The sequence below is a fragment of the Augochlora pura genome, chromosome 10 (genome assembly GCF_028453695.1).
Source record: "Augochlora pura isolate Apur16 chromosome 10, APUR_v2.2.1, whole genome shotgun sequence".
Taxonomy (NCBI): domain Eukaryota; kingdom Metazoa; phylum Arthropoda; class Insecta; order Hymenoptera; family Halictidae; genus Augochlora; species Augochlora pura.
In genome coordinates this window covers 10729876-10790239 of record NC_135781.1, presented here as the reverse complement: position 1 = coordinate 10790239, position 60364 = coordinate 10729876, and the positions used below count along the sequence as shown (strand labels likewise).

Genomic DNA, 60364 nt, shown 5'->3' with positions numbered 1-60364 from the left:
GAAAGAGAAAGGGTAGGCTGGAGAGACCTTTCCTGGGCCGGAAAGGAACGGCATTAGATACGAACAATATCGGGAGTAAGGCGTGACAGAGTGTTTTTCGAGCCAGATCCAGCTGCCCGTGTATACCTACCTTCGCCGCTGCCCTCAGGATTCCTCCTCCACACGATAGTTCCTTCAGATAGACTGAATACCGGCTGATCTTCCGACGAAGACGCCCCGGAGGGGGTGGAACAGCTGTTCGCCGCTTAGAAACAGAGCCTTCGTGTTCGATCGGTCCGAGATACTTTTACTATACTCTTTGCGATCTCCAGTTGCCTCAACACTCGTTATACGAAACCTTCGAACTGCGGATCTGCGTTCATTTCATCTGATTTCGCCGATTTTTTAAATAGACGGCTGTGATCTTGAAATTTTTAGTGCATCGGCCCAGAGGTTAACGGAAATATTAAAGGAAACGTTATACGATTAGTATACATTGTCAACACAGTAGAACTCAATTATCTATTTTGAAAACACAAGTGTTTCGATAATAACTATATTTTAATTAACATAACCTTAACTATAACGTACTATTTAACATAAACTTGATAATATTAACGTGTTCGGTTTGATAACAAATTCAGGCACTGAAAGTTCATATAACAAAGGTTCTAAATCACTGTTCCATTTCTCAGAGCAAAAGAACTTCAAAACAAAATATCTACCTAGGTATCTGATTATCGAATATCAAGTAACTAGCTTAATATAAGAAATATCTGGCGGCCTAAACAGATTGAACAAGTGTCTGAATCTTTCGCTAAAATGGATTAATTAATAGGTGACGGTGTAATTTTTTCGCAAGAAATGTAAGCTAATCGGCTGTACATTCCATAAGTGGTTCACCACTTTAAATCGCATTAAACTTGACCGGTGGACGCATCAGCTCCAAAAACGCCAGAAGCGAAATTCTTTGGAGAGGAGGCGAGCGAGTTTTCGAGTACCTTGGCTGAGTGAAGCGATTAATAAAGCGACGGTGCAATTTGTTCCATTGAAAACGTGGACCCTGACTCATCTTGAGGGACTTCGTCAGCGGCAGTAACTGCTCGAAACTGAATCAATTTACGGTTTCGATAAATTTGCAGCGATGCGTTTTCATTTATCCGTTATGCGTAGAACATAATTACTAACTGATTTTTACGTATTGTTTATTGTTCGTGCACGTGCAATGTGAGCTTCGAAATTCCATATTTAAAGTTCCACATTTATAATTTCCATATTTACAATTTCCCCTATTTCGTAGATACACTATGAGCTCCCAATTTAATTGCGTAACACATGCACAGCGTAGAGATGTCTTTTTCTTTGCACAGCCAAAAGGATAGGAATTGCTCCGTTCCCTTTTTCATTAAAATTAAAGGGTTCTGATGTTTAAATGCGACTGAAGGTTAGCCCATGTTTATACATCGCAACGTGGCTGCAGTTGAGCTAATGCCTCAATTATCTTTTCACTCGGGAGACTTGTTCCAAAGGAGCGATGTTTTAAATGAGCACCGATTACGCGGACACAATGCGAGGCCCGAATTTAGTATAGCTCCGGGATCCTTTGTCGAGCTGAACATCCTCGATACACATTGTAACCAACAGAGTCGATTTGCTCGTGTACTTAATTTGAAGACGTTTTGATCCATCGTCTCGGATCTCTCTCCAGCGGGGCATTTAGATCGCACGAAATTAATAGACCATGTATGCGTGATGGACACGCAACACGTTCTCTGGGCAAGCAAAACGTTCACGTGGAACGGAGGCGACGGTCGGGGCTTCTTCTTTACACGTTCGTTCCTTTTTAGTTTATTACACGGGCCGCTGAAGCCGAGAAATTAACGAAATCCGTCGTTGCACGCACGGCTACAAAGTGGAGAGTAACATCCTGTGTTAAACGTTCTCCCCGATTCCCCCCCTCCACACCTCTCGGTACGGTTGGATATGTGTATTTTTTACACTGTAGACAGACTAGTTCAATTACTCGGTACAGTACTCGAGTGTCTGTACGTTCCATACATGAAATCTTTCTTAGTCTTTAATTGTTCGTATTTGATTCCATTTTTTTTTTACAAATGTGCACCAGTGATAATCGATCAGAAATGATCATAAGGTAGGATCATGTATACGTTATTTTACTAGAGAAGTCACACAGTGATCAGGGATTGTTAGTTTACCGAAAACTGAAAACGGCATTTTTGAATAAACAGCAGAACTAGCCAATAAAGGACGAGATTAAATGTTCACTTGTAACTATTAGATCATTAAGTATGAAATCCATAGATTTTATATAGTACTTAAAGACTATCGAGATTTATGACAGTACTACTGCCTTAAATAGTAAATGATTAAGAATCAATTTTACTTTGAATTGTGCCTTCAACAATTAATCAAGTCTTCTATTTCCTAAAAAGAGTTTTCTGCTAGATCACGAGTAACGGCATCATTATGAGTACCGGTAAAAGAGATTGCTGAATATTTCTCATAAAACAGGTGATATTTTGAACACTTCTGGATCGTACTATGAAAGTAAACTATATTTATTTTAACAGATATTATTTGAAAATGTTTCATATCCATAATTCACTCATCACTGAACGCAACAAGAGAACAAGACTCTCGAGCAAAGCCACTCGATTCGGAAGCTCCAGCATGCTTCGAGGGCCTATCACTCGTCGCCGCGATCTATTGAACTGCAACTCATCCCCGCTTCAAGCATCGCAGCTTCGTTGCTCGGTTTATTTAACATACATTTTTTCCTCTTGGCGTGTGCCGTCGAAAATCTAGAATTTCCCGGCTGCATCTGCATCTGGGAGCAGCTGGCTCTCCACCCCCTTCACCGATCCTCTTTCCGTAAAAGAAGCGTGTTACAAAAACGAGAAAATTTCCATCTGGCGAGGGAAATGGCTGCTTAACGGAAAGCCACGTCGGTGAAGCGTGGGTGGGGCGGGCGTCAAGCGTTTCCGGAGAGGAAAGCCAGGTAGTCGGACCAGAAAGGGTTGGTTGACAGGCATTACCGAAAATCCGGAAAGATCCAAGGGAGTTCAAGGGGGGATCGAGAATATGGGAGGGTGGACAAACGCACTCGTGGCACCAGTATCATCGCGCCGAATGGATCGTGTTCCCTTGTAAAAGCGCCCACGCGATGGTTTCTGTTTGTTTGGCCCGGCTCTTCGCGGTGGACGTGCACGTGGAAAGCCAGCTTTGTTTTCTTACGCGCGCTCCGGGATACCTGAGCGCACAGGTGACCGCGAACACGTCCGCCTTTGTTCGTCACGCCCCTCCTACCACCGTCGCCCACGCTTCCTCCCTGCTTTTATCTAGGATTCGCCGAGGTTTCGATTACACTTTACATACTTCCAACCCGCTTCCGGGGATACGAAGCGTGTCTCAAGTTGGAACTCCAAACAGGAAGCCGACACTGTAATGCAGTTGACTCAAGATATTGGATGAATTAATTATTCCAGCCCAGAACCCCCACAAATTCGAGCTTTATTCCTTTTTTTAAATGTATATACTTTCGAAAAAATTTTCTATTGATGGACATATGTTGAATTCCAAGAATTCATGAAGTTATTCGTGGTTGATGAAACGGTTTGTCTGGACCGTTAGCTATAGAATATTGTATGGATAATGCACAGGATATAAAAAGGGGTGAAAACACATCCCGAGCCATACAGATCGACAGAGAAAAAGGAAGTTAAGGACCTTTTTTCTAACAAGAAGAAGTTGCTCGTTATGGACTGGTAGATTAACTATAAGTAAAATTTTTATCGAAAAAATATTAAAGAAAACTTTAAATGCATTTTTCTCGAAACTATACTGTTTAAATTAGCTGCCATGATATTTCGAAATTAATGATTAAAGCTTAACTTTCGTTGCACTGATACTGTGGAGTTTGTAAAGATTTTGGAGACTTGTAGAAGACATTACGGAAATCTAAGACCGTCGATTCATCAGTTTTCGTTTATGCACAAGCTGCAGGAGGGCTGCGGACAAGAATAAACGGAATAGTAATAGAATAACGTGTTTATTGTGTTATTCCACTAGCGCCATAATGACTTAGAGGTTCACTTTACTCGCCTCACTTCAACAAATTAAATAGAGTTCATTCGCTTTCCGACCAAAGCCATCCCTCGATAACGACATTTTCATGTAGTTATCGAAGCCCAAGTAATCCAAAATTTGCGGTGGCTCAGGCGGTCACGGATCCTGTGGAGGATCGCCAGGCCATCCTGATCAGTAATAATCGGATTGTTATCGGTGGTTGCACATTAAACGACGCCGCCGCGCCGCTTTGAAGTCTAAAAGATGCCGATCGGTGTACGTTACCAATCCGGTGAAGTCGAGCAGAGGACTCGTCTCTTCTTGACCAGGAAGCATTCGTGATGAGAACAAGAAAAGAACAACCGACGCGGCGCGGCTTATTCTCCGAGGCAAACCGAAGCGCCGTTTCTTTCTTTCGCTTCGTCCGGAGCATATGCTGCCAGCTGCTCGGTCTGCCGGCCAAAGGGTTCACCTCTCTCAAATTTTCAAATTCCATTCTTGCTCATTTCCATCCGCGATCTTTCTGCCTCTTTCATCCTCTTCGACCGTTGAACGTCCCTCGTAACACTTTGTACACTCTATCACTGGCGCACGGTGATTCCTGTCTGAGAGACACGCTTCTTGATTTTGTAAGGATCCTAGCTGTTTGGGACGAGCCTCGAAGCCAAATGAATTTCCAAAAAGAAGAAAGTTGAAACTTTTGATTATGAAACAGCGATGATTACAGAAAATTGTATAGTTCGATGTCTCTCAGGAGAGAGTTCTTCGCGAGTGTGGATTAACTGCTCTCGGTTTGAGACATGGCTCAATTACTCCACGGGGTAATCAATGATTATACATCTAGAACTTGAAAGTGGCTAAGAAATGCTTATAAGGCAAAATTACCTTTCACGAAACACCGCTCAAGCGTGACCACTATTTGAAACAGTAGCACGAGCAATACAAATAAAAAAATAGATTGAACATATGAAAATGGTTTTAAAAATTCTATCTGTATTTTTAAACATTGTTCTTTATAAATTCAATCACACAAATACTGTTATTTAACAACTGGTTATAAAAAAAGAAAGTTTCTAAACAAGAACATACAGTTCCATGTTATGGACATCAATTTTCTCATTGCATCAATTTATGGAAAACGGGGACATGACACGAAAACCACGTTTCATAATAGGTACACGCTAGTATTTACTAGGTTACTAGAATTATTTATTACTAAAATTAGATAAATACTTCAAAGTTCATTGCGTTATCTAGACACATCAATCTTTCAAATCATAGTATAAATATTAAATAATACTTGTTAATTTTAATAAAACCGATGACAAACTTACACCCACTAAAAATCCTGCATAATAGATGCTTTTACTTTTTTCTGTGCTCTAGATTTTGCAAATTCAATATTCACAGCAAGAAGAATTTGATTATCTTCATCTCATTGTAAAGAGATAGAGATAATGGTTTAGCTTCTCCTAACGGAACCACAGTTCTGCGGCACTGGTCTATGGAGCAATCAGTGCTGGTGCGATGTTCAAACGGTCGAAATCTCGCTGAACGGTTCATAAATTTCGTTCGTTGGTCAATTAGCAGCTCGAACGATCACGTTATCTGTTGCGGAGGCCAGAACCGTGGAAAATGATCGAGCCGGTAATCGTTTCGAGTTAGAGTCCGCGGGTATTAACTACATCCTGACATCGAACCCCTGCGGATCGGTTTCTCTCTAATTTTCGACGATGCGCTGACGTCACCTTGTTCCCCGTGCCTGTTCCGGTCTGGGTGCTCGGGACCGGAAGCAACGAACTCGTTGGGGAGCAAGCGGGACCTTCGAACTGAAAATCCCCCACGGATGTATCGATGTTGCCGCGTTTAAACGGGGCCCCGAGGAGGAAGTCGCTGTATTCCCCCGAGGAGACAACGGTCGCCCTTGGTAGCGGGGGTGGAGCGAAATCTGAAAGCCGTCTCTGATGTCCCGTTTAATACAACACCTTTCTCCAGCAAAGAACATTTGCTCATAACGTACACGGGCAACAGATGTTTGGAGACGTTCAACATTTTTCGAGATTCCTCGGATTTAATTTTGCCGTTTCGTGGAACTATGCGATGACGGCGGCCAGGGAAGAGTCAGAATGTCCACAGAAAATCTGTAAAAACAATCATAAACCTCGGCAATAATCGTTACGCCGGCTGACCATCGTGGTCACGACGTTCACCTGTCCATGGTCCCACACGGAACAGAGGTTCGTACACGTGCACGACCCACACACCTTCGTCTGCCCGCATGATCCACGCTGCACGGTGTTTTTCAGCTCGCTTTCTGTAACGGTCGAATTTACCCCCATCGCTCTAGAACCGAGATACAAGCAGCAAGGTCCAAGTCCTTTGGCCCAGATCGATCTACAAAATTGTGCGCTCTTTTTTTTGGCAATCTGCTCGAAATTACAACAGCATAGTCTTTTGATTACCAACGCGATAATAGCCGGCGTACTTTGTAACGAATTGCTCCCGATACGTTGCGCGTCTGGCGGAATATTTTACCAGAGTTAACTGCAACGTAAATTTATGGAGACGGACGTGATGCCGGGAAACATTGTGGGACACGTGTTCCACGATACAAAGATTTAAAGATTCCTATCTGACCGTCGTATTCAGTATTCTAGTTTCAAAGATCTGTTTCAAGATTGTAGTCAAATTGGATGTCTTCGGTGCAGGTGAATTACGAAGAATGTTTAGATTTGTAAACCACAAAAGAACGTTTACCAACAGCGCTAACGTTTTTCATTTGGTATCATCACGGGAAGTTTGCTAACTTGCTATTGGTGAAAATGGAAAATTGCAAACGAACCGAGATCTAAAAAATCAAGGAGCTGAAATTTACTTTTGAATCGAACAACCAAGCCTGAAGCATAAATAGAAATTACTTCATCCTTGGACGCAAATCGAAGAACGACGGTTTGCAGTAACTGTGCAGAAATGAGATCACGGCCTTGGCAGATTTTCCCGACGCAGACAAAGCGGCGTAGAAAACCGGAGCCCCTATCGTGAGGTGCAAGCTCGGCCGACATTACGAGCTCGCGCAAGAACAGGATTCGCGCGCTAAAAACGAAAATTGCGCGGTTCGTTCGAAGAACCGCACAGTGGCGTCTCGCCGGAACAAAGCAATCTTGCGATCATTGTTGCAAAAATTCCGGTAGCTGGCTGGGACGACGGGGAAAAAGAAGAAGAATCGCAATGACGCGATGGTCAATTTTCAGCGCGAAACTCGTTCCTACGTCGGCCCACCTCCCTCTTTTTCTGTCTGGTCCACCTGCTCCTGGACGATCGTTTCTTCTGCTTTTTTTCTTTCTTTTTCTTTTTCTCCCTCTCTCTCGCCCTGTTCTCTCCCGCTTCCTCTCTACACCATGGCCGCTGAACGTCGGGCGTCCCGCGAAAACATGTACCAGCCGCGTATCCACGACAATCGAATCAACCCCTCGGCCTTTCGAAGTCAGTAATTCTGAATGATTGGGACGCTTTAGCATATGTAACCTGACGAGTTCTTTCTTCCCAAGTGCAATCTTTTTTTTTCCCTTCTGCACCCTCTCGGGAAACCGTGACAGAAGACTCGTGATGCAAACGACGCAAAATAAACAGTTCCTCGTCGTACAATAATACGTATTGATCTTTTATTGTGTCCATTGGGAGAAATAGGAGTTTGGTAGGGACGTAGTTTCCTTTCTGATAAGTTCAATAAGTTAACCTTTTTTTTTATTTTAATTTACGTCCACAAATATTTAATGCAGAATTGCTCTCAGATACATTTTCATACTTGTCTTGTTTCTTTTAATCGATGTGCGCGATATTTAGCTTTCATGAAAATGTACAATCTATTTAAGAGTGTAGTCAAATTCTATGGTAACATTAGAATGTCGTCTCATTTAATTTGCGTCTCGTCTCCTTTCAATTTTTTTTAATGAATATTGATTTTAGGCAAATTGAATGAGAAGCAACAAATTTTCATCTCAACAAATACGGACGCTCTATCTCATGAATAATAAAAAAGGAAACAGTGAAGGGAATGTCGCAAGGGCAAGATTCGGTTGATAGCAACTATTAAGACTTAATCCAGGATCATGTCACATCCGAATCCGTCGAGCTGCAATCAATCTCCCGAAAAAAATGCACAATGCCCGTACAAGTAAGTCACTCCAAAACGTTACAGGCGCGTACAAAGCGCTCCGAAAAAGATATTCGCCTCGCAAGGAACGAAGCCTATCAGATGGAGTTTCCCCTTTGAAAGAAAAAATGTCTGCCACTCCATTTTCTTTTGTCATCATGCTAGACAAATGTTTGTTACAGGAATACCAATATGAACATGTCTCGCGAAAGTAATACTGTCTTTTGTTTCACGGTCGCCACTCTGGCGTCACGCGGTTTCCCTAACGACGCGGTCATTAGGGAATGAAAGAAACTTTTGAAGGGGGGCTGAAACGTTGCCGGGGAACCGAACTGATTCATTGTGCAAGAAATTATTCCATTAACCTTGGGGTCCTGCATTTCGAATGCGTTTGAAATGCATTTGAACTGGACTTTCAAATAATTATTGAAATAATACGTCCGAGTAGATGAAAATGGAGCTCATCCAAAAAATAGTGAAACATGGGGACTGAATAAATGTTAGATTTATGGAGAACTAAAAATTAACGTTGTTTTATGTACATCATATCACGTCAGATTTTTAGTGATTTGTGACCAATGTAAAGATTGTGAGTTCACAATGGTAAAATAAGTTGTATTTGGGAAACAGGGAACCATTAGGAAAAAAAGATGCTTGTATATATATCATGTTGCTCGGCAATGTTAAGAAAAGAATTTCGAAGATTCCTTACCAAATGTAAAAATTGCTTGAATAATTCACCACAGGTGTAACTTTACTGTCCAAACGACCGTAAATCACAAAATTTGCAGTCCATCGTGTAGAAAACGTCGTTCGGGGTCAAAGTGACGAAAAAGGCTCCGCGGACAGAGGTCAACGGGTCCCGAATTTCACCGAGCGTTCTGGGCCAGCCTGTAAAATCGAAAGTGATCACGGGAACGATCAGTTTCCGAAGCGACCGTACAAAGTAAGGGCAGGATAGAGAAACGAAAAAGAGAACGACCGCGGGAGGAAGGGCCCAGAGAGAGCACGTCTTCGCGGCGAGGAGGAGTGCGCGATCGTGATCGCTCTATACGCGGTGCTACTTAGAAAAAAATAAAAGGTAGGCTTTATGGCGCGAGCCTCTTCTTCCCTTCCCTGACCAAAATCGCTTAGCATAATCCGTTGGACTGTGGTTCGAGGCAGAGGGAGCGAGACAGACAACAGAAAAGACGAGGAGGAAATCAAGTTCCCTGGGCTAGAAAGAGCCAGCTTGCAAGCGAGGAAGCGAGATGAGGCTTGAGCCAGAGTGCGCGCCATTTTTACTGCGCATTCATGGCGGCGCACCAATCAGATTTGAATTCTCGAGCCCGGTGGAAGGGTCGCGGCGGACCTCGTGGCTTCGGCGAGGCTGTGGCCACGGAAACGAAGCCTCGCTGCCTCGAGCATCCAGCTAGAAGGAGTCTGTCCGTCGAGCGGTGAAGACCAGAGAGTCTCTGGTTCGTCTAGTGGAGTTACTGGTGACTACGTGACCGATTCCGGAGGAATCTTGACAGAAAACTTGCCGGCAACGAATCGAAACTTTAAGAAACTGGCTGGTCGGAGGTCAACGAACCGGGAGCAATAAAGAAATTGGAGCAACTCGGCCTCTAGAAAAAGCAACTCCCTGAAGAGAGCTAGCAGACGCGACTTCACGACTATCGACGGCTGTCCATTGTTCCACGTTGCACGCTCGCGATCCGTCGATACAGCGAAACCGATTCGAGATGCTGGCTGCTTCGATCTGCCGCGAGGTTCACTTCACGGTGTTGTCCAGCAAAAGTATGTCTACGCGAGTTCCACGCTGCCTTTTCGGCAAGCCAAACTCCCGGGAAACCGTGGAGATGCTCCAGGAAGCCCTGGACGTCGAACGGAGCAGATTCGCCAAGCGATGGGGCGTCGATCCCTGTTCCGAGGACAAGGAGAACAGCTACCAGAGGCAAAAACACCCCGAGAAGCAGCCCTTGTCCAAGAAACGATGCAACCCGTACTCCAAGCAAACAAACATTCATGGTGAGTACCATACACGCGTTTATATTTGGTCGCGTTCCCGCGGCGCATGCCGGCGAAGCACGCCGTAATCTCTCCGCAAGAACTCGTGGTTTCTCGTCGATCGTGATCTGCAGGAATTTCTCGAGTTTCCGAGTCGTAAATTTTTATCGGCGGTTTATCTCGTTTTATCGTGCGCCAGTCGTAGAGCTAAAAAAATAGTACGCTTCAAAATTGTTGGTGCGTAGAGAATTTTGGGCGAGAATACGGGCGAGGCTATGTCGTGTGAGTAAATTTGATAAGCGCGGCGTCGAGTGGGGACAGCGGCAGCGTTGGTTTTTGGCGGGAAACCCGGCAGGCTACCTCGGGGAAAGGGAAGGTAAGAGACGCAGGCGCAGTTCAGGCCGGTCGCGTGGCTCCGACCTGTTTTCATAGTCTAGCCTCGCTCCTCCGCGCCTCTTCCGCCTTCCCCTTTCGCTCCCCACCGATCCCCCCTTCCGACCTCATCTTCGTTCCCGGCTGCCGGTCTTACGCGGCTGTCCAGAACCTTTCGGTCGCATCCACCCAGGCTAGAGCCGACCACTATCGCTTTCCAAAATTACAATCCCAATACGGTAGTTGGCCCACACGGTCCACGGACGCTTCTTTCATCTCTCTCCACCGCTCTGCCCCCTCCTCGTCATCCTTCAACAATTTGACTGCCACGTGATCGCATTATTGATCGAAGCCAATCGCCAATTTAGGCATTTTTCGCCAGGGCTTGGTTTTTCAGTGGCCTTCGGCGATGCTGGGACCGGGCGAACACTGGATGTATCATTGGGGGGGGGGGGGGGGGGGGGGGGGGGTCGAGGTTATTGCTTTGGACCAGATTTGAGAGAAATTTTGGAAAAGACTGCCCTTTGGATCTGTCTTGGGAAAAACTTTGCCAAAGACTACCTTTTCGATCAGTTCTCAATTGTATTTTTCAAAAGGACTACTCTTTTCATTGTTACGGATTACATTTTTTGGAAAGTTAATCTCTGTGAAAGTTTTCGCGCAGATTTCTTCAAGGGCTGCCATTTAAACCAATTTTAGGCTAGATTCTCCAAAAGCTTACCCACTAGATAATTTTTGATATATATTTTTTAAAAGGTCACCCTTGGGATCAGTTCTGAGTTACATTTTTCAAAACTGTACACTTTAGATCAATTTAAAGTTGTAGACTGTTTTTTATATTAGTATAAAACTGGACAATTTTCATTTGCATTAGGTTTTACAAAGAGTAATACATCTTTCATTTTTTAATTGATCAAGGCTGAAACTAATAACTGCAATTTTCATTCATGAAGTCTTTGAAAGGATGCAAATATTTGCGTCAGATTTTATGCTGTAGGGAGACGAGAAGATTGCTAGTGATTCGATACAGAGGGAAAGTACATTTGCTCAATTGACTGGACGCTAAATTTGTAAGCATGAAATAATTTACCAAACGCTTTAGCATTTCCAGTGAACGTGCATCCAATTTCATGACTAACAACACGTTGCGCGAACGATCGACCACTATCTCTCTCGCACTTGTTCAGGTCAAAGATTAGAATTGAGGTCTGAAACGTAGGAGGCATGGTTAACCTTACGGTTACGTATTGGGAAAGAACGCGTCTATCTATATAGCTAGGGCCCACTGTAAATACCGAGTTGAATGCGCAATGGAAGGGCCTGGAAAGTATCCTGCGGGATGAATCACGACAGGATGACTCACGCATGCTCTCGGTCGGGATACCTGAAGGGTCCCCTGACTCATCGAAGTGCCCACTTTTCAAGGAGTAAGACGAAGTTGCGATCGCATTCCTTGAATTCCGACTGCCCCATTCGTCTCGTTTGCGTACCCGCGAAACCCGACGGTCCCATACCGCACAATGGATATCACAGATTGTCGACCAAGTGGTTGTGTGCGACCGTCCGCGAAACTGCAATTTGAGTCATGCCTCCTCATGCGTTAGCGGTGTCTCGTCAAGGTAGCAACCAGGTTCAATTTAATTCGTCTACTTCCTCTGCTATATCTGTAACTTCCGTTGTCTCACCATGGTCAATTCACTTTAGTTTGCGAAAGCGGAAATGTAAATTTAAGGAAAGTTGCATCAACGCACTGCAATTGGAACCACAACTCTTTAACAGATAAGAGAAAGAAGCAACGAAAACGATAACACCTCACTGTCTAAATTCACTATTTTAACTGCGAACACAGTTTTATCCAGTACTCGCTCCCTTCGGCAGTTTTGCTCGGTCGGTGCAATCGGAGCAGGAATTCCCACGTAGCAAATTTTCTTGCGCAAAAAGCAGTTCCTCTAAACAGCGGCGTTTCTTCTTCTCCGCTTTATTCCACCGTGAAATACCGGCGGAAGAGAAAAAAGAGAGTTCATGTAGAGAGTGGTGGATCTTTGGGCTATTAGGTTAAGGGCGCGAGAATCGCCGGCGGATCTTGGTCTAGCGCCTCCCAGCTGTAAAAACCGAGCCGTTTACAGAACTATTCGCTCTGCGATTTACTCTGATAACAAGCTCGCCGATGATTCCTGAGCCTCGAAGAGACCCGTGAAGAGTCAACAGAGCGAGACATCCCAACGAGCTCTTTTCCACGGACACACCTGTTCACCCCCGCCACAGGGTCGCCATTAGCTTTCAACTGTCCTTTTCTCACGATTAAATCGGACTTCGCGAACACACGCGATACTGGTCATGGGACCTTCCGAAGGCCGTGTGCCACCTGTCGCGATAGCTGGCTTCTTATTCTTCATTTACATTTACACCTAGCCCCGCGACACCTTCTAACCCTATTGTACTGTCGGTTCTTCCAATTGAACGCATGTCGCCGACCGCAAACTCGTTCGAGCGTACCTGTTGGTATGCACCTCGGTGGTAACCCGCATGTTCTGTGAGAAGAAAGCGCGGACATTTCCATAAAACCTATGGCAATAGTGACATAAGCAATGGCATTCCTTGATGCAGTTTATATCGAAAAAGATCCGTGCCTGTATTTGTTCTCTTAATGGTTCTGGTCTTCTGCCGTCGTTGGATAGCTTCTTCTATTTTTGGATTTACGGAAGTCTCGCGTTCGATGATAACTTCAAGAGTTCATTATCACCGTCTGCGACTTTCGAGGTTGCCGGCGGGGTATTTTGCGATACCGCGTTATCTGGCGGGAGCGGTACTTCTTTGCGGCTAGATGATAATGGTCCTTTCTCGTTTTGTAGTGCAACGAAACTTGCACCATATGATGGCATTATCGTATCAACAGTTCTGGCCTGATAAATGAGCTGGACGACATTGAACATCCAATTTCGAAAGTGTTAAGAGTTCGGGAAATGATCATTTCATCGATAGATCGTGAAGTCCGTACAAATTCCTGCTACTACTGCAGTCGAAATATGGAAAATAGCGAGAATGTCGCATTAATTTTTGTCGATACGATTTCACGTCATCTTCGTTTATAATTGAAAATTAACATTCAGCAACTACATCAACTAACCGTCAATTTACCAGTCAAGATACCATCTTATCACACCAAAACCCAAATCTTCAAATATCGTCCAATTTAGTAGGAGGGTTCAATTTAAACCAACCTAGCAAGTCATCTTGTTTTCATCCCGCCAAGACAACATTCTCGGTTTAGAAAGACGCGGAAAAGGAACAGAAATAGAAAAATCCGGTCGTTTCAATCCGCTCGAGGAGCCTCGAGGAATCCTGTAGCCTCCTTGGGAAGCTCACGCGTTCGAAATAGAACAGCGAGGGGACCATTTCAGGTTCCTCGCGTGTGCACTTGAAAGAATCGAAAAGAAACTGACCTCCTTTCAAAGAGCTCGTTGGGTGAAAATCCCTGGGTTTGATTGAAAAATGCACGGGAAGGGGGGAGAGGGGGGAAGGGGGGGACTTTGGGGCTCACGATGCTGTTCGGACAAAGGCAATCTCTCCATCTTTGTGTCTGGATCTCTTCGGGTCTCGAAGCATATGGACAGGTAGACGCGTCTACTACTTCACCAGACGCTACGTGGTGTCTAGGATAGTTTCTGGCGCGGTTCTAGGCGGGATAACAGATGTTGACAGACGGACTCTTTCGCGAGAACCTGCGAAGGAGCCAGAGGACTCGTTAAGAAAGCTTGGTTTCGCATGCCATATGGCGAACTAGCGCGGATAGGTTCCCGAGAGAGGGATCAACGTGTCCCCGACATGTGGTCGATTCGTTTCGTCACCCCACAGATTTGTTTAAAGTCCAGACACACTTGTTCTCCATCCAGATCCTGGGATTTATCTTGAGCGTTCCTGTTCTTGGATCATTGTGTACTTAGATTTATTTTCGATTCTGAACTTTTGATATACTATAGATTGTGATATGGTTATTTTATGCGAAAATTTATTTTCTTTATTGGGTCGTGATGTCTACGGGTATCGTCTTCAAGAATTTCGACACCTTCAGTCCGTTAAGCTGGAACAGAGAACGAAAAAAATATTATTGTCCATGTTTTAGGCAACGTTTTGTGGTGTAGAATATTGTCTAGGACAACAGATGCTCTAAATGGAATACGATGCACTTGGGTACATGTCTAGGTTTAAAGGACAGTGTGAGGACAGGTAGACCGACATTGTCCCTACTTCTGTGATCGAAAAGATTTATTTTTGATACAGTTACTACAATAATACCATTATAGTAGTAGCAGCAGCACATTTATACAAATATAATTTAAAAAGATATTGCATCAGTGAGCACCAATACGTTAGCACCTTTTCCTTTCATACCGAGGTTTAAAGGGCACAGAGCTTTTGTTATACTATACCGTACGCCGCGTTTTTTATTATAATATTTTCGTTGCAAACTTGAATCAATTTAATGGTTTTCAATGCCTTCATCTGTCCCGCAAGAAAAAGTTAGTCTCTTTAGAGTCGTTAAATTAAAACCAGAAACGTAAATACATGAATTTTTCTACAAATTCTTTCAATGCAAAATGCTATCAAATAAAAATGATAAATTCTAGCAATCTTTTACTAACTCATCAACGTAAATCTACTTGCACTTACTAATTTGGAAATATACAGTACTTATTGAAACAATAACTGATAATAACTAGTATTTCGGTTGAACCTTAAGGAACGTTTCTCTCGTTGATAAGGCGCTTATTTTGAATTTCTAATGTTCCGTATCTGAGGATCGTAACTTTCAATCTTGCGCAAGAATCTCAAACAATGTAAACAAGAAGTTGTCAGCATGGTACCATTAATACGGGATCGCACCTGCCTGCCGGGTAGATTGAGTAAAAAGGAAAGCAGCAAGGGCGCTTAAGAGTGGCTACCTGATCGAAAATAGGGTGTGCGCAAGATGTTTTGTTCGCCGTGGTACTTTGTTGTGGAAATTTCGTGTTTCGCGCTTCCCTGTACAGGTTAACACCACGTGTTCGCAATCAGCCGAGCGCGCTCGCCCAATGGAAACTATACGACTGCGCGAACAATGATCACACAACGGTTTTCCCCCGCACCTTTTCCTTTATTTCAAGCTTTTCTGCTTGCTCCGTTCCCACAACCTAGCATAAGAGAGTCCACCGATGCCGAAACGCACGCGGGGGAATTCAACTTTCGAATTCGCGATTCGACGAAGGCGCGGTCGTTGCGGTTTCAATTCTAATTGACCACCGAATGTGCATACTAATCTGAAACTTGGCCCGTTTCTCGTTGCAGATTACTGGCGGGCCCGTAAGGTGTGCGAGGTGAATAAGAAGCCGCTTGCATCATCGATGGACGCGGCGAAGCAGCAGAACGAGGCGTCGAAGACGACGGTCGTTAAATCATCGAAAAAATAATCGACGCAGAACTGAGGAAGCCAGTCAAGAGAGAAAGAGAGAGAAGGCACTCTCGTTGCCTATCGGCTTCTGTATATTTATTTCATCGCCCTTCTTCCGTGATAGTCGTCGCCGAGACGGCAAGCAACGAACGTCCTACGTAGCGTTAGTCGTGAATTGTTCAATGTATTATTATTTCTGTAAATACTTACGTCAAGTGATTTATGGAGGTTTGGACGGGCTTACTGATCGCGTCTCTCCAAAGGAGAGAAACGAGGATCGAAAACCGGGAGCGTGTCGACTTCGACGAGACAGAAAATCCTTTCGTCGCAGCCGAAACTTCAAGGATGCCGGTTAAAGAGTTCGAACGTACAATGTCCTTCGGATACAGTGAGCCTGAGTCGAAAAGCCTGATTCGGTTGGTTCCTCCAACAAATGCAGCGCCTCCAAAGAGTTAATCGAATACGACGACGAAAGTCGGAGATGTGCCTCCATTGGTCTCTGCGTCGAGACGCTGGAGAAAGTCCTATGTAAATCTGCTGAACTTAGGATTACGAAAAATCTCTAGTCATCTAGTTGTTTAAGCGAAATAAACGTCGTGCTTTCATACCTAACCACTGTTTATGTCTTAATCGTGTCCCCTCCTTTGTTTAGCGATAGTCAACGTAGATAAGTCATAGTCAATATAGTCCAAGTTATTCTTTCAACGCACTTGTTAGCTTGGCATGATTGGAATTGATTGTACAGCTATTCGGACCACGGCGTACCTTTCACATTTCGAAAAACAGATAGCAATAAGTTCAGATAAAAAATGGTGGGTAAGTTGTATAGACCCATTTTCAACGTTAAAAGTAAAGCTTCTTAGTATTTATAATTATTAAAATTGCAAATATCTAGCTCTTATTGGAAATTCTCAAATGGAATTTTTTGTTCGAACACATGTTACAATAAAAACTTGATAATTTCAAAAAACCGAGATTACTCATTTTTTAAATAGAATGCGAATTAAATATTACATCATTAATTGGAGAATTTTATAATAAACAATTTTTTTACCAGCAGACAAAAATGACATATACACTGGCTTCCGAGACAACAATTGTTCATGTAGAATATTTAAAAAAATGTAAAATATAAATGGTAATCATGGCCTACTTTTTTTAAGAAGACGATTGCGACGTATCAATAGCAATCGTAACTGTACAGGTTTCTGCTACAACGCATGTGTTACGAATGTTAAGTAACAGGAGTCAATATGTCAGCTATTACCAACTGCTATCTGATAATGAGTTCCATTTTTCGAAGAGCATGCAGAAAGTCGAACATTAGCAAATAAAACAAGTACTATTATCAGTCGGATAAATATTTAAGTCAAAAGTAAATCAGTGTACTTTTTCGTTCGATAAGAATTGCTATTTATTTTGAAAGATCGTTTGGTGAATCGGCGATAATAATTCAAAGTAAATTCTAATAAATCATTAAAATGAGGTATATCGTTAGAGAGATTATGGTTTAAACCGTTGACTCCGCTAACTCCGCAACAGGGTCAAAATCTATCGGTCGTTCAGGAAGGCTTGACCAGAATTAGCCAGCTGAAGAATACGGACGCTATTTTGTAACGAACATTTTGTAATATCCACCTGGACGGAGCCATGGTGGTCTTTGGCACACGTGTGGGGTACGCTATAGGGTGGGCGATAGAACCATGACTGCAACGACCGTTACTAACCCACATTATAACTTCCTGCCCAAACGCTGGAAGAAGTCCTACCATCCCCTTCTAATTCGCAGTTTTTTCTCACACTTTCAAATTTCTCATTGTTCTTCAGAAAACATCGTACCATTTTTTGAAACTACCATCATAATGAAAGTCTCGTTCGCTAATTAGTCAGGTATTTAAGCGCATTAGTTGTGATTTATGATGGTAATTTTGACTAATTATTCATTTTCGACACAACTACACGACTTCCAAATGACCTATCTCTAAATTAACCTAAACTGATGTCACCATTGTATCTGTTTCGTCCTTTTTTTTAATTAACAAGATAAATTTGATATACTTACTATGCACTTAACTCATATCAGAACACACTTTCCTAACTCTCATATCGTTTTTGTTATACCTTATAAATAATATTTAATATTTATATCACTTTTTAATCGTGAATTTAACGGAATTCAAGGTTCATTTTGGTCACATTTTAAAAAGAGAAAGCTTAACTTTCTTCAGAAAAAATTGGCTGGTAATAACTGCCAACCGGGAAGTTAGAGACATTTTTGTCGACAAGGCATCAGGTTACGATAATAACCAGTGACCTCGTTTCGATAATATTCCAAATAATATAACTGCATTCTGTCCTCAAATATCATAGCTGCGCAAAATGTTTACGCCTTATAAGCCCGATTGCTGTCGCGATTATGCATTCATGAGTGATGCACTAAAAATTTTATTTCTTTCCCTCGTGATAAAGAAAAAAATTCTGATTCCAAAAGTTTACAAGGTATAGTAAAGTTATAATTCAAAATGTATTTTATACCAATTGGAGAATCAAGCCAGGAAGCTGCAGAGACATAAAACAAAAAAATTTTTTGTCTATATCATGCACGATAGAATATTCTACACAGAAATGTAATCTAGATGTTTTAAACAGTTTCAATAAAATAGAATACTACCTTAACATATCATAATATATCATTATTAATTAAAATAATTGAATATTATTTCAATTTCAAAACTACAAATAGACTGCTACTTTCTTCGTAAATTTTTTGAAGAAACGATCTCATTATTCTTTCCTATGTTTAAAATCATGTTTTTTCATTGTATATAATTATTTATTAAAGAAACTGAGTAACTGTTTTTTTTATTATAATATGTCTACATACAATAAAATATAGCATTTTTAAAAATACTTTCTTTTAGGCATTAAATTTTTTTTTTCGCCCTGCTAGGACAAATACCTCACTATGCATCGGTAAGCTGATTCATCTTTCATGATTAGACTGCAGATCTTTGCAAAATAGAAATTGTTTGCACCAATTTCATAACAGAAAAGGCTTGTAAAATTATTTTCCTTCAATGCATTAACATTCCTAGTTTTTTAAAATTTGTTCACAATTTTACGTTTTAACTATTCATTTTTGTCATAAATGCATAATATTCGCTCTCCGCTCACTATCCTAACTAAACTCTTTTGGCATACTTTTTGGCATACTAATTTTCACTAATTCAGTGCCAGACAATGGCAAATGTAAGCTTTTTTCACTTCTTTAAAACACTCGGATTTCATAGATTGAATTCACACCCTTCAAAGTGTTCCATTCAAATTTTTGTAATATGTTTCCACAGAATCAATAAGTGTCAACGCAAAAAAATATTATAACTATACTTAGGAAAACCCTACACAGATTACGGCACCTAAAATGTGCAAATTAAAAGAATCCTTCAAAATTAATAACTAACGGACTATGAAGATACGTGCTGAGTATAGACGGAAGAAAAATTGTCAAGAGGTCAGATTGACCGAGTAGATTTTTACGAGCACACCCTATACGGACGCGTGTCTGAGCATTTACTTATCAGCGGCGCGGTGCGAGCATGGGGGTGGCAGAGCACGGTACATATACGGTTAATTGTAATGCGTGATGCACCGCAGGGTCTTCAGCCATGGGGGAGCCGTCCAAAGGGAAGCAGCTGGTTCATGGTTTTAATGGCTGTCATCCTAGCTGGTCATTTCGATAATGGTAACCAATACTACCACCGTGCGAAACTCTTTCAACCGTATTAAATCGAATATCCGAATCGAACACACTAACGATTCCATAACCGGTGCTGCAGAAAATTTAATAAAACCACAATTTCCCATAATTCGAGCAATCGAACGCTGCACCGATGCATTAAATACTGTGGTCCGAAAATAAATTGCGGTTATGGTTAACATTAATTTCCATAGTCAAAATAACAGCCATTGTACCTGACGAACATACATCATCCATCTATTATACCATTCTGTATAATTTTGCAAATAGAAGGATTGTAACTGTTTCAGGATTGATATTTTCTTTATATAATAATTTGAATTACTATTCTACTGTATCCTTACTGGTTTTAATTAATAATTCTTTTTATTTTTTTGTAATCGTACTATACGAATTTTTATAATTATACTGTATCTAATTTTCTTCAGTTTCGAATACAGCACTTCTATGTAATATCGAATTTAATAAAGAATATCGAAGCATATGTACACCCTTCTTAATTAGTTTGATGTTTCTGGCGAGTATGCTCGTCATGAAAAAATGGCAACATTTTCTGTCAAAAACAGCTAAATTAGCCACCAAAGTTTACCTGAAACTGGCGATTCGCGCGTCCATGACGACGTCGGCGATCGATATCACGGAGGATGTGCACAGTATAATTGGAAACCTAAAACAGGACGTGACCTCATCGCGCGTTATTGTATCCAGGATCGTTAAGGACCTCGTCGTTACGATATCCAATTACTCGGCGAGGAGCGAAACAAAAGAAGCGAGCCTCTTCTCGAGAGGCATCGTGAGCGTTCTCCGGCGACCCTAGATCGAACGGTCGCGAAACACGGGATCGCTGGATCGCTGGATCGAAAACCAGGTGCGCGACCCGCCTGCCAAGGCGCTTAATGAGCGTTTATCAGCGGAACACATGTAGTACAAGCCCCGGCACGGGCCTAATTGATTGAATTAGCCATGAAACCAGAGTGCGTTCGAAGCTACACACCTGACCCCGGCGAACTTCCGACCGATCGATGTTGATGGATCGCCGATCCAGGACCCGATCGATCAAACTTCCTTGTTCCGCGAACAAACCCGGGCCGCCCGATCGATCAACTTTTTTACCGATCCGCAACGGTTTCATTAGCGATCATTTGAGGCGGGACCGTTCCACTGGTGCTCCTTTTTCCTTTCGTTATTTCCATGCTCAGCGTGAAGCGGTTTTTGCAGTTCTTTGCGGTTCTTCGGTTCCTCGTTTTTTGAACCTGAGAATGTCATCGATTTGATGAATCCTTGATGTTTTTGGCGGTTTATTATTGGGTGCCGAGGAAATGATCTTCCGGGACACATTGTTGAAAAGGGTACAGAGTAAAATTTATAGTTGGAGATATGTTCTACCATATCCTGATCAAAATCCAGGTTAGTTGATTTATTTTATAATGTTAAAGTAAATGTTCTTCATTATCTGAAACATTGATTTTAATAAAACTACATAGAAACATTGTTCAATCTTGCAACGAGACGATTAATTTTATATTCCACACAATCGCCCAGTCCATAAATACATAAAGATATAATCCGCTCATAAATATAACTGTGACGAAACAAAACATGCACGAAGACACATAAAGTATTTAAATACATTTAAAGTATTACTAAATAATGTATAATATCTGTAAAAATAAAATATCAAAAATTTATAAAACTTTTTTAGAGCAAAATATATGTTTAGAATTAAATAATAATTTTTTATTTTCGTTTTAGCATACTAGGGTTAACGAATACTTGGCTTGAATGATAGTTCTTTATCAAATGGTTAACAATGGTCACGAAGACGTTCTACTTGAAATGAGTACCGTGTGAGGGTTAATCTGAATGTCAAAGGATCGCAGAAGGACAATCTCGGGACCATCTTATCGAAATAAAGGAGGTTAATTTTGAAAGAAATCGAAATGTAACGTGCCTGAAAAATCCAGTCGCATCGCCATTAGAATATTTAAATAATCGAACAGTCCGGCTGGTGAAAATTCAATGGACGAGTGCGCCCCGACCGGACGAGGAGAAAAAGCAACGTAACCGGAGCGGCGATAAATTACGATCTCTCTGGCGGATCGAAGAATGGTAAATGAGGGGGGGGGGGGGGTAATGTCCGATCGGGTTGCGCCAAATGATGTCCACAATGGGCTAACGAACTCGCCGAGTGGCATTTCGGTTTCCGACCGGTAGCACGCGCCTGTTCCTCACTTCGTCCCCGGTATTAGCTAATACTCTGTAAACACGAGTCAAGGGGGGGGGGGGAATAACCGACTGCTGTAATTAAAGGACATTCATATCGAGTGGCCCGTTCGGAACCCTTGCCAGGGCCTGCCAAAAACTGGTCCGGATGACCGTTTCCTCGAGTGCCATTTATCACATTTTTTTACACATTCCCTTTTCCTTACTGGTCGTCCATCGTGAAAATTGTAACATTAATTTTTACATTGTGCAAAATAAACCACAAGTTCACAGGGGGTAGACTGAACCAGAATATTTTAAACTATAATTCTTAAAGATCTCAGATTCTACGACAACGAACTCGACTACGTTTAATATAATTGATGTGAGAAGTGTTGTAGATGGTAAACTAATTGGCAATAGATCATTTTAAGATTAAAGAAATCATGAGCAAGCTCTTGTGAGAAACTGATTGAACATGTTTGCCCAATCATATTTACTCGGTAATGTTTTGTAATACAAATTGTGGAATATCTGAACAAAAGTAGAGTAATCACTAGACTTTTATAATTTTAAAAATTGGATCGAGAGAAGAATGATGTTTACAGAATAAAAGATGCTTTTTAGGAAAATTAAACTAGGTATGTCATTCCTACACTGCGTGTTTTATGCAGAATACAATTTGTCTTCATCAATTGCAAGATACGGGAACTACACACACCTCTTTATTTAATGATTATAATAAATAGAAAATAATACAGCAGTACTTTTGTAATACTAATTTTTATCGTAAATGCTTAAATCCGTAGTCTAGTCGTCACCTTTCAATAATATAAACGCTTCTCCGATTGATACTACTTTCTCAATGTATATGTCATATGTGATGCAAATTATCCACAATCTATTAATTTCCGTTAAGGCGCAGCTTAAAAGTACAGATGACATAACTAAATAAAGATCCGGAAAACATCTGTGCATTATACAAATCCCTTTTGCTGATAGTTCTAATATTATACTTCTGCGAAGCAGATCAAATGATTTTGCAAACGGTATATCGAACAAATATTTTTGTCACGACAAGAAAATATGTCTTTGTTGCTAAGAACAGCGTCATGAATACGATCATTAGCTGCTCAAAAAGAATACGATTGCAGGATTGGACCACTTCTTTCTGATTCTTGACTCACCGTGTAACCATGCTGTTTCGAGATAGTTTCAATGGACCAGCCAGGAAACGATCAAAAAGGGGTTAAAAATGACCATTCTTCGGAGTCGTGTGAAAAGCAACGGAACCGTTTGTGGCGTCTCGGAGGCAGCATGCGAGGACACCCGTCCTCCTTCAGTTCACAAATCCGTGCAACCCTCGTGTGTCGCGACTGGACCTAAAATTAGGCCGGATATGGATGCGGGAAGGTGCACGTGACGTAGCTCGAGGGGAAGTCGAAATTGCGCCCGGGAAAAAGGCGAAGAAGAACTCGTCGACGAAAACGATCAGAATGCGTGTCGAAGACACGTCGGTACCGTAAATCTGTAAAGCAAACGAACCAGATGCCGCGACCATTGCGATAGATTATGAATAAAATAGATCCTTTGGTTGAATAATAATTTCACGAAATATATCATCAGCCGTCGTTGTAGATTTTCCTGAAACTATTTATCGAGCAACTGGAACAAATGGATGGACAACTGTAATATGTCAAAGAAATCATTTCAACCCTTTCCAAGTTCTTCAGTTATCAGAGTTGATAATAAGATCAACTGATTCAAGTTAGTATACCAAATAAGGACGAATGAAATCTAGTTACGTCTAAGGAGTCTTCAAAATAATATTGTAAAGTATTCTCGACATCAAGTCTCAAGAACTAAAGACGAGTCAAACATTCATCACACCCAAAACAACTATTGACTCCCTAAGGGCTAATATTAAACATTTAAAAAAATTGTGCTTCAGATAAACACAGCCGTCGATGAAGACAGAAAAAAGTGGAAAGAAAGAACGATAAGGGGCCAATGACGCAAGACGAGGAAGAGTGAACGAGGAGTGGGAGCAAAGCGAAATGGTCCCGATGAAATTTCACCCGGGGCTGCTTTCCCCCGCCCACGAAGCGTCGATTCTCTGGTGATGAGTTATAGTCTGTTAGAGCCGCGAGTAGGTTTGCGAAGCGTGCTGGTCCCGGGAGCAGATGTCCCACGGGCTGGCTGTTTCTCCTCCGGTTCCTCTGGTCAGTGGACCAAGACTTCACCGCAAAAACTGACCGGTAGTATTGAACCAGGGGTTATGTTCACCGACGGAACCATGATGGCTCCTCATCATCTTTGCTCCCGTCCCTCTTACGTAGAGAACCCCACTGTGAGAATTCGATCGGCAACCGCAGAGACTTCGAAATCCGCCGGTTCTCATGGCGTGGAAGCGATCCTGCGAGACGGTACGATCTGGGTTAACCGTATCCTGTTCGCAATGCGTGCAAACAGCCCGGGAAAGACGGTGGAAGGCGAAAGAAGGGAACAACCGAAAGGAATAGACACGTTGCCGCGGTTGACGCCTCGCCAGGAGGCAGGGGGGCCGCGTGGGGGGAGGATCGCTGGCAGGATGCCTCGCCTAGATCCTGTCTGGAGGGCCGGAGAGAGGTCCTGCGAACCGTGAAATCACTTCCAGTCTGAATATAAAGAGCGAAAAACAGAGTGTCCGTTTCTGTTTCGCTCGTTCCGTACCACCGCCTCCGGGAGCTGACTTGCAAGCCGTTGCCGGGCGCCTGAGGGTCTTCTTCCCTCCGAGCAGCGGGGTCTCGAATGCTCGCGGCCTCCAAAGGTCTTTATTCCACGTACATATCGCATTTGCACAACAAAGCACCTCGCAATGATGATCGGAATCAAGGAGTCGCTGAAAGATCGACGCATCTTGGCGTCAAAATTATCCTAGTTTTCAATTCGATGTAATTTCTTGAGAACTTCTTGTAACATATCATAAGACGACTCATCTTGAAGGATGGAACAGCAAAGTCTCCAAAGGTTTCCATTGCATGTCCACATCGCATTTGCATAGCATACCTTCTTTGAGGTCTCCGACTACTGTAGCGGAGTCATGGTGAGAAAGAGTTCGAAGGACTGCAAATATGAGTTAGGACAATGTCAGCGAGAGTCAAAAATAATTCTGGTAGTTTTCCTCCGCTTCCTTAGGTTGTCTTCATTTTAGAAATTTGGTTTTACTAGGAAATGTAGAGAAAGGCGAAATTTATTATTTATAGTAAGTCCGACGAATCTAGTATATGATTTTTTATACTCTTGCTATTGCAATTTGAATAAGAACTGTATTACTGACTATTTTTTTCTTTGTACACTAAGAAAATTGATTCATTGATCTACGAAGAATTCTCAACGAAGAATTTCACATCTGAGGTATAATATAGATTCGAAGAATACAGAAAAACAAATAAAAATAGTAACATTTTTATTTTATATATAAAATGAGGAATTTTCAATTGTCGATTGAAAAGGTCCACTGTCATGAAAATGGGAGTTTGCATAGAGATCCTCAATCTAATTACGAGAACGAATTGTGTTTCCTACAGTATTCATAAAAACGTTCACTAATGGTGTTCTATTTTACACAAATAGACCCGAGTAAAAGACTACGAACCTATCTTTAGAAATTGCACTATAACACAATGTTTCTAAGCTTATTATATATAAAATATCAAAAAAAGTAAAAATCTGTAATAAAAAAATAAGAGATGTTAATAAATTTGATTCCAATAAAGTGGTAACAAAATTAGTTATATAAACGTAATACACTGTCTGGAACTGTATAGACACCGAACTGCTCTGGCAAACGAATTTGACCTGACGAATAGAGGTCTGCAGGAATCGCGTGCGCTAGCGAATAAAATTGCGATTGCAACGTCAGAAGCAAGTACATTCCGCATCAGAAGCGAGTACCATCCGCATCAGAACCAAGTACCATCCGCATCAGAAGCGAATGCCAATCGCATTTAGAACCAAAGTGTACCCGGATATCAGGATTGTCGGATGTTCGAGCAAGTATTGTACTACACCCAGGAATTTTATAATACAAGTTTTATAACGGGCGCCTAGAAAGTGGTGTTGCAGACCGATTAGTACTTAAGATTGTCAAGTCTGTTCGCGACACGGAGTCCATTAAACCACGCGGAACCGGGCAGCACTTCTCCGTTCATCTTTCGATTGCTCGAACGAAAGTGCATCCACTCTCAGATAAGTGGCAGCGGAACGACCCGATCGCCACGAGATCCGGTCGTTTTAAATTTATCGCGAAACGGTGAGTTCTCCTTCTACGGCCCCTGCTAATGTACCCTACCGAGCTCTTAGCACGCGATACGCATTATGAGCTCGATGCGCTAAACGGTTCTGGCCTGTACCTCGCGAAATTTCAATTAAAAGACACAGTTGTTGTTTCTGCTTTATTGCAAGAGGAAGGTTCGTGCATTTCTTTCTCTCAACGACTGATTTCGCATCTTGAAGTGACGTGCTGGTGAAAAGTATGTACCGTTTCTTCGTGTTAGTACATTTCGTTGGTTGCTTTTTCTTCACATATCGAAGTGCTAAAAAGATATCCGTGAAAAATTCTTGATTGCATTTTTATGTTCCATTACAATTTATGGTTGCTGAATTATAAATCTTGGCGAATACTGTCAATTTTAAAGTACGTTAACCCCTTTTATTTAAAGTGAAAGTAAAATGCTTCAATAAATTGAAAATAACATATCGATATTCTTTAACCACACCTATTAACGTCTAATCATAAACTTAAAAGATCCGACGGCAACTTTTATTACTGTCTACCAAGACATAGAGATCACTTAATTGATTTTAATGTAAATGCTAAATCGTATGATAGGTGAGAATCAGCAAAATTATATTCTCAGCATCGATCGTTACTTCATCGTGCATAGTTTTTAAGACGCATTCAGAACTCGTTGCCTTGCATGTTTCCAAATAAATCAGAGCATTCTCCTCACAGACGCCGATGTCACTGACGCAGCGGAAGAAGCTGCATCCTCCAGTCTGCATACAGTCGCATCGACATACTCCCTTTTTTCCGGAAATAGACATCCTCTGAAACGAGTACGTCTATATGGATACCATATGTATAAATCGGCGGAGCACGCGCGAGCTTGAGGAATACAGGGCCACGTACAGGCTCATTCATTTATAAATAGACGCACGTGGATGATTAAGCGAGTGGAATGCAGTTCGATGCACAAGAGCCTCGAAAAACCGTGGAAGCTGCGTCTGTGGCGGCGTCACGGCGTTTCGCGAAAGCCTCAGTTTGCGTGGCGGAGCCGTGGAGATCGGTGCCGAGTGCCGAATATACGCGAATTCAGCGAACAAAGGAACGCCGAGGTGATCCGTCGACATGCTGGCTGCCAGGCACAGGTGAGAGACGATAACGGTAAGGCTAAACGAGCCTAAGTAGGACGAGACCCCATTGCTCGCTTGTCCTTATCGCTGCCGAGCTTTTAGCCCCCTAGCCACGAGCGCCGACGACTGACTCGTTTATCACGAGCCTTTCTCCTTGAAGCGATTCGCACAGATTGCGATTGTCCCTGTTGTGCAATTTCATCCAATCTATCTGCTGTTCTTCTTGGAAGGACAGCTTAACCTGGAGTTTTAGTACCTGAGGGTGGTTTCGCGAGGTAGGCTCGAACTGCATCTTCGGGCATACATTTTCAGAAAGTGGTACATTGTTTTATACACCTGTGATTAGGTCGTTAATCAATATATAAAATAAACAGTTTCTGCATCAATTCATCATTTTAATTATTCTCACAATCATTTAATTATTATTATTCTTTTCGACGTTTCCAATGCTTTGTGTTTTAAATGCTTATTCTTCTTAAATATCTGTACAATACGAACTCTAATTAATGTACGTGAGATTATGCATTTTTCTGAAGAATTTATAAAAGATGGACACCTGGAGAAAAAGAAGGATGATATATATTTACAATACTAATTACTATATATTTTCAATGCTAATTGAAATTAAATTTTTCAATGCTAAATTTACTACCCGTTGTGAATTAAGTTCCACGAACTAAAAAGACATTTTTCTAGAATAAGTAAGATAACTCCCGAAATTCAACAGTCAGGAATCTTCTTCCCCATTAACATTCCAAAACCATCGGTCACACACAGTTCTCCTCCATCCAATTACAATCGGACACACCACTAATTTTTACGACCCAACGTGCGAGCTAATTCAATAAAATTAGTGTCACAAGTCCCCAAGAGATTCAATGTACTCGCTAACAATTCCTAGCAGATCTCAAACGATTAAGACAACAAAGTAGAATTTCTCAGAATCGTTGACTCTTTAAATAAGAGTTTCACGAATCGTGGATTCCAAGAAGAATAAACGTATCGATGGTATTAATTTTCGTAACCACGAAAGCCAGTATAAACTCGGCGTCTGGTTCTCGTTAACGATAAGACGCATCATCCCCCGTGCATCATGGGGTCCCTATGGTGTGCTGCGGTTGTTCCTGCATCCGGTAACTCACCGTCGCGTCGTCGCCGTGATCGTTGCAGGAGAGAGTGTACAGGGACTAGCGTTACATACGGGATTTAACAGTGTAACGTTACATCGTCGGGTCTGGCCTTTCCTGCGCTGCTCGGGTTCACCGGGCCGGTCTTGGATTTCTCCGCGTACGAAACAGGAGGTTATTGTGCGAGGGTTTTAAATTCCGGGCAGGTTGAATGCACCCACAGCGACTGGAGACACCTTTCCCTTTATTCCACCGATCGTCGCGAAAACAGTATCCAATGGGCTTTGTCACTGTCCCTGGAACAATGCGAACGGGGATTAGGCGATCTTGCGTATCGAGTTTACCCGGCGCTGACGTGATACAGTAAATTCTTCCAAATTGTCCTTCAGCTTGCAAGCGATAGTTATAGTATTTCTTTGGTACATGCATACATGTTTCAATTCATGTTCTAATTTTATTAATCCCAAAATTCATCGATCTCAGTTTTCATTGTTATTCTAGTTTCAGAATTGTCTACTTTCACAGACATTCTATCCTGGTCGATTATTAATGAAACTTTTTGCAAACTTTTTGAAACTCTTCCATAATTTTTGTACAATTACCGAGGTTGTACCGCTTCCCTCGCCGTACAAATCTCAATGCTTGTATATTCGTTCAACTTCATTTTGTGCATCTATCTAAGTTCTACCGTACACCTGGCACCGTTTTCAACAAAATTCCTGCGTAGCTATAATTTCAGCTGGTGCAGCAGACTGTAGAACGGATTCAGGCCGCGCAACAGAGTAAAAAATAACGACGGAAGAAGCGATCGTCGGTCGACAGGCAGCTCGGAAATAAATATTTGCAAAACCGAGGGCGTCGAGGGAAAAAGTGCGAGAATCCATTCGCGCGTCCCCGACGTGGTCGTAAAATCCATCGAGACCACGCGACCAGCCTGGCCTCTCTCTCTCCCTCTCTCTCTCTCTCTCTCTCTCTCTTTCTCTCCCTCCCTCGAATATCGGTATTTTTCAAACGAAGGAAACTCGGCGCTGAGCGTCGTACGCGACCGATACGTGGGCAGAAGCAGCGTCACTGACCTAACGCAAACCGACCAACGTTGTACACGGAACAAGAAATAAATGCTAGATAGAAATCCGCAGCTGCGTCCGCGACCTACGTGTGTCTATTCTCGGAATCGACGGGAAAACCTGTAGAGATTCGCGACGAGGTGTGGGTGGGTTAACCCAGTTCAAGGCGAGCCTTCGCTTGTTCCTTCGTTCCACCAAATTTATGGATGAAGCGGGAAACTCTGAAACGTGACTGAACTAATTTCGAAGACGGACGTATCATACGGACGCAGACAATTTCTCGGAATAGTGAGAAAATTTCTTGAAACAGTGTTATGAAAAATGCAACAGATAGGTACATTAGAATAGTGGAGCCGATTACTGCAGGGGAGCCAATTGCAGTGCCTTTGGTTTGTTTTATTTCATTTGGTTAATCTTTTCATTCTGTTTATATTTTGATTAAAGATTATAATACGCGATAAAATAAATATAAAATTAGTTCGAAAACAAACTGAAGGCAATGCAATTGGTGATATCACAGTAATTGGATCCAGTACACTAGTCACAATTTTCTTGCGTCCACTGCAAAACGTGAGATATCAAATATCATTAGCATATTAATGTCATGCAAATTATGTTCGTATAACTTGCTTAATAAGGAAGTCTTTACCTTCCACTACAATCTAATTAAGTACAGTAGGAAATTAAAACCGAGATAGCAGTGATGGAGAATTGAAAATAAACGCAGCCGAGGTACCCAATCGTATTTTTCCATAGTAACAATAAAAAATTTAATGACAACTTCTTCTCTCTCTCTCTCTCTCTCTCTTTTAATTAATTCTAAAAGATGTTTCTAATATCAATAACATATTGCTTTAATGCCGAGGAATCGAAACACATTGATTTTACCGAGTAGGTCGCTGATTTAATTAAACCGCTGCGGTATACAGTAATCGGGCGGCGAAGATCGTTATGGGAAAGGGTAAATGCATTCCTCGCACCTGTTACGCTAAGCGATTCAACAGCAAGAACGTTAATCGGCTTCGAAACGCGAGCAAACGGACAGCGAGCGTTATCGAATAATAGCCGAGGCAATTAATGGTAAGCTCGTTATTTTTGCAAATGACCGGCTTCGACTCTATCGGTCGCCTCCGATCGGTGAGACTAATTATCATCGCCGCGTCTCGCGCGCCTGCTCGTTAGCGGAAGGATTTTCGCAACCGCGCTGAAAACTCATGGGAAAATCGGCACCGCGTGTTCCGTAAACAAGAATTGTTGGGGGGGTTCGTTAACCGGCCGCGGCAACCCCGCATTCCGTGTGTAATAACAACGAGAAATCATCATAGTGGATCGCGCACACGTGGGTACGAGCACGCCAGGATTCCAGCGCAGCCGAGGCGGCGTCAACGATCGTAATCGACTTAATTAATTTTGAATTCCACTGGCAACGAGTATAACCGATGCGTACCTGCATATCGCACGCGTTCCCCGCAGCATAATTGTGTTTGTTCCACGTACCGCGTATGCCGTCGATCTTACAGCATACGTATCAACGTTTTTATTTTACCCGAAGGCAGCGCAACCTAGTAATTAACTCTACGGGTTGTCCCAAAAATGGCGGTACAACGTAATCGAAAAAGTGATACTTTATGGAGAATAATTCAAAGAAAGAATACATATCTTCGTGCAAATAAAATAGCTGTTCGCAAACTATAAATCATTGTGCAAATTCATTGTAACCAAACAAGAAATAAATGTATAACTGATCTTCTAGCTATAAGCAATCCTATAGATATTTTTCCAAAATTGGTGGCAAAAACAAAAAGAACAAACAATTCATTGTAAGTAATGGTTCAGGAGGATATTTAGAGTATCATGTTTCCGCATAGATAAAGTATATTCGCCAATAATAGAAATAATATATTTCATAAGAGTGAAAAAGTGGAACTTCGTCACTCTTCCATAAACTCAGAACGTTGTCCAATAAATCTTAGATCCATCGTAAGGATACAGAAGCACTGGATTCACTTCGATCCGGTTTTTTTTCTGTTCGCTGCGTCTTCTTTGAGACTTTCTTGCCCGACATCTTTGGGGCACGATTTCTATAAATGTCACCGTGGTGGAGACAGATCGGCCGCACGTGAGGCACTCGGCTTTCCACATATGAGCCTTTTCCGCTGTCGGGAACACATACGAAACTTCCACAGGAAGCATTCCGAATCGGCCGATCCCTCAGTAACGATCACAGAGGTTGTTCGAGCAGCATACGTCTGCACAAGGGAGTGATTTCAAGGGTGCGTGCACGTCTGGGCCCTAATGGAAGGGGTCCGTATTTATTTCCCTTCTACGCAGAGGACAGGATACGGTGGGACAATTTAGGCCTTAAACTGTAGGGGTCCTGGATATTTATACCTCGCACAAATGACCGAGAAAATGAGCAAACGTGTTCCGATCGATTAGCACACGAAGTTGAAGGAAGATCTCGCGTGATCGTTGAAATTAGCGTATTTATTCCTTTCTACGCTGAGACCGGGGTACGTTGGGACAGTTCAGGGGTCTTGGATATTTATTGTAGGGTAAACTGCTCTGTAGATGGACGGTTACGTGACTTAGTAAAACCGTTGTAGTTTTCCGCTACATACTTAGCTACGGAAACATTGTCATTTACCAACCAAATTATATATTAAAAACATTTTGATGCGACACCAGGTGTCTTTTAAATAAAAACAACACGTGCGTTAAGCAGTGCTGATTAGGTGCTTAATAAGTAACCGAAAAAATTAATTCTTGCTAACGCGAGACCGTATCGAAATCACCTAGCGTAACGAAGAAAGTTTTTTTCTTTACTATAAATGTCTTATTGATAAGAAAATATGTTCTTATCAAAATACCATTAAAAGAAGATAGATTAAAAATCCATTTTGATATAGATATTAATTAAATTTCAATTTGTCCATATACTGAGCAGTTCCCTCATCTCGCTATAAGTGCGACTGTCTGGAAAAATGAGCAAACGTGTTCCGGTCGTTTCGCGAACCAACTGAAGTAATATCGTGAGAATGATCGATGAAATTAAACTTTCCTTGCTGCAATGTTCGCAAAGAAGAACATGGCTTGGCGAATACCATCTGAGATGTAGAAACAAATCGGGATCTGGTTTCTACGTACATACATATGTATTATAATCCAGGAACCACTTTCTTCGACGCGCTTCCTTGTAGGACGAACCGTGACCGTAGGTGATTCCTTTTCGCGGGAATATATTTCAAGGTCCGTGGATTCATGCAGGAAACGACAGTTGGCACGAAAGATTTTAGCATATGTCGGGATTCGCGGCGGCAAACACGTGCATGCGCGACGATACCGTGAATGAATATGCATTCCATTCATAGGGACCGCCGTAGGCCCCGAGCCGCTGACCAATCGCGAAGTGCCATCGGAAAACGGAAGCAGAGACAACCTGACAAATTTCTTTGGATCCCTCTCAAGGTGCCACGAACTCCTACAATCTTATTTTAACGGTAAAACTACCTGGAACGAATACTTTTTATGTCACAATTACTAGTGGCTATTAATATGTTCTTCAAAGTTGCCTTATTCGGTGCAAAAAAATTACCGAACGTATATGTGTTATCATGAGTGCGCAAATTCTTAATGTAATATCTATTAAAGCAACGACTGTAGTAGTATATTCTAATACATGTATTTGACTTTAGACTTTAAAGTAAAGAAAAGGAAATATACACTATTCTATGACTGTGAATTCTAACATATTTGTGCATAAAATTCGAAAATAATTAATTCATTAATTTTAAATGTACTGAAAGATCGTTTAAATAACATTAAGAACACCTTTACCTATATCTCGTACTTTGATCGTCTTCAAGGAGAATTTTTAATATCTTAGACAGTTCCATATTTTTGTGACGAAAATAATCTATTCAAGTGTTTCAAGGCTTGCTCATAATCAATATTTAATTATTCTAATCAACGAAAACCGATTAACCTCGGAATAATGCCGAGTAAATTTGCAGTGCGCATCCAACGTTCGATAAGCGATTTTCGATTCTGTGTTTGATCAAGTGGCTACGCAACCTCAACGAGCGTCATATCAATTTTCTTCGAAACTGTTACAACAATACTCGGATCAGATATTTACGGCGTCTCGATCCGATCGACGATAAATATGCGATACGGCGACGAACGGTGTTAGGAAAGCTATGCAAGTTTCATGACTGCGATAACGAACCGAGGCAAGGACGTGTTCAAGGTAATAGCAATTGCTCGATATCGGGCAGCCCCGTTGGCTTTCCCGTCACTCCGCGAAATCCAGTTTCAAAACGGCGAATGCCTTGAGTCGATAGTGGTGCAGCTATGTGTGTGCTTGTGTGCACCGGGACAAGCGTCGTCGAAAGGAAATCGTTCGATCCTCTGCGCCGCTTGACATCGATTCGAACAGAAGTCCCGGTGGTAAAAGTAACATCGCAGGATTACGGTCGCGGTTCCTTTTGGTTAGTAACGGTTCGGTGCTCTAGCGTTAATATTAATCAGGCGAGCTCGTCGAGTGACACGTTCATGCTGGTCACACACACTAAGCTTGTACGCTGCGAACTTTGCTTGCTGTCTGCGAACTTCAACCTGGATGTTTTCCAAATACTCTTCGCCTACCCGGTGATCTTTTCTACTCCGATCGATCTACGGGATAGATAAGCAACTAGAAGATTCATGGAAATCAAAATCATCGAAAAGAAAATACAAATTGTAGACATGGCGTGTAACTGCGAATTAATTTTATGATCGCAAGAGAAATTCTTCATGATAGGTGCCAACTTGTCGGGTGAGACGAACGGAATAATGATTAGGTAGCAACCAGACGAGTTGTTCTTATTTAATTGCCTTGGGGTACTTTCTGAAAGTATAATTAAGTTATTTACAGTTTATTCGTTCATTACGAGACTGCTGATCTTCATGCAAAATAACTACATAGACGTTTATTTCTATAATTTATTTTCTATATAATATTCAAATATTTTTGCTACTTGACATTCGATTCTACTCAGTTTTCTCATAAATAATTCACAATCTAATCATTACACTGTAAGTGTAATATAAAATTTTGGTACAAATGTAGACTAAATGGAAAGTACTTTCTCTTGTCAAGGATTTTAACATATTAACACTTTGACTGCCACGTCAGTCATATGTGGGTGACAACTTTTTCATCACATTATAATTATATATTTTGTTGCAGTCCATCAAATAAATGAAAGTTTGACAGAATCTATAACTGATGTAATAAATCTTATCTACTCGATTCTCACGTTATGAAATAAATTGTACTGTTTTTGTACGACTTTTATGAGATTTGGTGTGGCAGACAATGAGTTAATGGTGGAAGTAGGAATCCACTAATTAATTAGTGCATCAACATTCTGCAACTTTTTTCCTTTGAATAAATCATTATGAAGATTAGCGGACAGGTTACTGAACGTGCTAAAAAATTCATGAAGAGAGGCATCAGACGATCAGCTACAGGGACCATATAAATTCCAGAAACGAAGAAAAAGCTGTACAGCATGTGCCCACCCTTCCAAACGTTTTTTCTCTGTCGAAGAACATCGAAACCGGAGAGGTCGACCGACAAATTTCGAATATCAGCTGTCGTCGAGGAAATCTGAGTGATCGATGCGAACGACCGCGAGCTAGCTGTCTGGGATCCCTTGAAGATTCTAGCGTTGATCAGCTGCGTGAAGATCTTCAAGGTAGAATTCTCGACAAATCAAGAATTATGCGCGATTACGTTGGTTCGTTTCCGCGAAAGTTACGCTATGGAACGATGCGTAAAAGAGGTCGTAGACGGGTATGGACAAGATTTGTCCTGCAAAGTATTCGACTGGTTTCGATGAAACTGAGAGCAATAAAGCCAAGCCATCGAAAACAATTTGTACGAAAGACAAGATAAATTTTCTTCTGTCAAAAAAGATAGATAATCCTCTGAAGCTGATAATCAAATATTAATGATTTGACTATGAATTTTATGGATTCATAATAAAAATGGTTAGGTGACATTTGAAACAGTGAGAGTATAAAATGAATTTAGGGACATTTATCAACTCATTGAGATTATTTAAGAAAGCGTTTGTTGCAATTGGTGAAGATAATTTTTATTTTGCATAAAAACCAGCAGTCTAATGATGATAAATAAAGGTTCGCGCGATTCAGAATAATCATGATTACTGTATAGGCTAGTGTTTTGGTCCTTTTGAAATCGAGAGCAACGAAAGCACGCCACTTCAGAATTCTCCCAAGGGACAAAGACTGCCCTGTGGAACACTACCGCAGCTTCTCTACTATTGAGAACAAGGAATTCCCTTCCCCAAAAATTCCGAAAATACGGAAATTCCAAGTAGACGTTTTCCCGTCGTCGACTGAATCAAACTTGTAGGTTCTATCAACTGAAATGAAAGATTGCTCGATTAAGCAGTGCTCCGTTTCCGCTATAACCAAAGACAATGAACCCCTTACAATACTTTGCGCGGTAGCAGCAATGATGATATCTATCTCTCATCTGGACATGAACTCCGAAGGAAAAGAAGATGAGAAGGTAGGAAGGAACTCGTCTAGGAGCTCGTCCCAGCTGCCGGTTTTTTCCAAGCCTCGAAGAATCCTCCAGAGAATACGCGCATCCGTATGTGAGAATTCCCTGCCGTTCTATTTCCCGCCATTATGTCGGCCACGCTCTCACGGAAACGTTGCAGTTTTTCTCCCCGACGACACGAAGGAACGACATTTCCTCGGGTATCAGTCGATCGATTCGCTCGATCCCTTCTACCCGGCAAATATGTATTGATCGATCAGTTTATCGTTCCAGAAAGACGATTCGATACACTGCCGTGACGACATCGATATCACTTTTCAATCGATCTATCGATGCCTCGGTAATAGATCCATATTGATTCAATGAAATTATCGTATTTCCCTTCGGTGTCCACGAGGATACTCGAAGGCTGATTCGTTTGGACGACTCTAACCTCGAATCTAGATGCGACTGATACAGCAAGTGTATTGGCAGTGCAGTGTTTCCATGAAGGTTGCTCGGCAGGATAGTGTCTCAGTATTAAAAGTATAGATACAAATGCTATTACTCCTTTAAAAACATTTTAGACCCCAATGGAAAGTTCCTTTTTCTTCTTTCTTAATATGAGAGAGTCTCAGATATAAAAAACTGGACTTTGAACAATATTTTGCAATTAAATCCTGGCGCAATTAGCGCCTCTGAAGACGAACGTATCGTTAAATAGTCTTCGCTCTGAGGTTGCCAGGTCATCAAAGAACAGGAGTGCAATGCTACCTCCCAACACGTAAACACAATACTTCTTGCGTTACAGCGATTGTCATAGGAATGCTCCCAGAAGAAAAGGTGGGGATAATTGATGGTGGCAAAACCAAAACCGAGACCGCAACGGGTGGACCTCAGGGGATCGGTGTCTTCCTTGAACTGAATCGGTTTCCGGGAGAGGATGGGACGCTTCCTTAGACGATTGAGTATCGTTAACGCGAACAATGATAACCGCGGGTTCCGGGATGCGCGACGAAAGAATGAATCAGTCGGATGATCATTGGCCGCGCATGCGTCCGTTCTGTACACTGTTGCTCGCGACTAATAGTCTGCAAAGAGAATCTAGGCTAGCCTACTGCACCTGGGATGCAAGTAACTATCACGCCGTTCGCAGTCAGTCGCTAGGCGTTGCACCGCTTGGAACTCCGCGGACGCTCGCGATTCTATTCGCCAATTGATTCTATTGCGTTTGCTCGTCCGTTTTCGAGTGGACACGACTCACTTTCAGTTATCGCATCGTTTCAAGGCCGACGGTACGCGACGGTGAATCCGATCTAAAATTAGATTATGCTCGAGAACCACCGGGACAAAGAGGATCATCGAGAATCGAGGTTAGTGTACGCATTACGCAACGACATTTCGAATTTGATTCCCTGACCTAGGTGCACGTGCATCCGAGCCGATGCTTGACGTTATCAATGACGTCACAACCGGTGCACGTGAGAGCTCGGGTTTTTGGGTCTGACGTCGATCAGATTACAGTTCCTTCGAGTTTTCGCACGTACAGACGAGATCATTTTCTTCTGAGTTTCATACAACTTTCACGGTATCGATCATTTTGAAGCTTATCTGCTGCGACGCTGATATCGTCGTGCTTCCAAAATCAAAAAACAAAGATGAATCCGCTAATAATCAGATAGCCTTATTGATAGATATACACAAATGATTTTTCCTGGGTCGATTGTGGGAAGGTAAGATGCATCCATCTTATTCTCTGTTACTTTTATTTCCATTCCTCTTTGCTCGTTTCATTTTCATCAGAGATTTGAGGAGTTCACGACCCGGCACCGTGCGATTCGTACTGTCGAGGCTTTCGAATATAAGCCGTGTGCTGTGAAATTATTTTATCATCTTTCCCGTCAAGACACGGCTTATACTCAAAAGCTTTTTTTCATTTTGTTCGCATAGCGAATGCAAAAAATTTCTATATATTTCTAAGACATAAAACACTATTCTCTGGGATATTTGGCTTTTGAAATCTCTCTAACAAAAATCGTGTTTACCGGTGTTATTATTGTTTTGTTAAGCTGTATAAAGCACGTTGCAATGACTACAAAAAAATTTGCCGCATTCAAAATTGAACCACCAAATGTACATTTACGTACATTTAAACATCGAATTCTGAAGTTACATGGTAGCATACACTGTACACTGCTTCATGAATTTTTTGCGAGAACTTAACATATTGTTGCACAATTCAAGCGAAAATTGTTAGTGATGAAATACGATTGTACAGGTATCTTTGAAAAGAAACCCAATCCTCGAACTATGAAAATCGCAGATTACGGTCGAATGGTCGCAGTCACAGTGACAGGCAGGTATGAGCAGAGGCACCAACGCATCGGGCACGTGAAATATCGATATTCGTGCGAATGCGCAATGAAAGAGCATCTCTCATTGCAATGTGCGCGCGCACTGGAGTAGCCCCTCGTGGCTTAGTGGCAGTCCACACCCCCAACGAAAACGATGGGATTATCGATCGCGTTGCTATTCGAGCCACCAAGTTTTCGCTGTCTGACAGCGGTGACTCGGTTCCTAACAAACCAGAAGGAACGATCGTTGCAGAATGATATTGGATTAACCAGTGTTTCGCAATCGGGTGTTTGTGCATCGTAATAAGAGATATTTCGACGATTCAGCTTCTCAACCAGTAAAAAAATGAAAGTTACGCCGAACATGTGAGTGGGTTCTTTTGTGAATAAAATATCCACGTTTCGATGATCGCAGCGTCAAAGAGACAGGGGGGGAGAGAGAGAGAGAGAGAGAGAGACCAACGAACCGAGTGCAAAAGTGTGCAGAAAAGTTGTGCTCTGTTAGCGCGTAGCGAATTTGGAGAGGAAATGTTTAGCGCAGTCGTAACTGCCCTGATGTTGTTATTGCCGGAGCAGCAGATTGGAAAAACGATGACACGATATCAGAAGGGAGTGTAACCTTAAACGGCGGATGTGGGGCTCGAGCAGGTGCACGCTCCTCTGCACGGATTCTTTGTTTCGCAAGGTGGCTCGGGTCTGCACATCCTGATTACGCTCGGAATTGCTTTTCGGATTCGCCTGTGACCCCGGTTTCACGCCCGAACGCGCCGAACGTCGTCGAAAATCGGCGATTCTGCAAACTCGCTAGACCCCAGGATCATTTAGAGACTAAATCTGCCGAGGCCAAACGTGGCAACAATTAATTTCTGCATGCGCCGTCTAGTAATCATTCCGCAACGGTGGAGCAACGTTAGGTCCGTGTCCTAGAAGCGAAAGTTCAGTTACAAAACCAGTTTCCGATCGGGTAAAGGAGCAACATAGCCAAGCAACCTAGAGTCGACTGCTTTCGCACGGTGAAAACATAAACTGGCCTTGCTGGCGCAAGAGCTTTCGGAGTTTTCGAAGGCCATAACGCGAATAAGGAATTTTTTATTATCGAGATGTGAATAGGATCAGTCCCATTCTTCGTCGATTAATTGGAAAAAAATCCTAGTCGAGTAGCTGAAGATTTTTTATGTATTAAATTGGTGGATATGAAATATCGAATTTTTATATTATATGTAAATGTTTGCCTCCTTGTTTCGGTTACGTCATTGTTTATGATAATCCCTCTTTTGCAGTCTTCTTATGTATTGCCAGCATCATGTTTTGCTAAAATAAATTTTCAATATTCTGTAGTTTACTCATTTCTTTTGAGTTTTGTATAAATATTCAGAGCCGAGGTTGTCAAAGATCAGAATTTTAAAAAAAATTATATTTACACAATAAAATTTGTTGAGAAAAGTTTATAGAAGCAATTGGGTCATATTTTGATTAAGTAAACACCTTATAAAGAAACTTACGAAGTTTATACTATTCATTTAAAAATTTCACATTTCATGTGCACCATTTTAATATAATAAGAAGCATGGCAAGCCATTGAATCGTTAATCGAGGGCTGCCGTGAAAGTTCATCTCGTCTACATGTAGAATAATAACTATTATCTGGTATGCGGTGGTACGTTCATACAGGAAGTGAAATGCATTCCGATACATCCGTTGAACGGCACATTGGTCGAGAGAGCTACGGGTTTCTCTACTCTCCTCTCTCTCTTTCTCTCGACTATATGTGCCTCTCTTTCCGTTCCTGCGTCTCGTTCTTCTGCCAATGCACGTGCATAGACCGGCGCGACGGTGCATCGCTCGATGCATATCGCATTGTTTACAAACCACAACCAATCGATGTGTATATTATATCATGCGTGGCTCTCTGGTGATTAACAGTTGCAGCTGGACTGCGAATGTTCGCGTAATTTCCTATCTTTGCAAACAAGTTCTGAGAAAGTGTAACCAAATGCGCAGAATGAAGACGTGCAATCAAATAAAGTAGTTCGTAGACAATTTTTTTCAATAAGTGAAATTTCGATAAATTTTTTTAATGCGAAATTAATCCTTGTGCATAAGATGGATCTACCTCACCCAAAATTAAGCTACAAATTCTTATTCTTTTTTTATAGAATAATTACATAAATCGAAATTTTCAGTTTTTTATAGAACAGAAGTAATTTATAATCCATTTTTGAAATCTATAATTTAAATAATTTACACATAAATTATAGAAATCTGAAACATGATTAAAACAATAAATCGTATCAATCAAGCAGACTTAATTTCATTGAATGTGTCTTCTGTAAATACGTGATACTTTGCCAATTTGATTTTTTATTTATTGGTAACATTTTCGCATCAGGATTAAGTATAATCTTTTATAGATTTGGGAACGATTTTAAGAATGTGGACTTAAATACAGTCTGTTGTGAACAAATTTCAAAAATGCGCTAAGATCCGCAGTCCAGTTCGTGCGATTTTAGCCGTTCCCTCGAGAGACAATGCTCCCATGAAATAATTTTGTTGCCACAGTAATTTGGTTGGAAATGACGATTAATTGAATTCATTAGGGCTCGACTCACCATGGAGTATCCGAATGTGGACGAGCAAAGGGGTCGCAGACTCCGTAACGTTCGCAGGAGACTTTTCCAGGACGATGAAGAGGAAAATGAAGGAGATTCGAGTCTGAATTCTGGTGTCGAGGACAATCTTGTGAATTGCTTCTTTGAGGAGGCACGGAAGAATCGGGAGAACGTGAGTAATTAACACTTTCGCTGTCCGTTAGTTTGTTTTTCCTTCAAAACCCAAATAAGAACAGGTCTACATTATAAAATTTTAAAACACACAGTTTGTTGTATAGAAATCGTAACTCGATATTTTAAACTCCAATGAATCCTATGTCATAAACTGACGCAATTCTGCGGCAATCAGCTGTAGCCTTTACGTCATCGAGTATGTTAACGTAACTCACCTTGAATAAGGGCACGCAATCGGTTTAGCATTCTCCTTCTCCTTCGCGCGTTATCGCGTTCCCTGTTCCGTGAGTCATTCATGGATGACACAATTATTTTTCTATATTAAGAAACTGATCTTTATCGGAGTATATCAATTGACTCAAACTAAGACTTACTGACGTGCAGAAAGTATAAAAAAATTCATTTTTCAAGTTCTATTCTCCTTCCTCCTTGAACATTATCAAGTTGCTTGCTAAAAATATCACATACGGATAACAGAATCATTTGTGAAGATTGAGAAATTAATTTTTCATGTAATATATCGTGCGATTCGAAGATTATGATTTACAAGGTGTTGAAAAATTAATTTTTTTAATAGGATTTTCAGGGATGTCGTATTAATACATAACGTGTTATTTACGTTATGTACACAGGCCAAGGAAAGGTGGAACTTCGATTTTGAGAAGGAAGAACCGCTGCCCGGAAGGTACGTATGGGTGAAGCTCGACGAACACGGAAACGAGATCGGGAATCCGTTGGAGACGCGGAATCGGGTGGAGAATCTGCAGATCATGCAGGACGAGGACGTTCAGGACGACGACTTCGCGATGCAGGAGCAACCGGAAGACAAAGAGGACGAGAAAATGACAGACAGCACATGAACGGAGTTACGGTGTATGTCGCCGATTCGTTCGAAGATTCTCCACTCAACAATCGTGCATTTATGTTTTTACATTATCGAAAATTTTGCGAAGTTGAACGAGCTAATCTCCAGAAGAAACGAGGATACGTTGGCCGAATAGTATGTTTACCACCTAGTCAGACCAGGCACGTTCTAGTGCTTGCAACGTGAACCAAAGTTAAATTTAATTTAAACAATTGGACCTGTCGCGGAGGGCAGCCGAACTGAAAATCGTCGCGTCGTGATATTTGTTACTGTATTATTTATACACGCGGTTTATACTAATCTTATTATTTAATACAGTATTTATTGGAGTGGAGTGCAATATACGTGATGGACCGAGTGATATTATACGAGACGTTTATAACCTAGATGGCTTTTTATAAACAAGCGATAAGATAATATATTTCTGTAAATATCAAACGAGTCTTCGAAGTTCTTTAAAAAACCCCTTCTCCGTTTCTTGGTGACACGAAGCAGCTGTAACACGATATTGACGGGGAAGGATTGTTCACGTCGCGGGGCATATGGTAGTCGAGTTATGCGCGACCCAATTTTCTAGAGAGCCAAACGAGATGACACATCTGTTTAACGCATCCTCCAAGGAGACGCAAATATTTCCCTTCTCGGAAGATGGCTCGCGCCGTGACTAAACGCTAACCACTCTAATTGAACAATTGTTCGTTCGCGGCCTCGGAATTATGCAAATTTCTCATTGGCGAGAAACGGGATAGTCCTACTGGTGAAAATGATTCGCGACTCCCGAGCCAGTCTGCACAAGTGCTTTCACACCCGAGAAAGAAGGGGAACCCCGATTCCACGAGTATCAGGATTTCTTAAAAATTAATCTGGACGTCTCGTGAGAAGGTAAAACCGGTGCACCTGGCATCGTCTCTTAAGAATCGGTTTTTTCTTCGCGCCATGGAAGCTGGCCACGACGACGCCGGCGTACCCATTGCCAGAAATTGCACTTCCGTTCCGCGAATTCCCACGGAAGTGGGCACAATCCCGGCGACGACAAAAGATGTGTTCGCGTAGAACGCGCGCCACCTTCATTGTTCTGGCCCGCCAGCGAACAATGCCCCCAGGCAAGGAATTTCACGAACCACGGATCGTTAATCAACAACCTCGTGGCCAGTACAGTCCCAACGGTTAATCGACACTATCGCGCACGATAAAATAATTCACCGCAGATATCGCATCCGAATCTATTGCATCTCTAATTTTGTGCTCGATAAACTTCATCTTTCGCGAACCCTACTGGCGTGTGATATAGTATACTGGTTTTGAAGACTTTCAAGGGATTGTATCGAAATGATGCGTGCAGATTTTTTATGGCTATTCTAAATTAAATAATTAACAAAGTACCACGAATACTTTCCACTTATTTAATTATTTGCATCTAAGCAGAAATCAAAATTCTACCTAAACCGTATTTTGTAAGTGGACATACATTACAAAAATTATTATACTCACAAATATAAGATATTAAAAATTGTGTTGTGTCAAGGTTACTATGTGTAATTGAATTCCGTATTAAAAAATGTGAATTTTACAATTTGCATCATCCTTCTAATTCTGCTAGATTACGGGATATTCCCACCCCTTCAATGTGAATGTGAGTCAATCAAAAAATATACGGTAGACAGTTTTCTAAAAAAACTCATAAAAATCGGCAAGTATCACTTTGTTGCGTTTCCTTGTCAAGAACTGGTCCTTCTAAATCTCGTTGAATTTATACAATTTATTTTATCAACGACCGCTAAATCGGTCAATAACTTCAGTTTATGTATCAGTCATTAATAAAGTTCAAGTACATGGTCATATTATTTCCGACTTATCAAAGTGATTAAAAGGAGAGACACATTATAGTTTATTGTATTTTGCATAAAAATCCGCAGCCCAATTCCTGAATGGGTCTCTTGAAAAACAAAAGCGTTATCTGTGCCCGGTCCACCATCTTGGTCTCGATAAAGATGATTTATCATGTTCTCTATGGCGGCGTGCACGCGACAAGATAACGTGTTACGGTAAACCCGGTTTTGATAGCGAAATTCTCCTGCCGATGGAACAGGTGTCCTCTCGGCTGGTAAACAGACGATGCAGATGCTGCCACGCGACTTCCGGCAACGATCGTCGCCGGCGTCGTTGTCTATTCGGGACATATAAACACGGGGCTTCCTTCGAGAAATAATCTAGGACGGGAGATACAAGTCGGGGGACGCTACAGCGGTAGAAAGGAGGGCAGGAACGGTGTTTATTTTCCATCCTTCGTCCACGTCGCGTCGGAGCCATGAGAGAACACCTGTGCAACGAAATACCTTGCTAAACGGGTACCCCACCTAACCACAGATGAAAGAGAGAAGACGGCAGTCTCAGCGAAACGCAAAAAGGATTGTTTTACGCGACTCATTCGCTCGTTCTCCCCTCATTGAGATGCATCCGGTACCACCCTCACCACTTCCTGGATGTTGCGTGGGATTTTCATTCCCGGCGACACGCTTTGCAGTCCTCTCATGAGAATTTGACCCTACGATGATCATCTTTTACGCCCCATTCAACTGCATCTCCATTTTTACCTTTCCCTTTTCTACCATCTATTACAATGGCAGAAATATTTTTTGAAAGATCAGAAACAAAAAACGAATGGAATGCTCGGAACGCGTTTAGTTAAACGTTTACGAAGAGATTATTGCGATGGTGCATGTTATAATAACTCATAGTTTCATACATATTCTATACAAACGTTTTAGAGGAATCTATAAAATTTGAATGTTTGAAATTTCCCGCGCGGTCGCGACGGCGCTGTTTGGTCGGCCATGCTGTATCGCGCGGACATGCACTAACACAAAACAGCGAACGTGAGCCGCGATTGGCCGAGGCGATTATAGTGTACGGTCTGCTCGCCGTGACTTACAACGTTTCTCCGTTGCCCGCACAAGATACCCATGATTCAGGCCACGAGAACAGCGGTCAAGTAAATTGACAATTATCAATGAAAAGTGTCGATTTGCCTCGTTGATCCCGTATCTTTTCTAGCCGCGTTTCAACGGACATCTGTTGTTTGACGAGCCCTGTTTGAATTGTTGATCCATCCCGAAGTCTTGTGCATTCGCACGTTTTCCACGAAAATTGTAACTGAACGCGAACACCTACGACGCGTTACACCTACCGCCAGATTATGTAAATAAAAAGAACAGATCTATGTAATAATCCAGATAAAGTTCTGAAGAATAAACGATACTGCGATAACGGGAAACAAATCAGAAAATCGAACCTTCGATGGTACTATTTGAAACAAGTACTATTTACTATATTCGAAATTACTCTTGAAAATTTTATTTCAATAATCCCTTTCTTAATAACAATCCCTAGAAAGCCTAAAACTATCGTTGTAGCACATTGTACAATAATCATTTCACTAATCTTTATAAGCGAAAATATCCTTTTTAATATAATTGTAATTTTGTTTTTCCTTATGTATTACCTTCTCTTGAACTAAAGTGTTTTTACCGTTAATAAATGAATGAAACGATATAAAATAGAATCAATTATTAAACCCTTGTACCATACACGAATTAATAAAAGTTTAAATGTTGTAAAAATGCGTGCTACATTTTTTATTAAAAAATGATATCAAATTCAATTAAAAATTCAATTTCAAGATGAAAGGATTCAATTCTGGATAATATGGGTTTTCAAGGAAAAATGCGTCTTTCCTCGATGCCATAACTCTCATTGCATTGTTCTAACTAAAGTGGCTTTTGTCGGTCAAAATAAAATGTCGACGATAATCTGAACAGTATGCAAATAAATTCACAGTGCGTAACGTATTACCACACAAACATGGAAATTCGTCGAATAAACGCACGTACGAGTGTCCATGATAAGATTACAACCGATGTTTTGAAAGCTGGACTTGTTTATTTTTCACCTCTCTGTCAACACGCCGAATGTTTTCGCTTTTTTGTCGATCAAATTGCATCCGCCATTACGAGACGTTCGAAGAAATATCAAACTACCGAACTAACATTCGAAATATTGTCAAAAATTCGAAATATAAGGAAGACTATAATCACAATTTATTCCTCCCTACCTCATCGGGATCATTAAGACTACAATTGTTCATGATACTGGAAAAGGGAATGGGAAAAATAGAATCAAGACCTGTTGGTTACCATTAGCTCCTCGAAGGAGTAACCCCGTGGTAGAAAAAATAAAGTTGGAGGGTATTTACAAGGGAGCTTGGGATACCGGGACACGTCCAATGGCTACAATCAGCATTCTGCTCGTTTATGTAGTCGCGGGGAAGGGGCCAATAACTGTACAAGTTCTTCGTCGTGCGTATTTTCGAACAGGCGAATCGCTGCGCTCAGGTCGAAGGGACTATACTCTCCGAGTGGCGGTTATTTCGTTTCTTCGTTGAACGGCGCGTCGTCTGGGCGTCGGGTAGGGGAGTGAGGGCAACATCGAATTAGCCGAGGATCGTCGAGAATAACCGAAAATAGCCGAGGCACTCGGGAGGCTTGGTTCTCTGCAACGAGTGGCGCTCGCTTCAGTCGCTAGAGAGCGCTTTTCACGTGTGGGACGTTCCTTCGCGCAACTCTTCCAGTTACACAGCACGCACGCACCTCATCGAGCGTCAACATAACTGCGCAATCGTGTTCGACCTTCCGCCGAACTTGGAACCACGCGCGTGTCTTGACAGTCGTGTGTTTGGCGGGAACGGTGGTACACTATCATCTTTGGATTTTACGTGGCGTTCGAGTCGAACCAGTGGTGCCACGGTGTGCCAGCCGTACAGCATATTGATGGTTGCGGGCCGTGTGCAATATTAACGTTTTCCGTGGGATTTTCTTGTGCCGGATAACGAGGACCGACCGTGTTATCGTCTGTGTGTTTTATCTCGGCCGGTCGGGACAATTACGAAGTCGGCACGCTGGGTTACGTGACCGATTTCAAATTTGAATAACACCGTCGTAATCTTCGCGGGAACACGTCGAAACTCGCTCCTCCTCGTCGCTGGGAGGCTCACGCGCAAGTGCGCGCGACGTTGCCGGCTTGTGTTTTACCCGCGGGCTATGCGATGAATTTCTGAGAGAAACCAGGAGAAAAGTGTTGATTCGACTTCATGATTAACCACTGGGTGCTGTTCCGAGTTTATAAAACGTCGAACGGTACCGGCAAACCCGTGGAAATATGAGATAGTGTTGCTGTTTTGATATATCGTCTTTCTCGCTTTCTCAGTCGTGGTATATACGCAATACAGTGTGCACCGTGTTGCCAAACTTTCTTGTCGCCAGTGCACGTTCGTCACAGTTCTTGCCTTGGCCGTTTCAAAACCGATCGTTGCGCGGGTGTGTGGCTGTCAACAGTCGCGGAGTGTGCCGAGCGAGAAGTCGACGATCAGCGTAGTCGCGAGGCGAAGCTGTGGCACGGCCATTATTCGAAATTCGGTGGATCGCGCCACGGCAGCGTTGCCACATCTCTTTCGGGAGTACAGTCAGTATTCCCGTGCACGATTCCTGGAAGAATCTCCATAAATGGGACACGTGTGAACGCTGTGAAATAGATGCATAAACTACGTAGTCGATAACCTTGTGCAGTGAGAACGAAGGAGATAGAGATAGAGAGCAAAAGAGACTCGCAAGCAAAAGTGGTGTTAGCAAGTAGAGGTCGCGTTCCAAAAACATCGAGGCACGAACGACACGCGTCGGATAGAGAGGCGTCGCTGCGGCGAAAAGAAGAGAGAAGAGGAAAGAGTGGTCGTTGGTGTATAACTGCGTAAAGGGAACGGCGACGTTGCCGGCACGACAGAAGAACGAAATATGAGCGCACGAGTGTTGAATCCGGCGATGATGACGGAAATGAGTAGGAATCTGGGTGGAGGACGAACAGCGCCGAGCAGAGCAGCCCTGGCCCGTGTTCGAAGGGATCTATTCGGACCCGTCGATCATGCTGCAGCCCGTGCGCTTGCCGAGCGGGAGCTTCGCGCTCAATCCATCCTCGATGCCGAGAGATGGGGATTCGACTTTCACTTGGAGATACCGCGGACGAATTCGAGGTACGAGTGGGAGCTGGTAACGCCGCAAGACGTGGTCCCGGAGCCCTACGCCCTGCGTGGCATGCCCTACTTAAGGAAACATGCGCCTGGTACACCTCGAAAGGCGAACGATTCCTCGCCGACGGTGAAATTCCATCGTAAAGAGTCCCCAGCAACCACTCCGATCCTTCAAAAGGCGGAAAGAACGCCGCCTCAAGAGCCAAGGGTACCGCAAATCGGCGAGGTCACCATGAACGAAATATTCGACCTAGAGGCGGAGAAGAAGGTGTACATCGTCGAACCCACTACCCCCATTTTATCCGCGACGAGGAAACAGTCCTCCATAACCGGTAAGTGATAAACGTTTTCCCGTTTCTTATTCCAGTGTTTGTTTTGTCATTCTTTATCTTGTAATTGTCATTGTACATTGGAAATGGAACTAGTCGCGCGGACACGTGTGCATTGGTGATGCGAATATTCAAATGTCTGAACCGCTTAACCTATAAGTGAGCTTTCACAATGGTCTTAGGGAATATAACTTAATTATTTGATGTATTTATGTCACGTTTATTATGTCCAAGACTAATTTCTTTGTCATTCTCGGCTTTCGAAAACTGGAAAAAATTCTAAAACACTTATTGTTGATACGTTAATTCAGTCAAATGTTTGATGAATTGATTGGGAAAACAGATAAATATTTTACGAACTTTAACAGTGATATTTTGTTCTGGTCATAAATGACCGAAGTTGTCGATGGACAGTTCATATTCGTTTTTACCGAATCGGTAACTGAACGTTAAACATGTGAGGGAGTAGCTACATCAATTGTGTTAAGTAACAGCTAGCATAAAGAATACTGGTTCACTTAAATATTAAGTACTTTGCTGAACTAACTTTAATCTGCGACCAGGAGTTTCCTTTTGACCCATCTTTTCGAAAACTTATTCTCATTCAAACTAATAAAATAACCGATTTATCCTAGGGACGTACATTCGAAATTATATCTAAGAAAATTGGTGTATGCATTTTTCTGAAAAAACTTGCGAGGATTACTTTCTTCTTTGTGTTCCGGTATCCAAGAGGATACAGATTTCGTAAATGTTTTATGGCTTAAATGATTTTAAAACAAAATATAGATAAACAGCTAACAAAAATAGTCTAATAAGAAAGGAAATAGTTTTTAAATATAATGAGTCAACGATTTCTCATAGAAATAGGAAAACCATTACACAATAGTTATCGGCAAGAGTAATAAACAGTTAGAATCGTTAGATAAAATTTGAACTTTGAATTAATCTGGCCACATTTGCAAAGATAGTGAAGAGGACCAATCACAGAAGGCGTTAGAATATTGCGAAAAAGCGGTTAACTCCCTGCCCCTTTTTGCCGTGTATTTTTAATGGAACCGACTGTTTCTTCATTGAATGAAGCGCTTGTTTTGATTGGACGGTTAGCCTCGGGGTTGATAAGCTTAATTATTTATTAACGCGAGTTAACTGTACGCTGCACCCGGGACTGTTTTTGATGGTTTTGTAAGTAGGCGGAGGTCTAGTTTTCAAAATACAACAACGCGTAATTTGCGTGAATCGCTCATCGAACCGAGAACCATTGTGTTCAAATTCAAAAACCAACGCCGGTGAATTGATTCAGGCGCGAAATTCTCAATTGGTGCGCACTACTCGATGCATCGGCCTGGAGACTTTTAATACATTTATTCTGGAAATTAAATAATCTTTAGCTCGAATCTCTTGAAATAAAAAAAAAACTATAAAATAGAAGCGTTAATAAGCAGCAGCGAATTAAAAGAGCTCCAGCTTCCCACGCTTCGTTTCCCTTCTCTTGTTTCAAGTTTGCCGCCGAGATAATCGTCTATTACACGCGAACTGCATATTATTCGCTCGTTCTTTGTCTTTTATGTTTTCGTGAAAAAATTGATATCGAAATATCAGTCTCTTCAGATAATCGCAATGTTTGTTTCGATGTATCACGGTGTTTTTTTCTCTAAAACACTTCTTGTCAAACGCAACGAGCGTTGTTTTTTCATATTCAGTGTCGTAAAACACGATTTTAATCTCTCTTCGTTGGTATTATAACAGAAAATGATTGCATAATTGGTTAGCAAAGAAGAGAGAGAGAGAGATTTCTTGAATTATTCCGTTCGATTAAACGAGTATTATCGCAGCTAATTGACTGGCTGGGAATTATTTATACGAGACACTCGTACAGCCTAGGTCAATCTAATTCAACGACCGGCAGGCAAGGTCTACGCGATTTACGTAATTACGTAAACACCTGATAAAAACACTGAGAACTTCACACGTCGGCGTTCACGATTTCGCGTGGCCAATCCTCGATCTATCTCGGTTCTCGATGAATTCGGATTGATTGCCGGGCGAATGTCCTCTGAGCAATAAAAGGAATATTTCCGCAGCATAGATAAAACCCCCCCGCACGCTCATAGACGTCGATAAGCTTCACAAATAAAGTCCAACGTATTTTTAGCTGGGTTAAGTATCATCGTATATCGCATCGTTGATAATAGTACATCGTAAATATGTGTGATATAATGATAAATATTATGCACAATTCGCCTAATGCGAGAGGATCCTATTGAAACTGTTTTGAAACTTTTAAAAGACAGACTTGTAGTCTTCAGATAGTTAGCGCTTTGGTTACCGATGGTGACTTCGTAATGATTCAAAAACCAAAAGTAAATCAGTTGCATTTAGTCAATTTTACTTTCGTTTATGTGTACATATTATACTGCGGATGTTTACCCAGGGTGTCTCTGCTGCACCAATAACCTTTATTAGTTGAATTTAACAGGGAAGAATGGAACATAATGACCTCATTATCAATTGTTTAAAGTTGTCATTATATAAAGCTACTTTACAGTTATTACACTGACAATTTATTTCTCATTTTCTTCTTATGATAATCAAGTTAACTTCTGTATGGATTTGTTTCAGTCAAGAAAAAGTAAGCAAGTAGTTTAAATTTCGCCCACGTTTTTGCTATGATTGCACGAAGTCTTGTTATTGCATATACACAGACTGAATATGAAATATCTATCTATCTATGAAAATAACAAATTTATTTAGAAAGAAATAGTAAATGACATTGGGATCAGATTTCTAACGAAGAGCCCCAGTAGTGTCATCAGAAGAAGCAGGTTCTGTTTACCCTCGCCAACTCTTTTGTGCCGAGTATAGCATCGCGCAAGAAGAGGTCTTCCGCGCATCGCCATTTTGTTCGGATGGTACCTCGCTGTCTACTTCCCCTTTTTTCGCCTATTTATTAGTCGGTCCCGGCACACCACCCACGCGACGCCACTATTTCTGGCCGTGACTCCTCATGTGTCCTGCACACCGTGCATCTACGCGGACCATAAACACATTTTGCGCCGCAGAAGCACGCGACGCTCTTTTGTTTATCCGTCGCAGTGTATCCTCCGCTGCGGCACACTTTTTCTGTTTAGAACCCGTCAAGATCGTGTATATTTTCGGTACCAATCGCGTCCCGTGGGGTGCAATTGATTTCCTGCAGGGTGAAATAACAAAAGACTCGTTAGTGGAGGACGAACGTTAACACTTGGTTGGCCGATGGAGAACTTGATAAATTCTGGTGGACATATGGGGTTCGTTATAAATTCGCAGTCGTTATTCTAATTGGACTTTTCAAAAGCTCTAGATACCCGGCACAGTTGGGAAGAGCTTGAATGAGATATTTTTGATGAATTCGTATGATGGCTAAGAACTGAATCCATGGGATCATTTATTTTCAATATCTTGAGAAGCGTTGTTAATTGTAGATCTTTCTGATGCAAATAGTACATACTAATGATTGAAGTTAGTACCTAAAATATGAATTTGATAAATGATCACTTTCAAATTCATATGAAAAATCCCTGCTCTAATTCATTTTCCTCTTTTTACAATTGCTGCAGTAAATTTGGATTTTCCATTTCACCAAAAAATTTTCCAGAAAAAATTCTCACGAGATGTATCTCTCATTAAATTGTGCATGGTTAATTAGTTCCTCCATCGATGTTACAATTCAATTTTGAGTCGCGTGCGCAATGTGACAAGAACCGTTATTATTTCACGATAGTATCGCCGCTCGATAAACCGGGATCGATATGACGCGTTTCGATCTCCTGATTCACCCCTCGGTTTGCACCCCTTGCACGCCGGTTTCGAGTATACGGGAGGAACGAGACTCGTAACGTACCTTTCACCGAGCGCTATGGGGGCGACTGATTTTCGTAACGTACGTTATTAATGAGCCACGCGGTCAGCTGTGCATCCATATGGGGTTGTTCCGCACCCCCGTTCTAGCGATCCCCCTTCGGTCATCGGCTTTTGTTCACGCGTGCGACTTTACCATGAGCCTCTGCGCATGCGAGCCTCCTGTTTGCATGGGGGTATCAGCTGTGCTCATACTCGTGCATCCCCCGAAACAAGCGCGATGGATGGGCTCCCGGGGTGCTCGATCGGTATTTAAAATCGGGATTGCTCACGAGTACCGTACCCTGACCCGCATGTGCATGCAAGAACCAGGTATTTAAATTGCACGCGACAATTTCGCGAACAAGTTCAGTACCTTGGCCGTTGCGGAGCACGTTGTTCTATTGAAGGGTAGTACGAAACGTTCATAGATATCAATCGGTATTTTCTAATTGGACGCATTAGAATTTTATAATTGGGCGGTTATCTTTGTTTTGTTCCTTACTGGTGAAAAACAATCAAAATATTTTTATTTGATTGTGAAACAGTCTGGAATAGTACCGGTATGTCCCATTTTTTTCTTTGTTTTTTCTGATCAAAGTCTCGAGATGATTAAAAGGTGTTCAGCGGCCATAGGCCATATTTGATTTGACGATTGCTGTAAAACTGTTAATGGAATAAAAGTAGTAATTGAAATAAATTATATTTATTAGAAATAGAAAGTTGAAGCAGATATCAGCACCTTAATCGGTGCCGGTAATGTGTACTTTCTTTTTCGTTTTTTTGATTAACGCCTCGAGGATATCAGACAGCATTGCGTGGCCATTTTTTATTAATTCCGGTACTCCCGCAAACCGGAGGGTAATCGAAAATCATTAACGAGTTCGACTTCTCGAAAATTTTTGCTCGAGACAAAAATTGGAGCAGATATCAGAAATGCGATTGGTGACGGCAATTCCTATTTTCTTTCTCGTTTCGTTTGATTAACGACTCGAGGAGATTAGAGAAGGGGTCACGACCGTTGACGCGCAGCTGTCCCAGCAATCGCCATAATTCGTGTCGCGTGCCGTGGCAATCGAAAGCTTAGAAACGGCAGAGGGCTAGGTCGGGAAATCGAGAAACAGATGCGCCGAAACTATGCGTTTTCCCCGTGGAAAATTCGCCAAATGTTCGCAGGGGGAGGACATGTCAGGGGGGTTCTCTCGCGATGGTATAGAATTGAACGCGACGTGAGTCATGATTCACGAGTATCAGCCGGCGTAGGCCGTGTTTTTGTGCAAGCTTCCTCTATCGTGACTCATTAAAAGATTCGCAAACAACGTCTCACGTATTAAACTGGAGAAAATTATAGCGAGCCTCCGGCGAGCACGTTTCAATTATCCACAGAGCTTAGCGAGGTTCCGTTTCGTATCTGCCACCGATAAAATACAATTCGCATCTGCCACGGTGAGCCGAGTTCTCTTGAGGTTATCGTTGAAGATGCACGAAGTCGAACTTTATACTGCATGCGATTAAATGGCCCGCGACGTTGACTCCTTCTCTCACTAATTTTATGTATCAACAGAATCCGTGATTATTAAAAAGTGTGCAACCCGTAGACTTCAATAATATTTAAACAATATTTCAATAACGTTTCCAGAAAAAGTTACTCCAACTTCTACTGTTACGTACAACTTCCATTTTTTTTCATCTATTAATCTTCAATTATTAATTTACCACTTATTAAACTTCAGAAAGCTGAAGCTCTAGAAAATTATATGGTTGACAATGTTTGGAGCTACTCAGAGATTTTTAGATTAATTTTTGAAATATCTTTTGGACAGCACTTTGTCCGAATTGATTTATCTTATTGCATATAATTTAGTTAAGTAATAAGAGGCTAATTAGCTGGACGATACTTTTGAAAATCTGAGTCAAAATAGGTCTCTCAGCATGATCATTTAAGACAGCATTAATTTAAGAAGATTCTATACTATACAGTCTTCACTAGTTATTTGCAATCAAATATGGAATAAAGAAGAATTGCTAGGGATTTTAAAAAATTGTCAGTATTTTTGGCGGATTTCTCTTGGTTTTTATTTTGAAGATTATAGGACTATTTGCATACCGCTGTCTCCTAACAGTTTCTATAGAAATAAAGTAATTTCAAGCATCATTATAGAAAGTAGAATGAAGAAGAATTTCTACTACTTTAAAAAGATTGTAATATCAATAAAATCCTAAGAAACAAGCGAATTGAAAATCCTACCACTGAAAGAAGAACAAAGCAAGATGTCTTTTAATTAAAGAACAAAAATAAAATGACTCCACTTATCTCAAATGAAGCATTTGATACAACAATTCCCAAAATACTTAGCAAATCCGCTCGTAAAATATTAACGCTATCTCTAAACGTGTTTTCTTATTGTATGGTTTCAGACTTCATGAAGAGTCGTAAACGTAGCCTAAACGGTAGCGCGAAGAGCATGATAGAGCCGCCGGAGAAAATGGCCCGCAACGCGGGTCAGATACGCAGCTAAGGAGTCTTCCGAGCTTCCTCCTTCAGCCTCGCTGTCCTTCTTCCATCTGTTCCATCGCGCGAGAGAGGCCGCGGGAACACGGAGCAAGCTGAGAAGCAACCGCAAGCGATCACTGCCAAGGAGGAACCGAGAGAAAGGCAGAGGGCGAGCTCTGGCAGGAGGCGCGAGGTCCGTTGGCTGTGCCATTCACATAGATTTATCCGCCATGAATATGTGGACGGAAAACGGTGGCCAGTGAAGAAAAAAGTCGCTCCGTTTTTCGTCGCAACGTACACATACAAGCGCTCACACGCATACACATACGCGCACACTACACGATGCATATACACACAGATTATATTTTTGGTAGCCATGCTGCGGAAATGAAAAAATAGTAACAACTCTAGTCGAAAGTGACGTCGGTTGTTGCTATTTTCTTTTTCCTTTTCTCTACTCTTTTTTTTTATATTATATATGTACACGTAATTCATCGTGTCTTTTGCAGTAGGTTTAGGCACCGAGTAACGATTAGCATAATAATTGTCCGGGAGAAAGAAGAAGAGAGTATGCGAGAGTGAAAGAGAGTGTGTGCGTGTAAGTAACGATTTAATGAAATTAATGTAATATATTTGTTCGTTCGTGTCCAATGAGTGAAACAATGCTGAGATGAATGATGACGATGATGACATAGATTACACGGACACTTTCGCCGTCAGAGACAGAGTGTAAGCAGAGAACAAATTATATAAATATTTTTAGGATACGAATACACGTAGATTCTAAGCCTTCTAGCCGCTAAGTGGAAAGTGCATTTCAAAGCATAGACACGGAGAAGGTCGGTGTTCGGGCCTGGTCTACCGAGCACCGGAAATCGAAGGTCCCAACTTGACTCGTGGGTCTTCAGTGACGAGTACTCTTTGCTAAGGACCCACGGACCACATAGAAAAAACCATGACTGGTTTCGCGGTGGTGTCGACAGACCGAGTCCTCGAGATGATCGCGAAATCACAAGACAATAGTGTTCTTCCTTCGTTAAGAATTAAAACAGAACGATTAATTTGACTACAAATTTGACACGTTCGAAGACTAGGAGACATCGTTTCCGGGGCCCACTGATGACCAGTCCCGAAAGCTCGACGGGAGAGAAAGATATGATTTAGATACGTAGCTGGTTACCCATGTTTAAGCATTGATCTCCTGTACGACTTTAAGAAAGTACAGCCGATGCCAAATCACCCCGCGATTTAATTACTTTTCTTAATTCTTCTTGCCTCCCACCGTAGGGGGGCCCTCATATTCGGCTCCCTCTCCTCTCTTACCCCCATCTATTTCACCCTTTGTAAATAGTTCAGCGACGCTTCGCGAGGTTGCCTTTATTTTATCGTGTTCGAAAACCATGGGATATACAAAGCAAATTTTTGTAGTTTCACAATAACCAGCATGGCTCTCGCGTCGCACTTCCATTGAACTGCATTTCCTGTCCTTCGATGCATCTCCCTCATTTTAGCGTTTTACGATCAGCATATCGGTAGCAACGTTTAGGAGCACCGTTCGAGGTTCTCTGCAAATATCTGTTCGTCCCGTTCGCGAAGGTATTAATTAGAGGACGAGAGATACTGGGTTCACAAAATAGGTAAGAGGAACGTTGCAGGTGCCAACTTGGCGTGTCCCTTGCAAGTACAAATCGTAGGGAACCTTCGAACGGTGTCGACTAAACGAATTTTTGAAAAGGCAAGGGAGAGAGAGAGAAAGTGGGAGAGAGTGACGATGAGACTTGTATATTTATTTTATAATTATTGTCTTAACGACCATATAGAAGTAGAATTCTAGCCCTTCCACTCTCTCTACCTCGCACTTTGCTCCTCGGTACAGACTTCTGTCAGTCTTTTCTACCCCCCGTTTTGAGATTATAATTCAAAAATACGACTGGTGGTTACAATGCTATTTTTGGCCCGCTTCGTAGCGGGTAGAATAATCAATTCGTTTAGAGAAATTCCGAATGGTCGTTGCTCTTTTTCGTTCGTCTTGGTGCTTGAAAGTTCAATGGCGCTGTTCGTCTTGATTCGCAATTTTAGGAGGCGGTAATTAATCGGTTGTCTTGTAGTTCGATCATGTCGCGAATACTTTGTGTGCTCATCGCTTTATAACAATTGACTAAACGTTCGGCACGCGATACACTGTCCTGTCCATCGCGCTGTGCATTAATTGGCCTCGTTGTCCACGCACAATAGGCCGCACGACACTTTAAACAACGGCGCCAGTTTTAATTCAAATGTCCTGAACGCAACTTCGGGGTAACTAGATTGCGGATAATCATGCGATATGAAAATTTGTTGCATCGGTTTCGAGATTTTTCTTTTTTTGCGATTTTCTTGTGCATTGTACAAAACATTTGTTTTGATAATTAAATTGGATTACAGTTAAACTTCAATTCTGAAAAACGCTAGTTCTTAATTCGTGAGCAATGTATGCAACTACATATATATATATGTATGTATAAAATAATATAATATATAACTGATATATATATATAATAATATATTAATATATAATATATAAATCATATATATATAATAATAATATATTAATATATACAAATATTAATATATATATACATATATATATATTGCAAGAGGAAAAATGATCAAAAGCAATATTAAAATATAATTCAAAGCGGAGGGAACTAGATTGTGTTGCTGAAAGTGATTTGTTAATTCACAATTGAAATTCTCGGAGCCATTGGCAAATCTTCTTCTGTAGGTTTCTAAAATTGTTGTTACAGCGATGGGTAATGCGTTCGCAATTTTAATAAGTCAAAAGCAATATGACAGTGTTCTTACATTTCACTGACGTTTTTATCACATTTTCGTCAGAAACAAAATCCGCAGTCTAGCCAGACCGTATCAAAATTTATGGAGCAGTCGCACGAAAGACATAAACACACCGACATATACCGGGCTTTCTGTGGCTAGATTTCGACTTTTATTCACCTTACGCATCGTTTTTTTTTTCTGATAAAAAATCGACGACGAACGGCAGACTGCTCGAATTTCTTTTTGAAAGTTTTGAAGTTTGAAGAAAGCAGAGGTGTAAAAGAGAAGTCGAACGAATCTCGTCACGCCTGCAATGCACATACGCGTACATACTTACACAAACACGTACACATGAGAGCAAGCAAGGAGTCTGCCGTCAGAAACGAAACGAAGCCTAACAAACAAAACAAAAAAAATAGTAAAAAGAGAATAAAAAATCGTATGTCTATGTAACCCTGTGATGTATTAGTATGATCTCAGTAAACATAACTTAGCGTGTACTTCTTATTTGTAATAAGTAGTTATATATCTGCGCTCCAAAATATAAGGTAAGATCCCAGTGCTGAAAGAGTATGTATGAAAGGGGGCTGTATACGGCCCGGGTGTCTGTTAGTGTGCACGTAGTTTGTACGGATGAATGTAATGAGCAGGAGCAATTGTTTAAACAGCAAAGTAGAAGTACCCAGTGCCTCACTTCAAGTTGGTATTCGCGTAAGAATTCTATGTGTAACGACCAATATATTATTATATAAATCATAATCGTAAGAGAGTCTAAAAGAACTAACCTACATAAGTGAATACCTATGTTTATTAAAAAAAAAAAGGAATTGTCTATAAGACACCTGTGTTTGTTCTTTACCTCTTACGTCCAACATCCGTTAGCTAGATCTCTATAGTTTAATTAATCGACTGAAAAAAGCTATTAAGAGCAAATAATGGAAGATATTAATCATGAAGGTAAAGAAAATAGTAGTAGCTATCAATTTTATATTAAAAATTCAGATCTTGATTCAGATAATTGAAAACAGTAAATGCTTTCATTTTTCTATTAAAATCGGATCTGGAAAATTGTAGAAATGGTTTTGTAAAAACAAATGAGAATATTAATACATTAATTTTAAACTATTAAAATAATTAACGAAAGAAAAAGAATAGTACTTGGATCCTATGTCCTGCAATTGATGTTGTCAATTTTCACTTGACACAAAGTTCCAAAGTCTAGTTATTGATAGAATTAACAATGCTGAAAAACTTTTTAGAGAACTTTAGATCAATAATCGACACAGTTAACAATGTTATCTATTAATCAAGGTTTACCTGTACCTCCTACGTACATTGCTTTTTCACTAGCACAGTTTATATTATCATACCCTCTACATTCGAGCGCGCGCGCGTTTGTGTATGTATTGTCCATTGTCTTTCATTAACATTCACATATCTTGCACAGTAATTATCCCACTACCATTACTACTGTGTTGTTTCCTTCATTCCAGTGGAGCAAGCACTGAGAAACTCCCTCACAAACCACACTCCTAGAAATCCTTCATGGTCGAATAAGAGAAGCGTACAGAATTTGTTCCCTGGAAAAGGACCGAGACAGGTGCAGGTGTGCAGAAGCTGCGAGCACCGTGAGAGTAACTCGAGAGTGTGCACTCGGTCCAAGAGACGACGAAGAAGAAGCAGGTGTTCCAAGAGAGTATTTACCTTCGGTAAGTTACATTTCGATTTTACTTTGCCCCGTTCCCTTTTCTTCTTTCGTGGTTGTTGCGGTCTCCTGGATGAAAACGGTCCTTCTCCGGAGGATAAAAACGGTCCGGTGGCTTCAAAAGAGGAGACTTCAATGCCCCACGACCGTGGGGAGGGAAAGCGGGGGAATCAATTTGGTAAATTTGTGTCGATGTTTCGAGTCTCTCGATCGATACGAGCGACGCGGGGCCTTGGCTATACACGAAAACGCACACAGGGTCCGTCGATCGATAGCCACGAATTTGCAAGTAGCGTCGCGCCATGAATACAAAGTGCATGCAGGAGCGCTTGCATTTTTTTAATTGGTCGGTTAATTTGCGACGAATATCTCTGCGACATTTTGACTCTCGACCTACCATCGCGCATTCGACGTACTCCTTTTTGTTAATTTCATCTCGGGTTAGCCCCCACGCTGCAATGTGCGTTCTGGAGATTCAACTCTTCAGATTTCTGTTACATTTATTCTTTAACGAGTAAAATATTTTTTACTGCATGAAATCAGGTAGATTAAAGTAGTAATTTATTTCTTCTACTATCACTTGTATCATGTTATAATACGAAATGATACAAATGTTTGAGGATCTCACCGTAACAAAATATTCTACTACGGCTAAAAATTCTGAAGCAACAATGACCGACATTTTTTACGGTGTTGAAACTCTCCGAATATTTGTCTGTACAAGTTTTGAGTCAACATAAAATTGTCCAAATATCAACATGTTCGCGTGTCATCGCTCTTCACTGTATGCTTTCATTGTTAAATTGTTTTATTTAAAACAGTATACAAAATATTATAATTATTTTACGAAATTTATGAACTGTTTGATTACTGTTTGCACTACGATATAATATTATAATATTTTGTAAATGGTGAAAAGGAGCTTTTTAATACTAATTATAGGTAGAAT

General features: G+C 41.5%; 3 protein-coding genes across 6 annotated transcripts; all 3 read left to right on the top strand.

Moving 5' to 3' along the window:
- Positions 1 to 9725: 9725 nt before the first annotated feature.
- On the top strand, positions 9726 to 16546 carry LOC144476091 (uncharacterized). The gene is made up of 2 exons (XM_078192685.1): positions 9726 to 10228; positions 15905 to 16546. The coding sequence occupies exons 1-2, from the start codon at positions 9943 to 9945 to the stop codon at positions 16024 to 16026; spliced, it is 408 nt and encodes a 135-aa protein (XP_078048811.1). The 5' UTR covers positions 9726 to 9942; the 3' UTR covers positions 16027 to 16546.
- Positions 16547 to 27273: 10727 nt separating this feature from the next.
- Positions 27274 to 42545, top strand: LOC144476259 (uncharacterized). 4 transcript variants are annotated; one of them, XM_078192964.1, is made up of 3 exons: positions 27274 to 27378; positions 41065 to 41248; positions 41883 to 42544. In XM_078192964.1, the coding sequence occupies exons 1-3, from the start codon at positions 27359 to 27361 to the stop codon at positions 42108 to 42110; spliced, it is 432 nt and encodes a 143-aa protein (XP_078049090.1). In that variant the 5' UTR covers positions 27274 to 27358; the 3' UTR covers positions 42111 to 42544. The 4 variants fall into 4 exon arrangements, with proteins under 4 accessions (XP_078049090.1, XP_078049091.1, XP_078049088.1 ...); XM_078192965.1 differs by lacking the exon at positions 27274 to 27378 and adding an exon at positions 33911 to 34047 and having other exon boundaries at positions 41883 to 42545; XM_078192962.1 differs by lacking the exon at positions 27274 to 27378 and adding an exon at positions 37018 to 37486.
- A 4142-nt stretch (positions 42546 to 46687) lies between these two features.
- On the top strand, positions 46688 to 58614 carry Dap (cyclin-dependent kinase inhibitor dacapo). The gene is made up of 2 exons (XM_078192468.1): positions 46688 to 48523; positions 54818 to 58614. The coding sequence occupies exons 1-2, from the start codon at positions 47959 to 47961 to the stop codon at positions 54916 to 54918; spliced, it is 666 nt and encodes a 221-aa protein (XP_078048594.1). The 5' UTR covers positions 46688 to 47958; the 3' UTR covers positions 54919 to 58614.
- The last annotated feature ends 1750 nt before the right edge of the window (positions 58615 to 60364 follow it).

Coding starts and splice junctions, on each gene's coding strand:
- LOC144476091 (XM_078192685.1), top strand. CDS start 9,943: ATGCTGGCTGCTTCGATCTGCCGCGAGGTTCACTTCACGGTGTTGTCC. Junction 10,229..15,904: donor CAAGCAAACAAACATTCATG/GTGAGTACCATA, acceptor TTCTCGTTGCAG/ATTACTGGCGGGCCCGTAAG.
- LOC144476259 (XM_078192965.1), top strand. CDS start 33,911: ATGTGTGTGCTTGTGTGCACCGGGACAAGCGTCGTCGAAAGGAAATCG. Junction 34,048..41,064: donor TACGGTCGCGGTTCCTTTTG/GTTAGTAACGGT, acceptor TGAATTCATTAG/GGCTCGACTCACCATGGAGT. Junction 41,249..41,882: donor CACGGAAGAATCGGGAGAAC/GTGAGTAATTAA, acceptor TTATGTACACAG/GCCAAGGAAAGGTGGAACTT.
- Dap (XM_078192468.1), top strand. CDS start 47,959: ATGAGCGCACGAGTGTTGAATCCGGCGATGATGACGGAAATGAGTAGG. Junction 48,524..54,817: donor GAAACAGTCCTCCATAACCG/GTAAGTGATAAA, acceptor GTATGGTTTCAG/ACTTCATGAAGAGTCGTAAA.